This window comes from Lutra lutra, chromosome 6 (assembly GCF_902655055.1).
Source record: "Lutra lutra chromosome 6, mLutLut1.2, whole genome shotgun sequence".
In the NCBI taxonomy this organism is placed as follows: domain Eukaryota; kingdom Metazoa; phylum Chordata; class Mammalia; order Carnivora; family Mustelidae; genus Lutra; species Lutra lutra.
Genome location: NC_062283.1, coordinates 146,426,735 through 146,486,654, shown reverse-complemented (window position 1 = coordinate 146,486,654; position 59,920 = coordinate 146,426,735). Strand labels below are relative to the sequence as shown.

The window sequence follows — 59,920 nt, the reverse complement described above, 5'->3', positions numbered from 1 at the left end:
CGTGTTTTTCTTTTTCTCTCTCTATCTGGTAACTCCCTTAACGTCCATTACAGACTTTTAACATACTAACACTCCTACTATTCAAAGGTCATTTGTGAGTTTCTTGTAACATTTTATCAAATGTATTCCTTCCTCCCATACCTCTTCAAAATCTTTATCTTCTAAGAACTGATAACTTAGTACCCAACAATTGGCTCCAATGATGATAAATGTTAGGTCTAAAATGCAAAGTCCAGGGGTTTTACTATACTTTTACTTTTACATTTGACTCGCTCACATTTAGACATTTTTAGTGACTCATTTTTATTGAATATCAGGAAAGCATTGACTTACTTTAATCAAATTACAATAAAAATATAATTCATTTTTTACACTCCTGTTTTATCAGGTTACTTAATGTCATCAAATTAGGTAATTATAATAGCAAGTTCAATGAGAAAAAACAGAGGTAGGAACAAATGTAACTGGCTCTTGATCAGCCTGTAACTCAGCTGGTAGATGCAGATGGGTGAACATTCCAGAATGTTGCCCCCTAGCCAGAGCTGAGGGTTTGTCAGGTGGCTTTACAGAGAGAAATGTATCAGTCAGGGTTCTGCAGAGGAACAGAACCAATAGGATGTATGCATGTAGGATAAACCAGTACAATTTTGTATGTTTGTATCTATACATAAAAGGAAATATGGGCTCACATCATTATAGAGTCTGAGAAGTCTCACGATCTATTTGCAAACAAGAGACCCAGAAAAGCCAGTGCCATTCATTCAGTCCAAGCCTGCAGGTCTGAGAACCAGGGGAACTGATGGTGTCCCTCCCCGGGCAACATGTCTGAGCTCCTGCAGGCAGGAAGAGAGGATGGCATGAAGGAAGGAAATCCTCCACATTTTGTTCTCTTCAGGCCATTGACAGATTGGATGATGTTCACCCATGCTGGGGAGGGGACAGTCTATGGAGTTCCCTGATTCACATGCTAATGTCACCCAGAAAGACCCTTGCAGACACACTCAGAAATAATGTTTAATTTGGGCATCCCAAGGCCTGGTCAATCTGACCCCCAAAATTAACCACCATCATAGAGGCAAAATCCTGTGAGCCAGCTAAGTAGAGAGGCTGGTTTCCAGCTTTTCCTGAGCCCAAATGCTAATATTTTAAATAAAACATAGAATTACCTTTATTTTTCTCACACAAGTCTCAATGAGTAAGACGATGTGTCCGAGAACTACCCTGAGCAAATGCCAAGAATAAAATGCTTCCCTTTCCTTTGGCAAATCTTAGCATAAGATCTATAACAAGAACTCTGAAACTGTGAGCCTGAGTGACCCCTTTAAATTCTGGAATCAAAAGTGACTGGGCAAAGACCTCTTTGTGGCAACAACTCTACTTGACGTCATCAGACAAATGGATCTGAGGCTCAAATCCACATTTAGACATCTCTAGCAACAATTTCTTCAAGACAGGAAGGTGTGGAGCAAGATACTGATGTATGAAAATCAGTGTATGATATGACTGCATGATTTCATACCATCCCTGCCAAACCTAGAACACAACAAATCCTACACCATGAATGCTTTTCCTCAAGTGCAGAGCACAGGAGGATTGCCTTCTATCAAGACTAGTCCTGGCAAAACGGAGACTAAACCTTCAGGTTCCCCTGTCCTTGGGCTGCCTCTCCTCCCCTCTCCCCTACCTACTGACTAAGCAGTCTCCTCTCCCGGCCCCCCATCAGGAGAACTGCACTCTATGACCCAGAATCTTAGGATTCTGCTACTGAATGATATGTGGGGGCAGAGAACATCAGTCCTGGAAACCAACCCGGCTGAGCTCTGGGAACCTCTCCATCCCTGTGCCCAGGCTTTCAATCATGTAAGTGCTTGTGTATCCCGAGGCTCCTAAACAGCCCTGGCTCCCACCATCAGGCACCAGCTAGGACTCCCACATCAATGGCCGTAACCCAGAACTCTGCCAGCTCCAGACATCGCCACTTACCCGTCCAAAGGTCTTCTCATAGATGGCCATTCTTACTGAGATTTTTCTGTCCGTACTGAAATGATATTATCTTAGATCTTGAAAAAAAAAAGAATTCTGAAAAAGCCCATATTCATATCCTGCATGCGCACATTTCCCAAGCCATCTCTTATCCCCCGGAAAACTTGGGGAATGTCATCATTAGTGACTACATCTGTGTCAGCCAGAACTACTAGGGTCAGGGACACCAGGAAGAGTAAAGCCCAGCCCCTGAGCCACTGGAGCTCACAAAGTAACAGTGGCCACAGTTGGATCACATCAAGCAACCGTGTAGGTGCTGCATCCCTAGACTGGGGTGTGCATGCAATTTCTCCCACACCGCTAGCCAAAGAACAGAGTGTGCTGGACCTTCTCCACTCAGTAAATACTGGCTACTGACTAATGATGTCAGCATCACGCTAGGCATCAGGACAAGGTGAACAAGATGGATGTGGGTTTTGTTGTCACAGGCATGGAGGAAGCAATGACAGCACAGTGTGGAAAGCTAGCCTGGGAACAGACAGGAAGGAAGACACTGGTCTCATAGTCACTGGGTCCTGCTTGCTGAGTGGGGACAATTTTCCCTGGGGAGTTGGTACCTAGCTCTAATTCTAGGAATCTGCAGGCTTTGCCATACAGAGGAGGGAGAGTGCTCTCTGTGGAGACGGTGGCAGGTTTGGGAGGTGCTGTGTGGTTGAGGTACTGCATATGCAGGAGGGGGAAAGCTAGGGGGAGCATCAGGTGCATGGCCTTGACCCTTGCCATTGTGGTCTTGAAGAGAACTGTGAATGGTGGGACAGGCAGCAGGAGGTCAGGAGCAGCCCAGGCTGACCCTCAATGGGCCATGAGAAGGGGGTGGATGAGAAGGGGATTTAGGGAGAGAAACAACATAGAGACTGATCCAATGTGGGGCCTGAAGGTAAGGGACGAATTTAAGGTGAGTATAGCAAGGAGAATTATCCTGTAACAATCTAAAAGAAAACAAACCAGAAACTCATCAAACCCTCAGCAGCCGGATTTCACATGAGAGCAAATATCAAGGGTCAATTCTAGAGGTCCTGAGACCATCAGTGTCTTTGAGAGTGATATGGTAGTTTTTATACACAAAACAACCCTAACTTATAAAAACAGCTTCAAGTACATTAAAAGTACTTTCAGAAAGAAAAAAAAAAAAAAAAAGACATGTCTGAAACAGTTTCACCCAAAATGGTTAAGAGAAATAGTGTGGTGATTGAAAGCAAGAGTAATTTTTAATTTTCTACTTCATAATTTTGGCATTTCCTCAATTTTCTGTAATGCATGTATTTTTAAAAAATATATTTGTTAAGGGGAGCTTGGGTGGCTCAGTTGGTTAAACGTCCAACTCTTGATTTCAGCTCAGGTGTGAGATTGAGCCCCACGTTATGCTCCCTGCTCAGTGGGGAAACTGCTTGAGATTCTCTCTGCCTCTCTCTCTCTCCTCCGTCCCTCCCCACCCACTCACACACTCTCTCTCAAATAAATAAATACATTATATATATATCATATATATAATGTATATATATTTGTTAGGCAAAATTTGATTCATACAAAAGCACAGATGTGGTATATGAGTCATCTGTAAAGCCTTCCTTCCTTAATTACTTCCTTAATTACTCCCTGGTTCACCTCCATCATACCAAAGGCAACAACTATTCCAGGTTTGGGGTGTGTGTGTGTATGTGTGTGTGTGTGAAAGAGAGAGAGAGAGAGAAAAGAGAGAGATTTTTCTTGTTTTGAAGTATAATTAACATGCAATGTCTGGTTAGTTTCAGGTGTACATCACAATGTTTCAACATTTTTTATACATTATGAAATGGTCCCCACAATAAGTCTCATTATTACCATTTATAACTACACAAAGTTATTACAGTATCATTGACTATATTTCTTATGCTGTAGGTTACATCCCCTTGATTTATTTATTTTATAACTGAATGTTTGTACCTCTTAATCCCCTTCACTGATTTCATCCACCCTGACCGCTCCCCACTCTAGTAACCAATATTTTGTTTTCTGTATCTGAGTCTGTCTCTTTTTTGTTTTGTTTGCTCATTTGTTTTATTTTTTAGATTCCACAGGTAACTATAAGTACAGTATTTGTCTTTTTCTGTCTGACTGATTTCCCTTAGCGTAATACCCTCTATGTTGTCACAAATAACAAGATTTATTCTTTTTATGGCTGAGTAATATTTTCCTGTGTGTGTGCGTGTGTGTGTGTGTGTGTGTGCACATGTGCGTGTGTGTATGTGAACCACAACTTCTATATCCACTCATCTATCAATAGACACAGGTTGCCTCTGTGCCATGGTGGTTGTAAACACTGCTACAAGGAACAGAGCAGGTGCACAGACCTCTTTAAATTGGTGTTTTCGTTTTCTTCAGATAAATATCTAGAAGTGGAATTGCTGGAAAGCCCGGTAGTTCTCCTTTTAACTTTTACAGGAAACCTCCACTCTATCCTCCACAGAGACCTCACCAATTTATACTCCGACCAACAGTGAGTGAGGGCTCCCTTTTGTCCACAACTATTCCAGATTTTGTCCATCTCATTTCCTTGTTTTTATGTTTCTCTCTCTCTCTCTCTCACACACACACACACACACAAATATATAAGTGTGCACTTCTACTTTGTTTTCATTTCCATTTTTTTAAATTTATATGTCTCCTTTTATGTAGACCTAATAGGAATGCATCACCACCTTTATTATTAGAACTTTATTCCATATGATCCACTTAGATTAAGGATGAACATGTTAGGAAAAGAAAATGAGCATTTTGTTTTGGGTCTGCCTGTTCTACTTTTTTTTTTTTTTAAGGGATTTGGTAAGCAATTTTCTCCCTCCAGAATTTTTTTTCTCTCTCTCTCTTTTTAATTTCTTTTCAGCATAACAGTATTCATTGTTTTTGCACCACACCCAGTGCTCCATGCAATCCATGCCCTCTCTAATACCCACCACCTGGTTCCCCCAACCTCCCACCCACCGCCCCTTCAAAACCCTCAGGTTGTTTTTCAGAGTCCATAGTCTCTCATGGTTCATTTCCCCGCATTTCCATTTTATATTTAATTATTTTCTGCTTTTCTGCTTATCTCCGTTTTTCTTACGTAAGTTTATTCTGTGGTTCCTTTTCTAACTCTCTAGTCCAAAAAGTCCGAAGTGGAAGTCTGCTTGTTCATTACTTATTTATGCTCAGAAAAATAGAATGCATTGCGAAAGAAAAAGATTTCATTTTGAGTTCAATATCTCTATCACTTATAAAATTTACCTTTCCGTTATAATTCATCATGTGGAGTTTTAAATCCCTAAAGCACTATTTCTCAAGTTATATACTTTGTAGCTGTCTGTACTTACACCTAACTGTGAATCTTTCTTGACCATATTTGATCCTGTAATAATGGCAATTAGCTACCATTCCATTTTTTTAAGGAAAATGTACTTTCCTAACCAGGATAAAATATGAGTCGAGCCAGATATGAGCCAGATATGAGCCAGATATGAGTCGAGCCAGATGGTAGCCAAGGGAAGACCTTACCAGTTCCTGTTCTATAAAAACAAACTGTAGTAACTTAATGTTAATCTGGAAACAGAAACACATGGGGCTCCTCAAGGTTTCTTTGGTCATTGAAGTTTCAAGCTCTTTTGACATGCTAGGAAACAGTGTTAATTCATTGGACCCAATAATCCTTAGAAGTTTGAAAGCAGTCAGATTAAATGGACTATTTGTTTTTATTCATTCAGACCGGATGATGACAATAAAAATCTGGTAATAATTACATGAAAATGTTACTTTGAATAACAACCGATTTTTTGACATGCTTTTAAAAAACAAAGCTTATAGTATTTAGAATAGAAGGGAACTATCACTTGGATATGTTGCAACCTAACCACATCAGCAAGATTAAATGAGGGGGTAAGAATGTTTCTCCCTAACCTCAGAAACTATTATAAAAGCAAGCATTAGCCAACAAAGTTTTAAATGGCCTGCTTTGATGAACTAAACCAATAAATATTGTGACATCTGACTGTGGGATGAAAGCCACAATAAGATAAACTCCCTTAACTACTTGATACATTGCAGGGCTGCTCTGTGGGGGGAGAGTAAACTGTCATCCCAGTGGGATCTGATGGAGTAGCTACAAGAATAAAGTGAAAGAAATACACAGGGAGAAACATCATTTCTGCCTAATTTAGAGAACTTTGGTGAACCCCAGACTTCATAAGTACTCTCTAGGGATGAATCTAAATTAACACAACCTACCTTTAGCTATCATGAAATCCAATATTTGAGCCTTCTCTCTCCTTGGAGAGGGATATTATAAACAAAACATCTGGAAGGACATCAATAGTCATTTGCTGTTTATTTAGGTCCTGGGAAGCCTAGAAGAAATATAGCAAAGCCAGTGCTTAAAAATACCAGAACCTATAAGAGATGCACATTAAGGATTCTGGCAGTACCAAAAGTGGCTAAATGGAATTTGCCATGAATAATTTTAACAGCCTGTGGTGTGAGGACTGCTACTTTCAATGCAGTCTCCAGGAATTTTTGAAAAACATCTGTCAATCATGATGCACAAGAAAAAAAGGATTAAAATCTTCAGGGTGAAACAATAATAGACATTTCGCTGGCATTCACCGTCTTGTTTATTTGACTCACACTTTTTAAGTGTCTGCTGTGTGCAAGTTCTGTCCTGGGCATGGAGATTCCACATGGAACAGGAGATGTTATTCTTAGGTCACGGAGTTCATGTTGTAGCAGAAGAAACAACATTCAGCAAGGAGTTACAGTCCCAGGGTACAACATTGTCACCCAACACACTCACCTAGCCCGGTATCTTGAACAGAGAAGTGATTAACACAGGCAGCCCAGAGGGAGACGCAAGGATCACAGAGAGGTCTGACCTCATTTGGGAGCCAGAGGGACTTCCGCTGAAATCAAGGGTCAGTGCGAAATACCCAGACAGGAGTCAAACATGTGCAAGGCCACCTAACTCCTTCCCTCACTTGGGTCACTTGGGACTGTTCTGCCCTACATGGAGAAAAGTCACGTCCACATGGTGTATTTACTGGACATGTTTTCTTAAATTGCAGTAAAATACACAAAATGCTTACCATTTTCACCATTTCTAAGTTGAGAGTCATGGAGTACATTCCCACTGCTGTTTAACCACCACCATCCGTCTCCTGAATTCTTTCCAGCTTGCCAAATGGAAACTCAAACTAAATGTGAACTCCGTGTTCTCCTTCCCCCCAACTGCCTGGCGCCCACCCTTCTCTTTGTCTCTGTAAATTTGACAACCCTAGGTACCTCATGTATGTGCACAGAGTGTCTTTTTGTGACTGGCTTATTTTACTTAGCATTATGTCCTCAGGGTCCATCCATGTTGTCACAAATGTCATCATTTCCTTTCCTTTTTAAGGCTGAATTTTATTCCATTATATGAATATATCACATTTTGTGTATCCACTCATCCATCAGTAGACTCTTGAGTTGTTTCCTCTTTTGACTAAACAATATCCAACCAAATATTGTTTGTGAATAATGCTGCCATGAAAGTGAGTGTGCAAATATCTCTTCAAGACACTGCTTTCAATTCTCTGGGATATTTACCCAGAAGTGAAATTACTGGATCCTATGGTAATTCTGTGTGTAATTTTTGGAGGACCCACGGTTTTCCACAGTAGCTGTGGAAATACTTCAAATACTTCAAATTTGAAATACTTCAAATTGTCCTTTAGAATGTGTTACAAATTAATTCCATCAACACACTACCAGAGTATAGCTTTTCCATATCCTTGTCACACATGGACCTCTCCCTTCTCCTCACACACACGTGTGCATTGCCCACACACACAGCTTGGCAAAGCCGACCAGCAAAAGAGGATAACTCATGGCTGTCTTACCCACATTTCTGTCAGTAGTGAGGGTAAATGTGTTTTCTTGTTTATTGGCAATTTTCTTTTTATTATGGAATGACTATTTTTGTCTTTCACCCATTTTCCTTTCGGGATAGTCCACTTTTCCATACTAATAAGTAAAAGCCTACTTAAAAAAAAAAATCCCTTTTCATGACCTTGTCTTCTAGAAACTTGCAGAGAACATGGATTGGAGGTTTTTTAAAGTTTTCTCCTTTGGGGTAGGGGACCTTTTCTAAAAGGAAATATTTGCTACATTATCTCAAGATTGTCACTTTATCTTGAATTCCTGAATCTTTTAAATGTTAGGCTATGTTTTCTCTGCTCATTTCTTTTTCCCAGGTGCATTACATTATTCCCACCAGAATTAGTAGATGAGATAGTTTCCTGGAATGTGTTTCTTGATGATTCATGAGGATTCTGCACAAGGCTCATGGGCTAATACATGAAAAGGTCATCATCACAGTTGCCTATAACACACACACACACACACACACACACACACACACACACAGAATGTGCGGGTCACTCTTCAAAGTTTTTGGATATGGACAAGTGGATTTATTCTTTTAATTTTTAAAATTTAAATTCAATTAATTAACATATAATGTATTATTGGTTTCATACGTAGAAGTCAGTGACTTATCAGTCTTATATAATACCCAGTGCTCATTACAACATGTGCCCTCCTTAATGCTCATCACCCAGTTATCCCATCCACCCACCCACCCCCTCCAGCAACCCTCAGTTTGTTTCTTATGGTTAAAGTGTCTTATGGCTTGTCTCCCTCTCTGATTTTGTCTTACTTTATTTTTTCCACTCTTCCCCTATGATCCTGTTTTTTTCTTAAATTCCAAATATGAGTGAGATCATATGATAATTGTATTTCTCTGATTGACACATTTTGAGTAACATAATACTCTCTAGTTCTATCCACATCGTTGCAAATAGCAAATTTCATTTTCTTTGATGGCAAGTAGTATTCCATTGTATATATATATATACCACATCTTCTTTATCCATTCATCTTTCCATGGACATTTCAGCTCTTTCCATAATTTAGTTATTGTGGGCATTGGACTATAGGTGATACTTTGAATCACTGCACTTGTATCTCTGGGGTAAATACTCACTAGAGCAATTGCTGGGTCTTAGCGTAGTTCTATTTTCAACTTTTTGAGGAACGTCCATGCTGTTTTCCAGAGTGGTTGCACCAGCCTGTAGTCCCACCAACAGTGTAGGAGGGTTCCCCTTTCTCTGCATCCTGGCCAACATCTGTCATTTCCTGACTTGTTAATTTTAGCCATTCTGACTGGTGTGGGGTGGTATCTCATTGTGGTTTTGATTTGTATTTCCCTGATGCCATGTGATGTTCAGCACTTTTTCATGTGTCTGTTGGCCATTTGGATGTCTTTGGAGAAATGTCTGTTCGTGTCTTCTGCCTGTTTCTTGATAGGATTATTTGCTCTTGGGTGTTGAGTTTGATAAGTTCTTTGTAGATTTTGGATACTAGCCCTCTATCTTATAAGACACTTGCAAATATCTTCTCCCATTCTGTCAGTTGTCTTGGTTTTGTTGACTGTTTCCTTTGCTGTGCAAAAGCTTTTTATCTTGATCAAGTCCCAATAGCTCATTTTTGCCTTTGTTTCCCTTGCCTTTGGAGACATGTCTAGCAAGAAGTTGCTGTGGCCACAGTCACAGAGGTTGCTGCCTATGTTCTTCTCTAGGATTTTGATGGATTCCTGTCTCACATTTAGGTCTTTCATCCATTTTGAGTCTATTTTTGTGTGTGGTATTATGAAATGGTCCAGCTTCATTCTTCTGCATGTGGCTGTCCAATTTTCCCAACACCATTTGTTGAAGAGACTGTCTTTTTTCTATTGGATAGTCTTTCCTGCTTTGTCCAAGATTAGTTGACCAATAGAGTTGAGGGTCCATTTTTAGGTTCTCTATTCTGTTCCCTTGACCTATGTGTCTGTTTTTGTATCATTATTATACTGTCTTGATGATTACAGCTTTGTAATGTAGTTTGAAGTCCAGAATTATGATGCCACCAACTTTGGTTTTCCTTTTCAATATTCCTTTGGCTATTCGGGGTCTTTTCTGGTTCCATACAAATTTTAGGATTATTTGTTCCACTCTGAAAAAAGTTGATTATATTTTGATAGGGATTGCATTGAATGTACAATCTACACTACTCTAGGTAGTGTAGACCTTTTAATAATATTTGTTCTTCTAATCCATGAGCATGGAATTTTTGTCCATTTCTTTGTGTCTTCCTCAATTTCTTTCATGAGTATTTCATGAGTAGATTTCTGAGTACAGATCCTTTGTATCTTTGGTTAAGTTTATTCCTAGGTATCTCATGGCTTTGGGTGCAATTGTAAATGAAATGGACTCCTTAAATTCTCTTTCTTCTGTGTCATTGTTGGTGTATAGAAATGCAACAGATTTCTGTGTGTTGATTTTATAACCTGCCACTTTACTGAATTCTTGTATGAGTTCCAGCAATTCTGGAGTGGAGTCTTTTGGGTTTTCCACATAGAATATCATTTCATCTACAAAGTGTGAGAATTCTTATTTGCTGACTCAGATGCCTTTTATTTCTTTCTGTTGTCTGATTACTGAGACTAGGACTTCTAGTACTATGTTGAACAGCAGTGGTGATAGTGGACACCCCTGCCATGTTCCTAACATTAGGGGAAAAGCTCTCAGTTTTTCCCCCATTAAGAATGATATTTGCTGTGGGTTTTCATGTATGGCTTTTATGATATTCAGGTACATTCCCTCTATTCTTACACTGTGAAGAGTTTTAACCAAGAAAAAACACTGTACTTTGCTTAATGCTTTTTCTGCATATATTGAGAGGATCATATGGTCCTTTCTTTTACTTATGTAGTCTATCACATTGATTGATTTGCAGATGTTGAACCACTCTTGCAGCCTAGGAATAAATCCCAGTTGGTTGTGGTGAGTAATCCTTTTAATGTACTGTTGGATCCTATTGGCTAGAAGTTTGGTGAAAATTTTTGCATCCATATTCATCAGGGATATTGGTCTGTAATTCTCCATTTTGGTTGAGACTTTGGTTTGGGAATCAAGGTAATGCTGGCCTCATAGAAAGAGTTGGGAAGTTTTCCTTCCATTTCTAACTTTTGAAACAGTTTCAGAAAAGTAGGTATTAATTCTTCAAATGTTTGGTAGAATTCCCCTGGGAAGTCATCCAGCCTGGACTCTTGTTTGTTGGGAGGTTTTTGATTACTGCTTCAGTTTCCTTGCTGCTTATGGGCCTGTGCAGATTTTTTGTTTCCTCCTGGTTCCATTTTGGTAACTTATACCCTCTATCAATGCATCCATTTTTTTCTAAATTGCCTAATTTGTTGGCATATAGTTGCCACTAATATGTTCTTATAATTATTTATATTTCCTTGGTGTTGGTTGTGATCTCTCCTCTTTCATTCATGATTTTATTTATTTGGGTCCTTTCTCTTTTGTTTTTGATAAGTCTGGCCAAGGATTTATCAATCTTATTAATCCTTTCAAAGGACCAGCTCCTAGATTTATTGTTCTGTTCTACTGTTCTTTTGGTTTCTATTTCATTGATTTCTGCTCTAATCTGTATTAATCTCTTCTCCTGCTGGGTTTAGGCTTTATTTGCTGTTCTTTCTCCAGCTCCTTTAGGTATAGGGTTAGGTTGTGTATTGGAGAGCTTTCTTGTTTCTTGAGAAAGTCTTGGTATTGCTATATACTTCCCTCTTAGGATCATCTTTTCTGCATCCCAAAGGTTTGAACTGTTGTGTTTCATTTTCATTTGTTTCTATGAATTTTTAAAATTCTTCTTTAATTTCTGGGTTGACCCATTCATTGTTTAGTAAGATGCTCTTTAGCCTCCATGAACTGAGTTCTTTCCAAGTTTCCTCTTGTGATTGAGTTCCAGTTTCAAAGCATTGTGGTCCAAAGATATGCAGGGAATTATCCCAGTCTTTTGATACTGGTTGAGGCCTGATTTGTGACCCAGTATGTGATCTATTCTAGAGAATGTTCCATGTGCACTTGAGAAGAAGTTGTATTCTGTGGCTTTAGGGTGGAATGTTCTGAATATGTCTTTTAAGTCCATCTGGTCTAGTGTGTCATTCAAAGCCCTTGTTTCCTTGTTGATCTTCTGTTTAGGTGATCTGTCCATTGCAGTGAGGGGGATGTAAAAGTCCCCTATTATTATTCTATTATTATCAATGTGTTTCTTTAACTTTGTTATTAATTGGCTTAAATAAGTAGCTGCTCCCATGTTAGGGGAATAAATATTTACAATTATCAGGTTTATTGTTGGATAGACCCTTTAATTATGAGATAGTGTCCTTTCTTGTCTCTTATTACAGTCTTTGGTTTAAAATCTAATTTGTCTGATATAAGGATTGCCACCCCAGCTTTCTTTTGATGTCCATTAGCATGATAAAGCTTTTCCTCCCCCTCACTTTAAACCTAGAGGTGTCCTTTGGTCTAAAATGAATCTCTTGTGGACAGCATATCTAAGGGTCTTGCTTTTTTATCCAATTGATACCCTGTGTCATTGGATTGGAGTATTTAGCCCATTTACATTCAGAATAACTATTGAAATATATAAATGTAGTGCCATTGTATTACCTGTACAGTCACTGTTTCTGTATATTGTCCTGCTCCTTTCTTGTCTATGTTACTTTGGACTCTCTCTTTGCTCAAAGGATCCCTTTTAATAATCCTTCTTGGGTTGGTTTGATGATCACAAATTCTTTTGGTTTCTGTTTGTCCTGGAAGCTCTTTATCATTCTCCTATTTTGAATGACATCCTAGCTGGATAAAGTATTCTTGGCTGCATATTTTTCTCATTTAGCACCCTGAATATATCATGCCAGTCCTCTCTGGCCTGCCAAGTCTCTTTGGGTAGGTCTACTGCATCTAATGTTTCTACCCTTATAGGTTACAGACCTCTTGTTCCAAGCTTCTTTCAGTATTTTCTCTTTGTCTCTGAGATGTGCAAATTTCACTATTCTATGTTGACTTATTTTTATTGATTTTTGAGTGGGAGTTCTCTGTGCCTCCTAGACTTGAATGCCTGTTTCCTTCCTCAGATTAGGAAAGTTCTGTGCTATAATTTGCTCCTATATACCTTCTGCTCCTCTCTCTCTTTCCTCTTTTTCTGGGATCCCAATAATTCTAATATTGTTTCACTCTATGGTATCACGTATCTCTGGCATTTTCCCTTTGTGATCCTGTAGCTGTTTATCTCTCTTTTTCTCATCTTCTTTATTCTCCATCATTTTGTCTTCTATATCACTAATTCTCTCTTCTGTCTCATTTAACCTAGCAGTTAGAGCTTCCATTTTTTATTGCATCTCAGTGATAGCCTTTTAAATTTTGACTTGATTAGATTTTAGTTATTTTATTTCCCCAGAAAGGGATTCTCTAGTGTCTTCTATGCTTTTTTCAAGCCCAGCTAGTATCTTTATAATTATTTTTTTTATAATTATTATTCTGAACTTCAGTTCCAACAGCTTACTTATATTCATACTGATTAGCTCACTGGCAGTCACTACTACCAGTACTCTTGCTCTCTTTTTGAGATGAGTTTTTCCACCTTATCTTTCTGTCCAGAGAATAGATGAATAAAAGAATAAAATAGTGAAATGGCAGCAACAACCCCAGAGAAATATACACAAAACAAATAAGAAGAGATCCAAAACTGAAAAAAAAAATTTTTTTTTTAAAGAGAGAATATAGTCAGAGAGGTGATCAGCATAGAGCAATGCACTGGATCCTATGTGTATTTTGGTCTGTTTATTGTAAAACTAGATCCCAAAATTGTAAAGAAAGAAAAACTTATATATATACAAAAATAAAATTAAATACAATGAAACTATAAAATGTAACTGTAAAAATAAAAATTAAAAAAGATTTTTTAAAAAGAGTTGATAAAATTAGAAATTGGGGGGGTGCCTGGGTGGCTCAGTGGGTTAAGGCCTCTGCCTTTGGCTCAGGTCATGATCCTGGGGTCCTGGGATTGAGCCCTGCATTGGCCTCTCTGCTAGGCAGGGAGCTTGCTTCCTCCTCTCTCTGCCTGCTTCTCCTGCCTACCTGTGATCTCTGTCTGTCAAATAAACAAATAAAATCTTTTTAAAAAATTAGAAATTGGTTGAAAAGGAAAGAGGAAAAATAAAGTTGAAAGTCTAAAGAATAGTGTGTGTGGGGGGGAAACGCATGAATTTTATATACTATTTTCCCCTAGCACTGGAGTTTTGCAGTTCTGTGTGATCAGTGAACTTGGTCTTGGCTGGATGTTCTTGTGGATCTTCTGAAGGAGGGGCCTACTTGGTTGATTTTCAAATGTTTTTGCCCCAGACAGAATTGCACCATCTCTGCCAGGGTCCAGGCTAAGTAATCTGTTCTAGGGTCACTCTCTGTGGCTTTTGTTCCCTAAAGGCGTTCTGCACAGCTTTAGAGGATGAGAATAAAAATGGCAGCCTCCCATTCTCCAGCCCCACAGCTGAAAGCTCAGGACCCCACTCCTCTGTGAGCCCTCAGAGAAAAGCAGTCAACCACTCCTGTCTCCCTGGTCTCTGGCTGCTGCCCTGAGCTCACCCAGCCTGTGACCGAGCATTTCTATCTCTGGCACACAGCCCCATTTGGAGTCTCCAAACCCAGAAGATTCCAGCAGCTTCTGTGCCACTCCTTCCAGGGAGCAAGAGGAGTCTTCCCAGTTGTTGGGCCCCTGCATGAAAAGCAGTGACCCTAGTGTGCCACGGATCACGGTTTATGGCAACCCTGAGCTGGAGCCCACTCCTCGGCTCACTCCTGCAACTGGCTTCCCTGCTGTGATACCTGAGAGCTGTGCTGCACTCAGGCACTCCCAGTCTTTCTGTAACCCTGAGAGATATGAGACAACACTGTCCCAGCTTGGATCTTACCCCCTGCTTAGCTACCTGAGTGACATCCCTCACCAGAGCAGACTTCCAAAAGTTCTGATTTTGTGCTCCACTGCTCTATCACTTGCTAGTACCTGGCTGACAGAGGTTCCCTCCCCCTGCCATCTATCTTCCCATAAATCACCTCAGATTCACCACCTTGCACAAAGCCATCCCTTTTCCATTTGTGGGGTTGCAGCTATTCTTTTCTTAGATCTCTGGTTGAATTTGCAAGTGTTCAGAATGAGTTGACAGCTATCTAGATGAATTCCTGGGAGCAGACAAAACTAAGGTCTCCTACTCCTCTGCCATCTTGACTCAGACTCCAGACAAGTGGATATAGCCATTTAGATTTGCGGTAGTTTTTCTTTGCCACATGTTTTGAGACCTGCTACACACTGGATTTGTACCCCCATCTCTGGCCAGACTGTTCTTTCTATCTTTTAATCGTAATGGCATGGTGATGTCCTGGCATCAAAAGTTTGATATTGGGGAGGAGTCAAGATGGCGAAGTAACAGGCTGAGATGACATCAGGTAGCAGGAGATCAGCTAGATAGCTTATCAAACCATTGTGAACACCTACAAATCCAACCAGGAGATCGAAGAGAAGAAGAGCAACAATTCTAGAAACAGAAAATCAACCACTTTCTGAATGGTAGGACTGGCGGAGAAATGAATCCAAAGAGATGGAAAGATAGACTGTGGTGGGAGGGGCTGGCTCCCAGCTAGTGGAGGAACAACAGAGCACAAAATCAGGACTTTTAAAAGTCTGCTCCACCAAGGGACATCACTCCAGAGGCTAAACCGGGGTGAAGCCGCACAGGGTCAGCATGGCCCCAGGTCCCACAGGGTCACAGAAGGATCAGGGGTGTCTGCGTGTCACAGAGCTCACAGGTATTAGAGTGGGGAAGCTGGCTACAGAGACAGAGCTCTCAGGTTGGGATTACCTTGAACCGGTCATAGGTTGGGTGAGCTGGGAGCCTGGCTGGAGGCCAGGGAGACAGGAGTGATTGAGCTCTTTTCTCTGAGGGCATGCTGAGGAGTAGGGACCCAAGCTCTCGGCTCCTCTGGGCTGGAGATTGGGAGGCCACCATTTTCATTCCTGTCCTCCGGAACTCTACAGAAAGCATTCAGGGAACATAAGCTCCCAAAAGTGAACCTGAGCAGATTACTTAGCCTGGCCCCTGGTAAGGGCAGTGCAATTCCGCCTCGGGAAAAGACACTTGAGAATCACTACAACAGGCCCCTCCTCCAGAAGATCAACAGGAATATCCAGCCAAGACCAAGTTCACTTGCCAAGGAGAACAGTGGAATTCCAGAGGAAGAGAAAGCAAAGCATGGAACTCATGGCTTTCTCCCCATGATTCTTTAGTCTTGCAGTTAATTAATTTTTTTTATTTTATTTTTTTTCTCCTGCTAATTTTTTTTTAACTTTTACCCTTTCCTCTTTTAATGTTTTTTAAACTAGTCTATCAACAATACCTTTCATTTAAAAAAAATAATCTTTTTGGACCTTCATTATTATAGTCATATTTTATCATGCATTGTATCTAACTTTATTTTTTTGTATACAGATAGGGTTTTTTCTTCTAAAAAATTTGGGGTACAACTTCTTCTAATAGATCAAAATGTACCCTAAATCTAGCTCCGGGCCTGCCCTAGTCCCCAGCCTGAGCAAATTCCCTCCACTTTATTTTTCTTTATTCTCCCTCAACTTACTTTATCAACTCCCTTTTTAGAAATTTAAGAAAAAAATTTTTTTCATCTTTATAGGCATATTCCATCCCTTCATTGTGGTTACCCTTATATATGTTTTTCATTCTTTAAAATTTTGGGGAGGTAGTTTCTTCTAAGAGACCAAAATACTCCCAAAATTAAGTGGGTGACCCTGTTCTAGTCACCAGTCTAATATATATATATTTTTTTCTTTTTTATATTTTTTTTCTTTATTTGTTTTCCTTTTTAAACTTTTTTTTTCTGAACTTCTTTTTATCCCCTTTATCCCTCCCACAATTTGGGGGTCTCTTCTGATTTGGTTAAAGCACATTTTCCTGGGGACTTTGCCACCCTTTTAATATTTTATTTGCTCCTTCATATATTCTTATCTGGACAAAATGACAAGGCAGAAAAACTCACCACAAAAAAAAGTAAGAGGCAGTACCGAAGGCTAGGGACCTAATCAATACAGACATTGGCAATATGTCAGATCTAGAGTTCAGAATGATGATTCTCAGGTTCTAGCCAGACTCGAAAAAGGCATGGAAGATATTAGAGAAACCCTCTCCAGAGAGATAAAAGCCCTTTCTGGGGAAATAAAAGAACTAAAGTCTATTCAAGTTGAAATTTAAAAAAGCTATTAATGAGGTGCAATAAAAAATGGAGGCTCTTACTGCTAGGATAAATGAGGCAAAAGAACGAATTAGTGATATAGAAGACCAAATACAGAGAATAAAGAAGCTGAGCAAAAGAGAGACAAACAAATACTGGACCACGAGGGGAGAATTCGAGAGATACTCAGTGACACCATAAGACGAAACAACATTAGAATAATTGGGATTCCAGAAGAAGAAGAAAGATAGGGGGTAGAAGAAGGTATATTGGAGAGAATTATTGTAGAGAATTTCCCTAATATGGCAAAGGGAACAAGCATCAAAATCCAGGAGATGCAGAGAACCCCCCTCAAAATCAATAAGAATAGGTCCATACCCCGTCACCTAATAGTAAAATTGACAAGTCTTAGTGACAAAGAGAAGATCCTGAAAGCAGCCCGGGAAAAGAAGTCTGTGACATACACTGGTAAAAATATTAGATTGGCAGCAGACTTATCCACAGAGACCTGGTAGGCCAGAAAGAGCTGGCATGATATATTCAGAGCACTAAACGAGAAAAACATGCAGCCAAGAATACTATATCCAGCTAGGCTATCATTGGAAATAGAGGAGAGATAAAAAGCTTCCAGGACAAACAAAAGGTGAAAGAATTTGCAAACACCAAACCAGCTCTACAGGAAATATTGAAAGCGGTCCTCTAAGCAAAGAGAGAGCCTAAAAGTAGTAGACCAGAAAGGAACAGAGACAATATACTGTAACAGTAAACTTACAGGCAATACAATGGCACTAAATTCATATCTTTCAATAGTTACCCTGAATGTAAATGGGCTAAATGCCCCAATCAAAAGACACGGTATATCAGAATGGATAAAAAAACAAAACCCATCAACATACTGCCTACAAGAAACTCAATTTAGACCCGAAGACACCTCCAGATTTAAAGTGATGGGGTGGAAAACAATTTACCATTCTAATGGACATCAAAAGAAAGCTGGGGTGGCAATCCTTATATCAGATCAATTATATTTTAAGCCAAAGACTACAATAAGAGATGAGGAAGGACACTATATCATACTCAAAGGAACTATCCAACAAGAAGATCTAACAATTTTAAATATCTATGCCCCTAACGTGGGAGCAGCCAACTATATAAACCAATTAATAACAAAATCAAAGAAACATATCAACAATAATACAATAATAGTAGGGGACTTTAACACTCCCCTCACTGAAATGGACAGATCATCCAAGCAAAAGATCAACAAGGAAATAAAGGCCTTAAATGACACACTGGACCAGATGGACATCACAGATATATTCAGAACATTCCATTCCAAAGGAACAGAATACACATTCTTCTCTAGTGCACATGGAACATTCTCCAGAAAAGATCACATCCTGGGTCCTAAATCAGGTCTCAACTGGTATCAAAAGATTGGGATAATTCCCTGCATATGTTCAGACCACAATGCTCTGAAGCTAGAACTCAACCACAAGAGGAAATTTGGAAAGAACCCAATATATGGAGACTAAACAGCTTCCTTATGAAGAATGAATGTGTCAACCAGGAAATTAAAGAAGAATTGAAAAAATTCATGGAAACAAATGATAATGAAAACACAACATTTCAAAAATCTGTGGGGCACAGCAAAGACAGTCCTGAAAGGAAAATATACAGCGATACAAGCCTTTCTTAAGAAACAAGAAAGGTCTCAAATACACAACCTAACCCTACACCTAAAGGAGCTGGAGAAAGAACAAGAAAGAAACCCTAAACCCAGCAGGAGAAGAGAAATCATAAAGATCAGAGCAGAAATCAATGAAATAGAAACCAAAAAAAACAATAGAACAAATCAACGAAACTAGGAGCTGGTTCTTTGAAAGAATTAATAAGATTGATAAACTCCTGGCCAGACTTATCAAAAAGAAAAGAGAAAGGACCCAAATAAATAAAATCATGAATGTAAGAGGAGAGCTCACAACAAACACCAAAGAAATACAAACAATTATAAGAGCATACTATGAGCAACTCTACGCCAACAAATTTGACAACCTGGAAGAAATGGATGCATTCCTAGAGACATAAAACTACCACAACTGAACCAGGAAGAAATAGAAAACCTGAACAGACCCATAACCAGTAAGAAGATTGAAACAGTCATCAAAAATCTCCAAACAAACAAAAGCCCAGGGCCAGACGGCTTCTCGGGGGAATTCTACCAAACATTTAAAGAAGAATTAATTCCTATTCTCCTGAAACTGTTCCAAAAAATAGAAATGGAAGGAAAACTTCCAAACTCATTTTATGAGGCCAGCATCACCTTGATCCCAAAACCGGACAAGGATCCCATCAAAAAAGAGAATTACAGACCAATATCTTTGATGAATACAGATGTGAAAATTCTCACCAAAATACTAGCCAATAGGATCCAACAGTACATTAAAAGGATTATTCACCACGACCAAGTGGGATTTATTCCAGGGCTGCAAGGTTGGTTCAACATCCGCAAATCAATCAATGTGATACAACACATTAATAAAAGAAAGAACAAGAACCATATGATACTCTCAATAGAGGCTGAAAAAGCATTTGACAAAGTACAGCATCCCTTCCTGATCAAAACTCTTCAAAGTGTAGGGATAGAGGGCACATACCTCAATATTATCAAAGCCATCTATGAAAAACCCATCGCAAATATCATTCTCAATGGAGGAAAAACTGAAAGCTTTTCTGCTAAGGTCAGGAACATGGCAGGGATGTCCATTATCACCACTGCTATTCAACATAGTACTAGAAGTCCTAGCCTCAGCAATAAGACAACAAAAGTAAATTAAAGGCATCCAAATCAGCAAAGAAGAAGTCAAACTATCACTCTTTGCAGATATGATACTATATGTGGAAAATCCAAAAGACTCCACTCCAAAACTGCTAGAACTTGTACAGGAGTTCAGTAAAGTGTCAGGATATAAAATCAATGCATATAAAATCAGTAGCATTTCTTTACACCAACAACAATATAGAAGAAAGAGAAATTAAGGAGTCAATTCCATTTACAATTGCACCCAAAACCATAAGATACCTAGGAATAAACCTAACCAAAGAGGCAAAGAATCTATACTCAGAAAACTATAAAGTACTCATGAAAGAAATTGAGGAAGACACAAAGAAATGGAAAAATGTTCCATGCTCCTGGATTGGAAGAACAAATATTGTGAAAATGTCTATGCTACCTAAAGCAATCTACACATTTAATGCAATCCTTATCAAAATCCCATCCATTTCCATATATGGAACAAATAATCCTAAAATGTATATGGAACCAGAAAAGACCTCGAATAGCCAAAGGAACATTGAAAAAGAAAGCCAAAGTTAGTGGCATCACAATTCCAGACTTCAAGCTCTATTACAAAGCCGTCATCATCAAGACAGCATGGTACTGGCACAAAAACAGACACATAGATCAAGGGAACAGAATAGAGAGCCCAGAAATAGACCCTGAACTCTATGGTGAACTAATCTTTGACAAAGCAGGATTGAACGTCCAATGGAAAAAAGACAGCCTCTTCAACAAATGGTGTTGGGAAAATTGGACAGCCACATGCAGAAAAATGAAATTGGACAATTTCCTCACACCACACATGAAAATAGACTCAAAATGGTTGAAGGACCTCAATGTGAGAAAGGAATCCATCAAAATCCTTGAGGAGAACACAGGCAGCAACCTCTTCGACCTCAGCCCCAGCAACTTCTTCCTAGGAACATCACCAAAAGCAAGGGAAGCAAGGACAAAAATGAACTATTGGGACTTCATCAAGATCAAAAGCTTTTGCACAGCAAAGGAAACAGTTAACAAAACCAAAAGATAACTGACAGAATGGGAGGAGATATTTGCAAATGACATACCAGATAAAGGGCTAGTATCCAAAATCTATAAAGAGCTTAGCAAACTCAACACCCAAAGAACAAATAATCCAATCAAGAAATGGGCAGAGGGGGGCACCTGGGTGGCTCAGTGGGTTAAGCCTCTGCCTTCTGCTCAGGTCATGGTCCCAGGGTCCTGGGATCGAGCCCCGCATCAGGCTCCTTGCTCAGCAGGGAGCCTGCTTCCCTTCCTCTCTCTCTGCCTGCTGCTCTGCCTACTTGTGATCTCTCTCTCTCTGTCAAATGAAAATAAAAATCTAAAAAAAAAAAAAAAAAGAAAAAAAGAAATGGGCAGAGGACATGAACAGACATTTCTGCAAAGAAGACATCCAGATGGCCAACAGACACATGAAAGAGTGCTCCACATCACTCAGCATCAGGGAAATACAAATCAAAACCACAATGAAATACCACCTCACACCAGTCAGAATGGCTAAAATTAACAAGTCAGGAAATGACAGATGCTGGCGAGGATGCAGAGAAAGGGGAACCCTCCTACACTGTTGGTGGGAATGCAAGCTGGTGCAACCACTCTGGAAAACAACATGGAGGTTCCTCAACAAGTTGAAAATAGAGCTAACTTATGACCCAGCAATTGCACTACTGGGTATTTACCCTAAAGATACAAACGTAGTGATCCGAAGGGGCTCATGCACCCGAATGTTTATATCAGCAATGTACACAATAACCAAACTATGGAAAGAACCTTGATGTCCATCAACAGATGAATGGATAAAGAAGATGTGGTGTGTGTGTGTGTGTACACACACACACACACACACAATGGAATACTATACAGCCATCAAAAGAAATGAAATCTTGCCATTTGCAACAACGTGGATGGAACTAGAGGGTATTATGCTTAGCGAAATAAGTCAATTGGAGAAAAACAACTATCATATGATCTCCCTGATATGAGGAAGTGAAGATGCAATGTGGGGGGCTTGGGGGTAGGAAAAGAATAAATGAAACAAGATGGGATTGGGAGGGAGACAAACCATCAGAGACTCTTAATCTCACAAAACAGAGGGTTGCTGGGGGGAGGGGGGTCAGGAGAGGGTGGTGGGGTTATGGACATTGGGGAGGGTATGTGCTATGGTGAGTGCTGTGAAGTGTGTAAGCCTAACAATTCACAGACCTGTACCCCTGGGGCTAAAAATACATTATATGTTTATAAAAAATTTTTTTAAATTATTTTAAAAAGTTCGATATTGGTTAAAGTTTCCACCCACTCGTTCTTCCTGATTAAACTCAATGCCCAAACCATATCTCAGTACTACCTGTACTGCTTCTAGCCTACTGTATGGGGACTGGAAAACTGCAAGACTCTGAGCAGGTGTGGCCCCTGAGGTATGTTCTTATCAGAGGCAGACAAATAGGAAAATGTGCCCACTGCCTGGGCTCGAAATTTAGGAATTTGAGGGCCACTCTCCTCCAGCAATTGAAAGTTAAGAAGGCAGAAGTTGTAGTTTGAATTTAAAAATTCACTCATAACATCCCTGGGGTTTGATGTCAAAAATCTTAGTGATCAACAACACAGTTTTAAAGTAAGACACACACCACTCCCTTAATGATTTTGGTGTTGTTGTCAAAAGCCAGAAAGTTCTGTAAGAAATGAGCATCAAATAAAAGAATTTACATAATTAATGTAATTGTTAATTACATTAATTAATTCTTCCACAACAGGAAAAAAATAGGATTACATACTCATTCAGGAACTGCAGTATAAATCTATTTCTATTCTCCATTTGAGAAAAAAAAGAAAATATTAGTACACAATTACTTAAGCTAAATTAGCCCTGCGGACAAGGTCCATTCAAGTCTTTCTGCATCCTATCATCCTGCGTGACTGTACTTCCTTCTGAAATTACTTCAATTGTCTGGTTGTTTTAGTCTGTCTCTCCCAACTAGAATGTAAGTTCTATAAGAACAAGAGATACTGACTCTCTTTCTCTCTAACTGAATCCCCAGGACCTAAAGATTTATGGGCACATAATAGATGGTCAGTTAATATCTGCTAAATGAATTAATGGTGGGTAATTGGGTTAATGGATCTATCAGCAGATAGAGGCATGGTATCCTTTGATCTTAGCTTTTCCCTAACACAAAATAAAAGTATAGGGGGTGGGAGAGAGAGGAGTCTGGCTGTGCAGCCCAACAATCATGATTAATCCTGTAATAATTAAACAATATCCAGACAAAAGTAGTTTTCACTGTCTGCATTAGCTACCACCATTGATCAGTCTCAGATGGGTCATAATTCATTCACTGTCCTTCTTTGGTATTGATTTTTGTCATTCTCAAATACAATTTTTCCTTTAACTTACCATTAATTAGTGTCTGTGCATCTTTCTATCCCATGGCTCTCACAGGAGCACTGGCGGAAAATATGCTACTTTAACTAAATTAACCAGGATTCTGGCACCAAATGTTAGAAAAAGCCTTTTCCCATGGATGGGGGTGGTCCAATATTGCACAACTGTTCTTTAGAACAAAGCCAGCATAGAACAAGATTTCAAGGGCCACTTGTATGTTTTATATGAGCCTCTGGGGTAGGATAGTTTCATTTGTCTTGGAAATCTCTCTTTCTCATCTCAAGAGAGCAGCCTTTGGTTAGGGCCCTAGAATTAAACACAGTGGGTTATGTCTCCAACTTTGAACAGCCCCTGTCATGTCAGGAGCAGCTGGACAATGGGAACCACACTGAAAAAGGAAAATGATTCTGGAACCTCCTAATTCCAAATAACAGTGGGTTGTGTTTTTTTCCCCAAGTCCTGGACAGTATTTCTCTGTGTCCTTCATTTGGGTCATGGGTATCTTACCTTATTTGGCCCCTTCCACAACCCAGCACCAACAGTTAGAAAGTTTTCATCTTTTCATTAAGCTTTTGGCTAATTGTAATCAGTAGATGATCATCACATGATTCCCTCAAATTAAAAAAAAAAAAGTATAGATTTAAGTGTATATATCTGATAATGATCTTCCAATTAATAACCAAGGGAAGTGTTTCTACTTCTTCCTTGGCGGTGTTTCTGTGTGGTCCCTTCATGGCATGCTCCCCCTACTATCCCTGGGCCTTGGCCTCTTCCTGTCTGACCAGCCCCTGTCTTCACCCTCCCACAGCCTATTCGCAACAGCAGGAGGAAGTGGGGGCTCCTGTGCCTGCCAAACTTCCTCAACAGGAAGTTTGATGGTTCTGGCCTGGATGGACAGTGGCATTTTGAAGGTGTGACTATAATTACTGTTGAGCAGGTGACTGATAAGGTAGGCAGGAAACGCCCATTAGTTTCCAATTTTTCAGTTTCAATTAAGAAGGCGTGTCATTTTGGAATACCATTTTTTTTGTTTAATCTTTCAAGGAGAGAAGCAATTCTGTATTATTTCTGCCCAGGGCACAACCTGTGTGTGTTGTGCAGTTGGGCCCAGGGCCCAATATTTACCTTATAACAAAGCTTATAAGGTAACAGCAGCTCCTCGCTGGTGTGAGTCACAGTGGTTCCTCTACCAGTCCCCCACCCACGTGCTAGTCATCCTCTCCTGCATGCACCAAGCAGACCAACGTTTCCTATCCCCAACCTTCCAATCTCCAGCTTGGACAGAGCCCAGGAAAGATCTGACCTTGATTTCCAAGTCCCATAATTCTGCATGCCCAAAATATGTTAATATAAAAATACCAAATGGTTTCACTCATATGTAGAACTTAAGAAACAAAACAGATGAACATATCAGGGCAGGGGAGAAAAAAGAGCAAAATAAACCATAAGAGACTCTTAACTATGGAGAAGCAACTGAAGGTTGATGGAAGGAGGTGGGTGGGGGATGGGCTAGTTGGGGGATGGGGATTAAGGAGGGCACTTGGTGTGATGAGCACTGGGTGTTGTATGTAAGTGATGAATTCCTAAATTCTACTCCTGAAACCAGTATTACACTGTATGTTAACCAACTAGAATTTAAATTAAAAAATTGAAATTAAAAAGAAAGAAAGAAACGATCAAACCATTGACATTATGCAATTGAAGCACACTTCACTTCCTCTTTCCATCTGCTTCTCATTATGACTGTCAGCCTTGGCCGTAATTGAATCTTGAGGAGAGAACTCACGTTAGTTGTGTTGAACAATTAACAGAACGTCTTGTAAACTTGATTAGAAACTCATGTGTGCTTTTTCCTTGGCACGATTCCTATTATTTTTCCCTTTTGAGTATTATTATGGACTTCTGACTCTTTGTATAGGCTCAACTTGCTTCATTTGACCACAATTACTGTTTTTAGGATGGTACAGTTGTCCCTTTGTGGTCTTTGTGGACCCTCCATGGTTCAAAATACATCTTTTTAACATTACCTCAGCCATCTCCAAGAGTCTTTGGCAAAATGTTTCCTTTCTCTCTCTTTTTTTTTTAAAGATTTTATTTATTTATTTGACAGAGAGAGATCACAAGTAGATGGAGAGGCAGGCAGAGAGAGAGAGAGAGGGAAGCAGGCTCCCTGCTGAGCAGAGAGCCCGATGCGGGCCTCGATCCCAGGACCCTGAGATCATGACCTGAGCCGAAGGCAGCGGCTTAACCCACTGAGCCACCCAGGCGCCCCCTTTCTCTTTTTGAATTATGAATTTTTCTTGTTCCTAAGCCTAGCATAGCAACTCTTCTTGGAATCATGATTTTTTAAATTAATTTTATTTAATTTATTTAAACAAATTATGCATGAGAGACTAAAATCTGGCCTCCTGGAGTGCTCATTTGATGGCCCCACAGGCTGTTGTAGCAAGTGGAGCAATGCCAGAGGGCAGCTTGGCCATGGAGTGAAATGACCAATCGTTTCAAGACACTTGACTGGAAGTATAAATGAGGATGGACATGAAAATCAGGCTACAAAAGCCTTGCCTTCTACATGTCGATGACCAAACCAGAGCAGATAAAGACCAAACACTCTGCAGCTTCGAGCTGATGGCCAGTTGCAGAGGGTGTCTGTGAGCACCAGCACATGGGGTCAAAGGCAATGACATCAGCACTTGGGAAAGAAGTCTCAGAGATGGGAGATGGGGTGCACTGACCAATAACCCAGCTGGCACAGGGTGAACATTTTCATCACCATTCGAGGGCCCCCAAGGCACAGATGCAAACTGAAAGCGTTTCTGGGAATTAGGTTACCTGCATGATCAAGGTGATCCTCTGAAGAGTCCTGACCCTCCCTCTAGCCCTGGTGTGAAGCACAACTAGAGTCTGATGGGAAGGATGGAGGACAGAGCCATGCCTTACCAACTTCTCTTCCCGGCTGCTCTCTGGCTCTTCAAAGACCCCGTTATTATCCTCCTGGGACTAGCAGAAACTCCATCTGATGTCACCAGCCAGGGTCTGGGTGAGGGAGAGCCACTGGAAGATGAGATCAATTTCTTTTTGACCACATCGCTATCATAATCCCTTTTGCTTGTAGGCAGTGAAGGGCTTTGTCACTGCAGTAAGAGAACAGATGTTCTAGACCTCAGCTGTCATTGTTACATGAGAGCTGTGCCAGCTCTAGGACACCTGGCCATCTTCCACATCCTCACCTCTTTCTTAGCAGGTTAAGGACGTGGTGGGGGCGGGGGGGACATGGGAACTGCCTGACCTATACTGGGCCACCAGGCCAAAGGAGTGCCTTATTCCCACATCTTCTTTCCAGCTCCCTTGGTCCCCTATTTTTAATCTACAAAGCAGATTTGCGCTCCACAGAAATCTGGGCAGCCGACTGGCATTCTCTTCGTTTCCTTGTCCCCATCCCAACCCTGTCTTCATTCGGGAAAGGTCCTGGGGGGGTCTATTTGCTAAACTAAAGGCCATCTGGTCCGTGGGATCAAGTATGTCACTAAGGGGACAGCAGCACTGCTGACACAGACGGAACTCTCTCTTCCTACGGGGCGGAAGTTAAGAACGTTGTCTCTCGCATTTGAGGGCGTAGTACCCGTAGAGATGGGAGTTATTTAATTAAAACAGAGCAAACTTTTTCACTGCCAGGTTTGGGAAATGTACCCACGAGAGATTTCAAAAGCAGTCAGCACATTTGGGGTGATTTTTATATGTAATGTAACATGTGGTGTGAAATGTAATGTATTTGTAATATGTGTGTGTGTGTGTGTGTGTGTGTGTGTGTGTGGGGAGAGAGAGAGAGAGAGAACAAGAACAAAATTAATTCATAAGATAAGGCAAATAGGATTTGGTTCAGCAAGCACAGTCAGTTTGCACACAAAATGCTTGGAGGAGCAGAGATACATTCTTTCCAGTTTCGACATTTCTGACAAATGCCAGAAAGAGAAGGTGCTAAGGTGGGGTTTGCACCTTGACTCACTGGCTTTGCTCCACTCATTACTATGAAGCCTTTAAGCAAAAAACCAGATCCATGTGCTCACAAATGGAAAAAATGTTGAAAAAGCACGTTGCCGACCGTGGGGCATGGCTCTCAGGCCACAGAACATGAACGAGCCAGAACGGGAGCCTGTTGTTCTCTGACGTGGCTTTTCATCTCCAGCCCTTGCTCCGGCAGGTGGTGGAAAACTATATCCTGCCAACTCCAGGCAAGCCTGATAGCTAGCTTCAGGTTTCTCTCAGAGAATTCCGGTCAATCAGGGCATTTGTGCTCTCCTCCCCTGGCCTCCCCAGAGAGAAGACTTGGGTCTCTGGAGCTCTCCTTCGTGCCACGGCCAAGAATGCAGGTCCCCTCTCCTCCCAAACCCTCAGATTTGTTTTGAAGGGTCAGATATCCCACCAACCAGAGCGGGGACAGCTGGTTCTCCTCCAATGTCCATTGTCACCACTTCCTTGGTAATGAAACCCCAGTTTTATGTGAGGTCCACAAGCCCCCTGGTTTCCTGTTCTCTCTAGATATGCTGCTGGCTGGTGAGACACAGGGCCTAAAGGAAGACCGTCCTCCTCCTTGTCCCCCGTCTCCTGTGATGCATATACCCGAGGTAGGGGTGGCTATAACCAGTGATTTCCAGAAGCCACCTGGGGAGGGGAGTCCTGCCCAGCACAGCAGTGAACCAGCGGCATCGGCCCCACTCTGTGCCACCCCACCAGCTCTGGGGGCCATCCTCCAACTTCTTAAACGTGAGAAAGAAATAAACTATCTTGTCAAAGACCTTGGTATTTGGAAGATTCTGGTAACTCAGAGGCAAACTTAAGCCAGACTTCACCCTTGGGAGCCAGTGCAGAATAGGGGGACCAGACCCCAGAACATGTTCTCAAAGACCAGCACCCTCCAGGCCCAGAGCACTGTTGTCTCTTCCCCTGATGGGCGGGAGATGCCTTCTGTCCTGTCCTGAATCTCCACCAGCCTGAGCAGACAACCTAGGTGCCAAGACCTGCATCTTTTGCTTTCTGGCTTTACTGTGACAGCTCAGCGTGGGGCGATAGCTGCTGTTCATGGCGGCCAGAGTTGGGGTGCAGAAGGGGAGTGGGGGGAAATGCCCATCCTTCGTGCTCCCAGACTCAGCTTGCCCGATATTCCCAATATTCCCCGCCATTCGGGTATTGAGAGGCAAGATGGAGACTCAGCCCGCTCTCAGCAGCGCCCCCGCGTGAGGTCAGGTGGGGAGTGAGCACCTGATCCTCCCTCCATATGATTCTGCCAGATGGTGGGTTTTGAAATGATTTTCTTTGTGTGTGTATGTTTCTTGGTGTTTTTAAGTTTTAAAAATCAAGAGGCAGGAGTCAGGAAAGGTGCAGTTTGAAAATTGTGGAGAACTTCCACAGCCCTCGCCAATGGGGTCCAGAAGATCTAAAGTCAAGGCCCAGTTCCTTGCTTTATTAGCACAAGCCACTTACCGTCTCTGAATTTAGCTTTCTCAATTTTGAAATGCAGATAATAATACCAGCTTTAAAATGTTGCCATGGGGCACCTGGGTGGTGTCCGACTCTTGCTCTCAGCTCAGGTCGTGATCTCGTGGGTCTTGGGATCAAGCCCTGCGTCAGGCTGCTTGCTCAGTGGAGAGTCTGCTTGAGATTCTTGCTCCCTCTCCCTCTGCCCCCCACCAAATAAATCTTAAAAAATAAAAATACAATAAATAAAATGTTATTGCCATGACTGAATGAGCTCCCGTCTGTGAATGCATCTTTGAAAGGTGTCTTTGTACGAATCCTAACCCCACGTCTCTGATTTGCTCTGGCGACATCTGAGAACATCAGGCATTCAACCTTCACCTTCACAGAGGACATAGAGGTGGAGCAGACACTAGGACACAACCAGGCACAGAGAGGGAGCTGGTCAGATGGCTCGGTTTCCTCTCCAGCTAGAGACAATTGACTCCCGTGTACGATACAGATGCAGGGCCCATGTTACATGGAACCTGACGTGATGTCCCCAGGTGATGCTCTTCAGCTTTCCATATCCTTCTCACCACATCCTCAGAGCCACCTGGAGGTGGGCGCCAGAAGGACACAGAGGCTCGGACAGTTAAAGAGCTTGCTTCCATCCATAAAATCAGCAGATGGTGGAGGAGATATGGGAACCACTTCTGGGTCATAGCAGAGTCCGGGCTCTTCCCATGACTTCATGTCGCCTCACTAAGGCGCCATGTCCTAGGCGCAAGGCTGGAAGTGGGGCTTCCTGCCCTGCCATCACACCCGCCCCTCTTGGGCAGTGTCCCAGGACCTCCAGTCCTCACTTGCTTTTACGTAATGAGTGGCCCCATCCCCATCACTTGAGGACCAATGTGTGGTTTCCCTTCTTCCGTCTTCCCTTCTGTCTTCTCAGTGATTGGCCTTCAAGACCCACAGTATGAAATCTCTAAAGGTTGCATGTTAGGCACTGAAGACATGTTTGGGGCAGGGCTGGGGAGGTGATTTTCCAGATCCTCCTCATGTCCCTCCATCCGCTGAGAAGCTCAGCTGCCTTGTTCCTCCACGCCCACCAGCACAACCTGACTCACCTCCCAGGGCACTCCTGGGAGTTCCTGGTTGGGCCATTGGAAGCGTAGCCTGCCTGCAGCTGTCTACGGGCTTTTCTGAGAGCCCAGGATGACCGAGGCACACAGCAGGCGCTCATCATATGTTTGCTGAACTCATAGTACCCCATAATCTTGCCCCCCAGAGGAGGAGCCCAGGGTCCTCACTCCACGTCCTCACAGGAGGTCCTTAGATGTCCTGACACTTGTGTCACACCTTCCCAGATCTCCCAGTACTTAGACATCACCTATCTCTGTGACCAACTTCTCTCCGCCTTCACACTACCTGAAAAACCCCCCCTTCACCCTCACTCCGTCTGGATTGATCGTGGCTCCATTGTGGCCACACAGAGGGCAGCGAGGAGGAAAGGACAGCCTGTGCCTCTCCCTGACAAGACAGGCAACATTTAAATACACTTTCTGTAGGTGGGCTCCACTTAAAACCTGGTCACCAGGACCAAGCCTCCCTGCCCCCCACCACTCCCAGGAGAGCAGGTGAACACACATGCCTGAGGAGGAGGCTCCTCAGCATGCCCCCCCCCAACCGCACACTCTCTCTTCTTTGTTTAAAGCCTCCTCAGAAGTTTCATCAGAGGCTAAGAAAGATCAGAGGACATGTAAGAAAACAATTTGAAGTCCACAGTTTACATATTTGTTACCAGTGAAGAGTATATATGTTATGGTCGGAAAGATAAGATATTGGGGAAGGGACTTGCTGGAGAGAAATAGAAATGAAGCACTGGTCCCCTCCATGTATCCAGATGGGTTTTAAAATAGAATTCAGAAGACATGGCTTCAACATGGCTTTGACATGGCTTCCCTTCCCTTCCTTTCCCTTCCCTTCCGTTCCTGTCAAGTGCAAAGCTTCAGGTTCCAAGTAACCAATGTCCATTCTCAAAGGAAGACCAAATGCTGCTTATACCTGACCGCCATGGTTTCATGTCCTGGAGACCATCACTGAGCTTAGCTCATTAGGCCAGAAGTGTTTGTAACACAAGCACCTGTCTTTCACCAGCCTTTTTTCTCCTGGCCTCCCATTCTCATTAGAAACTTTGTTCCCCAATGATCTCTGAAGGCTGGCTATCATGTTGTTTGGTTTATCTCACAGGTAAAGAAATTTTAATATAAACCTTCTGGTGTACTCTAGGAACAAAATCACTTCTTTGACCAGAACAGGAACCATTTATAACTCACAGTACACCGAACTCCTTTTGATGTATTTACTAGAATATTTTGCAGTTGGCATAGGAGTTAAACTTCTAGAATCACCAACAAGAACAAAAACCAAGAGTGAAATCAAATACAATATTCCTGGAGCAAAGGGGACAAAAACTGCTTCCTAAAAAGGTTACAGTTCTTCTAGCCTTTAGAGAAGGATCATATTTCCAACATGATTCGGGTACCGTTTGCAGGAAGTGCCGCCATATTTGAAAACAAAGTGCCCTTCAAGAAGGCAACATATTAAAATATTTTTGCCAAGATAGATACTACAGATACAATGACATTTGCTTTCAAATAGTGAATAAAACAACACTGCCTTTAGGAAACCAGTGACAGAGGCCTCTTTTATAGCAATATTTAAATTCTATTGGATCTTCCAAATATTTCCGATAATTAAATAACTGGTAACCACCGACAGTTCTCGCCAGGAAAAGTAAGTAGATAAAAGATAGGGCTTTGGGAGATTTCAAAGAAAGAAAATAAAGCAAAGCACATTTAGTGTTCTTTAGGCTATTGGTTGAGGGGCAGGTAAGTGTGAGGAAGAGCACAGAGAAATCAGGGTTTCTTTTCTTCAGATGAAAACCCCATCTTCCTCTCTGCCACTCAGTCCCTGTGAAGCATCTCTCTCAGGTGCCAGCACGTTCTGATGTTTGGATCTGAAGGTAAATCGTGTTTTCTTTGGGCTTTGCTATCCTGTAGCAGCCAAAAATAAAAGTGAAAGTTAAAATAAACAGTCAATATTTTGATTAAGAAACTATTGCAGGGCTCCTGGGGGGCTTAGTTGGTTAAGTGTCTGACTCTTGGTTTTAGCTCAGGTCATGATCTCAGGGTCGTGGGATCAGGTCCCGTGTTGGGCTTGTGCTCAGCTCGGAGTCTGCATAAGACTCTTTCTCCCTCTGTCCCTTCCCCCTGCTCTCTCTGTCAAATAAATAAATCTTTTAAAAAAGAAAGAAAGAGAGAGAGAAGGAAAGAAGGAAAAAACTATTGCCAAAAAAGAAAGAGAGAAAGAAAAAGGAAAGAAAAGAAAGAAGAAACTATTGCAAAGTTGTCTGTGGGAATAAATCTCAAAACAAAAGGTGAAAATGAGATTAGCAAGCAACAGAGGCCAGCAGAGGGCGGTCTCAAGAATGAGCAGGTGTCCATGGACAAATTGTACTGAAATGGCTTAAAATCTGCTAATCAACATTAGCTCTCTGTGTTTACAGTTAAAATAGAATGTTTGTTTCTTATCAGTACTGAGACACCCAGAATTTCTCAAAGTCAGGTTTAGTTAGCACTTAAATGCAATTGGTTGGCGGAATTTATTAAAAGCACAGATTTCCTGGGTCCCACCCTTCATTTACTAAGTCAAAAACCTTAGAAGACGGCCCAGGAATCTGCATTTCAGTAAACTTCTTTTTTGGTGATTCTTCTGCATACCTAGTTTTGAGACTCACCAAGGAGTTCACACAAGATGCGAGAAGAATGGAGAAAATCTCAGACTTATTGAGCACCTATTGTGTGCCAGGCGATCGCTTGGTCATCTACTTTATCTTAAAATAATAAAATGTCATCTACTTTATCTTCAATAAAAAATAAAATGTCACCTACTTTACCTTACTGCATTTTCCCAGCAACCCTCCAAACTGAGTACTAGTGTGGCTCTTTCTCAGGCAAAGAAGTTCACTCTCTGTGAGTTTCAGCAACATCCCCAAAGTCACATGGACACATGGATGACTGGATTTGAGTCCATGTCTCTCTGACGCCATGGACCATTGTCTCTCCTTGCCACAGGGACACATGTGTCTTTCCTATGGAATCCACAGAATGAGTCTGGAGGGGAAGCTAAGTGGCCACCTCCTCGAGCACTGTTTATTCCTTTCCTTTCTTACCACTTTAAGAGTAGCATCTGAGGGGCATCTGGGTGGCTCAGTCCGTTAAGTGTCCGACTCTTGCTTTCAGCTCAGGACGGGAGCTCAAGATCATGGGATCCAGCTCCCGTTGGGCCGCGTGCTCAGCAGAGAGTCTGCTGGAGCTTCTCTGCTTCTCCCTCTGGCCCTTACCCCCATACTCACTCTCACTCTATCTCTATCTCTCTCTCTCAAAAAACAAAAAATGAAAAGAGAAGCATCTGAGGCTCCATTAAAGCACTTGTCCCTGGTACAGGAATGAATGTTTTAAATTGTTCTCCTTTGTAAAGAGAGTCACTAAAGAGGCTGAACCAACAATTGTTGAAAGGACAGAAGACTGATTTAAAAAACGTTCCCAACACAGAGCAGTTCGCTCCAGGGATGAGCTAGGGACTCGGTCCTCGGTCAGTCAGCATCTCAGACACAGATTCTCCATCCCACAGTTTAGAACAGATAACCGACCACTAAAAACATGTAATTGTGCTCTCCAGTCTCTCCTTACCCAAAGCCACTGGTTGTTTGTTTTTCTCTCCAGCAACTCTAGGAGTAATAAAAAATGCACACCATACCTGCAAAGCTCCTACACCCTTAAGACCAAGAGAGGACATGGAGGCACAGGGCCCTGAGTCCCTGAGCACCATGGGCTTACCTCCCGAGGTTCTCCGCATCTTCAATGGTCTCTGGCAAGGTGACACCTTTGGTCTCAGGAAGAAGCAATGTCATTCCCCCGGCAACCAGGCCCAACACCGCTTCAAAGGAAACAGAGTTCACATAGAGCCCTTAGAGCACAGCCAATGGCATTCCGAGGGATGCCAGCCATTAACTAAAGGTTAACCAGGTAATGAAACTGGTTTTTAGAAGTCAGGAGCATCTCAGGAAAAAGTTGAACAATAGGATTACTGGGAAAATGTCAGAGTAAGAATAAGGAATATTGCCTTCATTTTACTTCTACGTAAATTCTACCATAACTGATGTTTAAGTATTAGGGAATTTATTTATTATTATACATAATATGTATTATATTGATTATAGCTACTGTATATAAAACTATACATACTAGATAATTATATTATAATGTATTATTTTTATATATAATACATATTATAGCTACTATAAACTATAAAATATACTATAGTTACTATATGTTAATATTATATTACTATATATGATATGAAGCATAAAGAATATATTTTGGGGGTCACCTGGGTGGCTCAGTGGGTTAAACCTCTGCCTTCGGCTCAGGTCATGATCCCAGGGTCCTGGGATCGAGCCCCACATCGGGCTTTCTGCTCAACGGGGAGCCTGCTTCCCCCTCTCTCTGCCTACCTGTGATCTCTGTCTATCAAATAAATAAATAAAATCTTTTAAAAAAAAAGAATATATTTTGGTCAGGGTGAGCCACTCTTGTTTCTCCTTCCCCTCTCCTCCTCCCTTCTTTCCTCCCCTATCCTTATTTCTCTCACCTCTCTCCTCCCACTCCTTGGTGGGTCTGCCTGGGGCACAGACACAGCAGCTCTCTGCACACAGACAGCAGTTTTGCCTTCTGCCAAACAGGTAAGCTGGGTCTTGGAAGACCCAAGGTCTTAGTCTGGGGAGGAGGAAAAGTGTTCTCCTCCTGCTCTAATCCAACATTATCACTAACAAAGCTAATACCTCTTTGTGTCTATTCTCAATGGTTAAGCAAAAGAAGGGTGACAATTTAGCATCTTCAAGCCTCCCACAATTACATGTTATATGCACAAAAATTGGGAGTCAAATTCCTAAGAAAGCAGGAGGCTATATCAAAATGCCTCCCAAATTTTGTCCTATGGGATGAATTATTGGGCTCTAGAACCTTAAGACGTAACATCTGGCCTGCCTTCTGGGAATGGCATCTTATCTTTCCCATGCAATAAGACAGAGTGAGCCAGGAGACAACAGAAGGGCAGGCACCGTCCTTGTCTCCTGTAAATTCACCAGAGGATATCATTCCTGGTCAAAGAGGTCTTAAGCAATCATGCTGGGCTGGAAGGAAAGAATAATGAATAACCCATGAAGTCTTACCAAACAAAATGAGTGGCAAGCCTTGCCAAACCTCCATCAGCCTGAAGACCAGGAAGGGGGTGATGATTCCACCCAGATCACACAGGGAGGAACACACCATCACTCCAAGATTCCTGATAAAATACAGAGAACAAAAAGGGTGATATGTCTGTGATTCAACTTTCCAGATGTTAACCTTATCCTAGAGCAAGAGCAGGGAGGGGAGGGAGGCTGGAGATAGAGTTAATCGCCAATGACCAATGATTTTTAATTAGTCATGCCTATGTAACAGAGCATCCATAGAAACCCCAAACTATAGGTTCAAAGAGCTTCTGGGTTGGTGAAAATACCCATGTGTTAGGAGGGTAGCCCACCCCAAGTCTATGAGGACAGAATCTCCTACGGGGGACAAAAGGTCCTCCTGTGCTCAGGGGACCTTTCCAAACCTCACCCTAAGTACCTCTGCATCTGCATTTATAGCCTTTGTTATGTCCCTTATGATAATAAACCAGTAAATGTAATTAAGTATTTCTCTGAGTTCTGTGAAACATGATAGCAAATTATTGAACTTGAAGAGCAGGTTATGGGAATCCTGATTTATACCAGTGAGTCAGAAGTGCAGGTGACAGCCTGAGACTTATGCCTGGCATCAGAGGTGGGGGGGCAGTCTTGTGGGGCTGGGCCCTTAGCTTGTGGGGCTAAGTTAACAGTTCTTAACAGTTAACCAGGGGGTTAAAGTCAGAATTGAATAGGATACCCCAGTGGTGTCTGGAGACTTGGAGAATTGGTTGGTGTGAGTAGAGTTCTTTTTTCACATGAAGAGATAGGGAAGGGTAGCGAGAAGGTATTGAGAAATAGAGAACAAAGAAAGCTAGAGGGGGGAATAGAGAAAAGATCTACCTGGAAGGATCCCCTCTCTCCCTTGTAATGGTCTTTGCCCTGACACCCACTCTGTCTTCTGTGAAGATAGTCACTTTTGATTATTGTTTGCATGGAATGTGCTTTTCCATCTCTTTACTCTTAAACAATCTCCACCACTATATTTTTTAAAGATTTTTTATTTATTTATTTGATAGACAGTGATCACAAGTAGGCAGAGAGGCAGGCAGAGAGAGAGGAAGGGAAGCAGGCTCCCCGCTGAGCAGAGAGCCCGGTGTGGGGCCTGATCCCAGGACCCTGAGATCATGACCTGAGCCAAAAGCAAACACTTAACTGACTGAGCCACCCAGGTGCCCCCAATAAACATTTTAATAAAACTAGAATAATATTGGTATCAAAGACCAACATAGATAAAGAAAATAAGGAAACTATAGGCAAATATTATGTGTGAATATTGATTAAAATCCCAAACAACATATTATCAGAAGAGAATAGTGGAGACATTAAAATCATAATATATCATATCTAAGATGAGTTATTCAGGAACACAAAGACAGTTCAATATTAAAAAATCTAGTAGTATAATTCATGCTAGTATATTGAAAGAGTTTTTATAGAACTAATAAATTAAAGCTATACTATTATCTCTTTAGATAGTGAAGGGCATTTAATAAAATTCAACATCTGCTGTTGTTATTACAATCTTTCCATAAAACAGGGATAGATAATTTTGCATATAATTTCCTCTATTTCCAGCTAAGAAAAAACATATCATTAAATACTGATAAAGTAAGTTATAAATATATTTAAAAATATAATGGCAAACACTAAGAAATGATATAACCAACTAAGATGAGGTAGTGGTGGGGGTTTGGAAAGGAAATGCAATGCACTACTTTTATAATTACAATTGTAGGGAGAAAGAGATTATGCAAATGAGCATAATGGAGACTTAAAAGTAATGTACTAAAGAATAAAGCTTTTCCCAGTTTATTGTTCCTAATTTCACCATATTTTTAAAACAAAGTCAAGATTATTTATAGGAATACAAAAATATCTAGCACTAAACAATGTGAAATTTATCAATAGTCACAAGAAATATGAATGTTCTAAACACCCCAGTTAGAAGGCGAAGATTGTCAGACACGACAAGAAAGTAAGATCCAACTGTGTACGGCTTACAAGAAATTCACTCTAAATATAGTGGCGGGGCGCCTGGGTGGCTCAGTGGGTTGAAGCCTTCAGCTCGGGTCGTGATCCCAGGGTCCTGGGATCAGGCCCCACACCGGGCTCCCTGCTCATTGAGGAGTCTGCTTCTCCCTTCCCCTCTACTGCTCCCCCTTCTTGTGCTCTCTCTCTCTGTCCAATAAATAAATAAAATCTTTAAATAAAATAAAAATTTTTTAAACCTTTCTCCTTGTTCTATAGTCTAGAATAGTTTCAGTATTATTGGAGCTTTCTATGAATTAAGTGTTTTATAAACTCTCTGTGTGAGACCATTATGGATTTCCTCTTTATCATTGTTAAGGGACTTCCTTATCTTATTAAACACATTTTTGACATAAATTCAACTTTGATAAGATTATGGGTCTTGCTATATTTTTTGTTTGCATTTACTGATAAGCTTTCATGCATTCTTTTCTTTTCAACCCTTCCAAAGAAAAGTTGTACTTCAGCTATGCAGCAAAGTGTTCAGTTTTGCTTTGTAACCAAAGAAGTTTCCTTTTGTCAATAGAGGAGTTGAGCCTCATTGTATTTGTTTAAATGTCAGAAGCACTTGGAATTAATTCTGTCGTTAGCTTTTATACCATGCTCTTTATTGCTTCTAGTGTCTTCTTTTCAGTATGTGTTGGCTATGTGTATTTTTTTCTGATAATTTGGAAAGTTTGTATTTTTTTAAACTGTATTTACATATATATATATATATATATATATATATTTTAGTAACCTACATCAAATGTGGGGCTCAAATTCAGGACTCTGAGATCAAGAGTCATACAGTCTTCTGTCAGAGCTGGCCAGGGGCCCTGGAAGCTTTGCATTTTTATTCATATGTTAACCTTTATAACTTTATATAATACATTTACTGCTCTATTCCTTTAGGCAGTATTCATTAACTTCCTATTATAAACAATTACAAAATTTATATATTTCCACTTCCTCCATCCTTTCAAGCACTGCTTTCAGTAAATTATACCACTGTTTTAGTGTTTGCCTTACCCTTTACATCTTTAAGTACACCTAAAGCACTACATAATTTACCAGCTTTTTTTTAAAAAGATTTTATCTATTTATTTGAGAGAGAGAGAGAGCCCACAGGCAAGCATGGCAGAGGGTAGAGGGAAAGGGGAGAAAGAGAATCTCAAACAGACTCCCCACTGAGCTTGGAGCCTGATGTGGGACTCAATCTCACAACCTTGATACCATGACCTGAGCCAAAATCAGAAGTCAGATGCTCAACCCGCTAAGCTACCCAGGCACCCATATCAGCTTTTAGTAATATGGCTTTTTCCAAGCTGGAAAAAGTATACTAAGGATACCAGATGCAACATTCCCTTTCTTTTCCCTTCCCTGTCTTCTAGCATTTCTTTAATGTCAGATTTATGACATTTATGGCTGTTCTGTTGTCAAAATCACATTCACTTTAATCCCACATTCAATGATTATCAAGCTGATAATCAACTTGATATTCTCCTTATATCTGTGACTTACAGTTTTGGCCCAATAATGTAACTAGGATATTCTTTATCATTGTTCCTTCTGAGTCCATTTTTCTGTTACACTGAGTGCCACTTCAAATTGTAGAGTCAAACCTTCTTTTATTTCCAGAAGTTTCTGTAAAGGTTTTTTTATTTTCCCTTTGAGTTTTTTTGTTTCGTTATTTCAGTTGTCTTCTTTGGGACATGTGTGTGTGCGTGCGTGTGTGCACATGTGCTTGTGATCTCCAAGACTTTTAAACTTTGCTTATCTCACTTTCATTTTGCAATTCTTCATCCTACCTTGCCTTTCCCTCACTAGATCGGTTCTCCTTTGCACTGCTTTCAGATAGGTTTCCATTTTAATCATCTTGTCCCATAGTCTTTCAAGAACTTTAATCTCTGCTTTAAACTCTTATTTTATGCATATGACTGATTAATTAATATTGCATTTAATTGAGGTATGTGGGACTACAATTTTCACCTCCATTGTGACAATATTTTTCCAGAGAGTATTCTTTATCTGTCATTTGCTTTTTCTGTTCCTTTTCTCCCTTTCTCTCATGATGTGTTTGTATAACTGGGTAAATTACTTTCTTATTATTCATCTTTTAATACTTGATTTCTTCCTATATCAGCCCTTTCAGAAGAACTCAGGGGGAGGGGCCAGATCATGTTCTAGGCTAGTGAAAATTCTCTGTTCAACCAAGGTTGTATGAGAACAGGTGCTTCAACATCTCTCACTCCCAGTCTACAGGGGTCGGCAGTGCAGAGTCCTCACCACACAGTCTCTCTCCTCCACCCTGCCTTGCAGCACACTGTTGTCCCCAAGACCCCTAAAGTTTCTCTCCTGGACTCACTCTCCCTGCTTCACCTCAGCCTCCTAGTGTTCGGGGAATGAAACCTATGCCTCCGGCCCCTATATCTATCTTGTTACTGTAAACAAGGGCTCGTGGGTTATACCCTCCCAGGTATGCTTCCTACTTTGGAAAACTGCTGGCCTTGTCCCAGAGTTGCTGTCATGGTGTGCATCCCTGGAATCTTCCAGACCCTCTGAAACCTCACTGTATTAGGCAGCCCTTCTTCTCACACTTGTCTTTCAGGGTCATCCTCATTGCAAAGCTGGAATTTGCAGGGTTTTTAAAATTCTCATTCTTCTGATAACTTCAGTGTGATGTCCAAGAGGAGAAGGAAAAGGCACCATTGTTTTTTATTATTATTTTAAGAAACTGTGTCTTAAAAAAGTAAAAAATTGAATAACCACACAGAAGCTGGAAGAAGTAGGAAACTAGGTCCCTGATGTAAAAGTCATGGGGTTGTGGGGCTTGATTCATTCAGTCATTCTAGAAGTACTTAGTCACTGCTTAGCACAACTGGAGACCAGGTGCAGAGGCACAGAGATGTATGGCATGTCACTCCTTTACTCAGGGAACTCATACCATACTGAGGAGACAAAAAGGAGAGACTGTTCTCAACACAAGGCAGTGCCTATTGAAACCGAAAGAATGTTCTTGACAATATGTGCTGTAGTTAAAAGGAGACTATTGCTCACTTCTAATACTTCCTGTGAATAAGAAGCACATTCAAAATGGCTTTGATAATAATTTTTTGACTTTGGAGTCCTTGTAAAGTAATAAAGTAACCAAAATAATCAAATAATCTTTTTTTAATGACTTAGATTTGATTCTGTTTATTGAAAATATCAGAACTTCCACGAAAGCCTTCTTGCTGTGTGTGTGTGTGTAGGTCATGGTTAAAGTCAGTTCTCAATGTCTGGCTTCTGTTCCCAGTTACCGAGAATCTTCATCACAGACTCTCTGCGCAAATGGCCAAGGGCTCCTTGAGATGGGCTGCTTGGCCTTCTTCCACGTAGGAGCAGGCCCTCAGGACCTTTGACAGTTTACACTTTCAGTCTGTCCCTTGGGTCTGGTGGCCATGGCAACGGAATTGTTTGGCCCAGCTTTTTTAGACTCTGGGCTCAGGACAGCCAAATGTAGATATACTCTTTAATTTGCTTCATCTCTTTGCACTCAGTCCAAGCAACCTTTTACAGATGAGAGTAGAAGACGGTCTTTTAATGAAGGACAGATGGGGAAGAGGAGAGTACATCAGAGCCACACTTGCGTCTTCTGGTTGACTGAGGGGCTCAGATTGCTGCGTAGCTAAGAGACTGGGGACCTGGAATAGTTCTGAGAAACCACTGGCATGATGGCATGGGAAACAGGAAACCATACAGACAGAAAAAAGGGTTTTAGGAAACATACCACGTTCTAAAGAAGGTCAGAATTGGAACTTTAAAGCAGTTAATTACTTTTATAATAAAAATCATCTTCACTTAAAATTGAGTCTCCTAAAACACAGATGACAGTAAATACATACAGAGATGCTCAACATTGTCAGTGATGAGGCAGATGTAAATTAAAGTCACAATAAATTAAAGTCACTACCTCCCAGAATGACTTACACGATAAAAAAAACTGACAACACCAAGTGCTGATGGATCTGTAGAGCAGCCAGAACTCTCCCCACAGCTGGTGGAACACGAGATGGCCCGCCATTTTGGAAAATATCCTGACAGCTCCTCATACATTTAAACATGCACCATATGAACCACTCCGAAGTTTTTGCCCAAGAGATATGAAAACATATATCCACTCCAAGACCCATACCTGAATGTTTCTGAGCAGCTAGATTAGAATCACTCCAGACTGGAAACAGTGAGTGCCAATAAACCGGGGAATGGCTAAGGAAATCGTGGTACATCATTTACACATTGGAACACCACTCTGCACTCAGAGGGAACAGGGCATGGATGCCCACAAGCCCGTGGGTGGCCTCCGTCATGCTAAGTGAAAGGAGGCGGGCATAAAAGGCTACAAGGCCATGTTCCTTCATTTACATAATAACATTCTGGAAAAGGGAAAACCGAAGGGAGAGAGATGGTTGCCAGGTGCTGGAGATGGGAAGGGGGGGACCGACTGCAAAGGGACCTGAGGAAGCCTCTGGAGGCGATGGCAATGTCCCCGTAGTGACTGTGTGGCAGATTAATGAATACATATACAATCAAAACTCAGCAAACTACGTGTGACAGTGAATTTTGGTCTAAACCTGACTTTACACAGTACATCTCCTAGGCCTGGGGCACCTGCGTGACTCAGTCGGTTTAACGTCTGACTCTTGATTTCGGCTCAGGTCATGATCTCAGGGTTGTGGGACTGAGCTCCCCCTCCCCACCCACAGGGCTTCGAGCTCAGCAAGGAGTCGGCTTGAAATTCTTTCTCTCCCTCTGCCCCTCCCCACCTTCTCAAATAAATAAATAAATCTTTTTAAATTACGATGAATCTTCTAGGCCTTTTGCTACATTTACAGAAAAGTATTGTGTCGTCCCAGGAAGAGCCCACCGTCGAGGTCCGAAAGATGCCCTGCCACTTTCTGGCTCTGTGCCTCTTGCAAGTGCTCTTTCCTTCTCTAAAACTCAACTTCCTCATCTGTAAAATGGGCATAACGGTGACACTAAGGGCGAAGTGACAGATGTCTAGAAATGTTTTGTGTGTCATCGTACGGTCAGAGCTCTGAGCACATTATGTCTACAGGTGTCTGCATGGCTGTGGACTTAGGCAGGAGCTGGAGCTGAGGGCTGGGCTGAAAGTCAGTCTCATACTCCCTGACCAGGGCTCTCTCTATGCAGATGCTTGGTCTTCAGGGCTTGCCCGCTGCACACTCCATTCCAAGTTCCCATTTCATGTTCTCTCCTGTAATTAGCCGTTGACCCTCTCTCTAACGCCCACCCCCCAACTCAGTGTCCAAACGGATTAACCTCTGGGGGAGCTTTGAGCAACTGTCTTGGAAGTGCTGGTCCTCGCTGAGCCTGGCTAGTGCCCAGCTAGGTCAGTGGCAACCCCACCACACTCCCCTCCTCCCCACTTTGTGCACCCACCTGATGAACGTGGGGTACAGCTCGGCGTTCACCAGGCACACCAGCTGGAACACGATGGTGATTCCCATGCGGCCAAAACAAGCCACTGTGATGTTCAGCCAGTGTAGATCTGGACAGGAAACACACAGAGGTGGGGAACTCACATGGGGACTGAGCCCATGAGTGCCCCGCCTTGAGGAGCCCCATTAGGAAGCTTGGACTTCAGAGCTGGAAGAGCCAGAAGGAGTGCCTTATCTAACCCTTTCATTTTGGGATAAGTAAACTGAGTCCTGCGAGGTTTCAGAACCTGATGGTGACACAGGAGGAAGACTCCTTTGCACAGAGGAAAGAACATGTGTTTTGGATCTCCGCTCTGCCTCCTGTAAGCCACGTGACTTACCTCTTTGGGCCTTGCTCTCTTCAGCTGTAAAATGGGAATAGTGATAGCCAGCCTACAAGCTATTACGGGACTTTGAGATGACAAATGTGAAACGTCCACCATGACTGCTCCAGAAATGTTGGCTTCTTAATTACCATGCAATAGTGTCTCTGCCAGAGCCTGACACAGGAGGGCCACAAGAAATACAGCCCCTCGGCCGGCAGCCCTGGAGCTGAGGGACCGGATTTCTAACCCTCAATCTGGCCTTCACTTCCAAACACATTGTCTTAAAGGAAACACCTTTCAGGATAGTCTCAGACTCAAGCACTAGGGAAGCAAACCCTTGCTGCATCTTAGCAGACGGCTGTGGGGCTCCCCATTCCACGAGGGTTCAGGAAGCCCTCCCCCTACTGAGGACCGATCAAGGAATTGGGCCCCATCACTGGCTCCACCTCGGTTACTCCATACACTAACAAGCAAGTGGCTTCCAGGATATGCCAGGGGACTCATTAAAGCCTCTGGGGTCACAGACATCATGTCTTCTTGACCCCTGTCCCCAGATACTGGCCGTTCATGGAGGACATGCTCATTTCACTCTGCCAGCGTGAGAGTCCCCGGAGAGAGGACACGGTGGCCTTAGGAATGAGCTCCCCACCGGGTCCGACTCAGTCTCCCAGCCCCCTGCTGCTCACCACCTTGTGGTGGGAGCCAAGCCAGATCATGGATACCCCCAGCCTCCTGAAGAGAAAAGAAGAGGAAGTTCACTAAGACAGGATCTACAGGGAGGGCCTTGCATACACACTCTGGGGTCTTTAATCTGGTGAGTGACTCTGCTGTCCTGTTTCCCATCAGCGCTGGGGGCACCTCTCCCTTCACCAGCCAGAGGGACCGTGGGGAGCATCCCTGCCCAAAGCCCCCAGTGCTTCCTTCCATATGGGGGACACTGTCCAAGGCTGCCTGCTGCTAACGCCCACCTCTGTCCCCCAGGTCCCGCCTTGCTCTCCCAATTTCAGGCACAGGGCTTCTGGCTGTTCCTTGAGTGCTTAGCTCGACCCTCCTCGGTGATCCTCCCGCTTCCATCCTCCTGCCCAGAAGCACATTCCCCAGATAGTGACATGGCTTGTTCCCCTCATTCAGGTCTGCCAAGACTGTCCCTGACCACCGCACAAAGGATTAATGCCCACCATGCTTCACCTGCACTTTTTCCCTCTAGAATGTGAACTCTGTGAAGCAAGAACTTTCTCTGCTTTGCTCATGGCTGTGATCCCAGGGTCGAGATGTGTGCTGGCCACACAGAAGTTACTTGCAATATTTCCTGGAGGAGGGCGTGAGTGTTTATCATCTCACATGACAAGGACTCAGTAGAGGCAAGTGGAGAGGGTGGGGTGGGGGGAGAGACATTGGCAGGGGGGGATGGGACCAGAGAGCATGGTGCCTGGGTTCCGCCCTGATGATAACTGACAATCTGAGATCTTGGGTTCCTTCTCTACCCCCACTGCTGTTACTTAAAAACAAACAAACAAACAAAAAACTTCCCATTTGTCTTTGCAGGGTTCCAGAAATAGGAAGATGGGGAAGATGGTGGATAAAATCTATTTCAGACGGACTCTGCTCCTTTCCCTGTCCTCACTGTTCTCTCCATGCGAGGAGGAAGGAGAAGACTGAGTTGTCTTTTTATTTTCAGCCTGATCCATACAGCCTGGTTCTTGAGAAAACAGTTTTCAGGAAACACATCCCACAACACCCTCTCTGTAAAAGCTTACCGAAACAGCTCATTTAACCCACAAGGGGAAAGCCCAAGCAATACAAACTGAGGAAATGGCAAATCTGCCTTGTGCTTCTTCAACCACCTCCCCAAACGTAGCAAATAGGAAAGGCGGTTTGTGCACTCAAACCGAAACCGACCAAAGTCATTCTGCTTTGGATTATCCTGGGTCGTAAGGACGACAGACGAAAGCACACACCCACCAGAGAGGCCAGTGTCAAAAAAACTGGCAATACCCAGTGTGGGCAAGTTGGAACCTCAGGCGCCATCGGTGGGCGTGTGCATTGGTCCAGCTGTTCTGGAAGCCTGCCTGTATCCACTTCGAGCTGCATATATACCACACCTGACCCAGCAAACGCACTCACAGATTTGTACCCGAGGGAAAGGAGAGTCTAGGCCCATGAAGAGACGTGTGCCCAAGTGTTCCCTGCAGCTTATACCCCAGGAGGCAGAGGCTGGAAACCACACAGGTGTGAGTCAACGGTGGGACAGGTAAGTAGCTTGACACTTGTCATTTACTCATCATGTGTACATTATACCAACTTAAAATTAAAACACACCACACACACACACACACACACACACACACACACAGCTGTAGACTAGGGTAACACCCTGACTTTGTCTTTGTTCTCATTCGAGGGGCATATCCAGGAGCCGAAACGCTGTTCCACGGTTCGATAATACGATCCTCTAGAGAGTGAGGGAACACCCAGCTCACCGTGGGAGATAAAGATCATGACGGCGCAGGCTGTCCCCGCCACCAGATTGGACACCACCAACGGGCGGATGAGGCCGAAGCGGTCAATGGTGGTGAGGATGATGAAGGCCGCTGGGAATTCAACCAGAGCCGAGTACAGGAAGTCCAGGTGGAGGTTCCCGCCCGTGGCACCCACGTGCATGATGAGGCCCTGGTAGAGTACGGAGCTCGTGAACCTGAGCACAGAGGAGAAGCAGAGGCTCAGACCGAGGCTCCTGTCTGTGGGATGGGGGAGGGTTCGGAGTCTGGCCACCAGAGAGGAACAGGTGTCGCTCAATCTAGAACGTCCTGGAGTGACATGAGAAGAGGGGATAAAAGTCAGGAAGGGTGTCCTAGAGGGGCCATCGGTGAGGGGCTCTCTCAGGATTGATGTGATGTCATGACTTCTGGGGTACAACCCCGTGTCCTAGAGCCAGCAAATGAGGACCCTGAGGCCACAGTGGCTACGGGGGGATGGGCGGAGGGTACCAGGAATAAGCAGGTTCAGCGATCAGACGCTGTATGAGCTGTGTGATCTTGAGGAACTTAACTAAGCTCTGTCTGCCTCATCAGTAAATGCAACAAATGGAATAAGGTCTTCTGAGAACACTCAGACACAGTCCCATCCTGTCCCAGCACCCAGATTCAGCCAGAGCATCCTTTCCCAGTGGGAAGCCCCTTGTTCTACCCTAACAAAAGCACAGCAGGCTTGTCCTGACCACAGATGTGTAAGACTTAGCGGCCAGCCTTCATTTAGAGAGGCTGTGTCCTACTCCAGTGGCCCCCACAGATCAGGTTTGCCCTCCGCAGAACAGTGACAAAAGGCGCATGGATGAGCTATTTCTTTCCACAACCCTCTCTTCACACTTTCCCTGTCTCACACTGAGTGCCTGGAGTGATTCCTGGCACATAGAAAGCACTCGCTAAAGATGAGCAATTACTGGTGTCATCATCATCATCATCCCAAGGTCAAGTCCACAGAGCACAGCAGAGCAGACGCCAGCCAAGTCTTTCCAGCGGCACAGTGGTGCTGTCATTAACAGCACCGCTCCCCCTCTCTCCTTCACCCTGCAGCCCGCCGCAGGACCCCTCCATCCGCATTCCAGGGAGGAATAGCAGGGGTACCGAATATGGCTCAGACACCGATAGGGACTGGCTAATTCACTCCAGAAGGTTTTAGAGAGTTCCATGGGTCATTTTTTGGTGACATTATGTAATTTTGGAGAATAGAAACATTTGATCATTATATTGGTATTTACAGTTTGAGAAGAGATTTTGGTTGATAAGAAGTTGTGCTCTTGTCCCAGCATGTAAATTGCCTCTTGGCTCTAAAACAGATCACAACTGATATTTCTCATCAATATACTCCCTTGTTTTATACAACTGCACACCAAGAAATATTGTGATGCTCTTGTTTCTAGTCCTGAATCATTCCTAACTTCCGAGGGTCTCACCATGCCCTCCCTTTGTCCCAGTTAAGTGGGAAGAGTCACCTGGTACCAATAAAGGGATTGCTTTAAGAGAAAGGAAGGTCTAAGCTTGGTTTTCCAGTCAAAAACCAGTTAACAAGTGTGCAGTGCTGCCATCTTTTGGCAGAGCCCATGAATTGCATGTACATGTTAAAACAGCCATCCGTGGAACTAGACACATTCTACAAAGCCCTTTACACAAATGATCTCATGAAACTGCCAACATGCCGGCGAGGGAGGTTCTGCCGTGATCCCCATTTGCTGACGAGGAAGCTGAGCCACAGAGAAATGGGAGCTGTCTGGAGTCACAGGGCCGGAAAGGGCTGGGAGGGAAGAAGCAGGTGGAGGGAAGGCCAGTAGGAGGGGGGTCCAGGGTCGGCTCATGGTAGGCCATGGAAAGGGATTTGGTTTTATCCTCAGTGGGTTAGGAAGCCAGCGGAGGGTGTAGACAGGGGAGTTCTGCAGAGCAGAATGTTCAGGGGAGCGGGTGCAGGATTGTGAGAGCCGAGAGGCCAAAGCACACCCCTCCCTCTTCCCCCTGGAGAAGAGTGCATTAGGGGATGGCAGTGGGGGCAGTGAGTGGAAAGGGGAGGAGGGAGTGGGGGGACAGAAGTGCACCGGGCAGCTGGGGTTTGCAGAGGCTCCTGGGACCATCGTGCGGCTGGCTGCAGGACTCTGGGGCCAGCACAGGGACACGCATGTGACTGGTAGGGGCAAAGGGAGGGCACGGTCAGCCTGGCTGGTACATTTTGCACCACGGATGGGTTCTATGGAACTGTGGTTATTCATGCGACCTTCAGCAAATATTTGCAAGGTTACCATGTGCCAGGCATCACGCTATTAGCTTGGACCCTTGGTTCTAGTAAAACCTTCCTGGAAGCAGAAACAATTGTACAAGGAGCAGAGTGGCTCCATATGAAGGGGGAGCCCCAGGGGTTGGGGGAGTGACTGCTAAGAACCACCCGCATGTCAAGGACAAAGCCTGGGGGGTGGGGAGCCTGCCTGATGTCCTCTGAAGGAACAGGGTAGGGGACTGCAAGAAAGCAGCCTGGAGAGGGGTGCAGACCCTGGGGGTGAGCCGGGGTACGTGGGTGAGGTCCTATGTGTGAGTGAGTCTTGTAATCAGTGGGCAATAAAGGCACAGCTCTGCCCACGCAGGGTCTCTAAAGTGCCTAGATGTGAGGAAGGGCTCTGCATCTTTGGAAGCACCGAGAGCCACTGAAATCTCACCCATTTCCGATGCCACGTCAAGACATGTCTGTTCCCAGAAGACAGACCCGTGAGAGGGGCGGCAACCCTGGGGTCCCTCCATCATATTTCACTCATCTTGCTGTTGACCCCTCCCAGGTCACACACTCTTCTTCCTGGAATGCTGTCCTTCCCTCATTACTCCATCCTCAAGGGAGAAATAAAGATGTCTTTCTACGAGCTCACTGACTGCTTGTAATTCATTTAAAAACTCCTTTTCCACCTGCATTGTTCCACTGCCTTTAACTCAGACCCCAGGACTCTGGCAAGCACCCTGATTCCGTGCGGGAGAAAGTCCGGAAGGTCCCTTACCACAGGTACATCAGAATAAGGGTGTGCTTCCTCAGGTGTGGCGTGCTGAACAGGTCTGCAAAAGAGGGGCTCAGCTTTTCGGTGACATCCTCTTCGAGAGAGAGCATCTGGGAGGGAGTAAGAGCATCAGCGGTGTCCAAGCTTGGGGGAGCGGAAGAAGCCCTCAGAGCCACCCCCCCATTCCTGTGCTCATCACCCCAAGTTCTTCCAGGGACTTCCCGCTCCTCAAGGCAGCCCCAGAAGCATTTTCTAAACCACCCGGGACACCTGGGTGGCTCAGTGGGTAAAGCATCTGCCTTCAGCTCAGGTCATGATCTCAGAGTGCTGGGATCGAGCCCCGTATCAGGCTCTCTGCGCAGTGGGAAGTCTGCTTTTCCCTCTCCCACTGCCCCTACCTCTGCTGGTGCCCCCCCGCTTCTTGATCACTCTCTCTCTCAAATAAATAAAATCTCTAAAAAATAAGTAAATAAATAAATCATAAACCCAACCCAAGGTTCAGTGATGTGAGAAACCCCTTGCTATTTTGTCACCTTGGGATCAGGGAGAGGCGATTTCCCGTTCTTCTGGGCAATGTGGTCGATTATCTTTATCGCTTGAGAGTTTCTCTTCTGTGACAACAACCACCGGGGAGACTCGGGCACGCACCTGTGGACACGGATCGTCACTACGTGTGGGCGCCTCCAGAGTGCAGATGCGAAGGCCTGATTGGAGCGAGGCCATGGCTCTGGGAAACCGACCCTCCTCACTTCGGGACTGTAATTCCTCAAGCAGCTAGTGGACGAGGGTCTGGAGTCATCCTGTGCTAGCCCAGGGGTCCACAAAGGAGCTCTGTGGGTGGGTCCCTCACACTCTCAGTGCCACCTGCTAAGATTTAGGGGCAAAAAGGGAATGGCTGCTTTCCTCTGTGACCTTCATTTCACGGGGGAGGGGTCCCACTCTCTGCAAGCCACTGGCCACCCTCATCCCCCTGGAAACTCCTGGTACAGAATCAAGGCTCCATGTGCTCCCTGACCCTTGTGGGACAGCAGGGGTCTCTGCGTCCTACAAGCGCAGTTGAACAGGTCCCAAAATATCTCCCAAACTACATAAATAGATAGTATGTGGTCATTTCAAACTGGGTAAGGATGTTACAATGTGAAGATTGGGAATCTCTAGCATGAGGTCTTCTGGAAACACTCAGGCTGAGGCCCATCTGCGGGGCCCGCGAGACGCAGCCCGGGCATCCTGCCCCACGGGGGAGCCCTGGATTTCACCCTGATGGGGAGAGAGCAGGCTCATCCTGACCACAGGTATACGGCTCCTGGCGGCGAGCCCTGGTTTAGAGGCTGGGTCTACTTCGGCACTACCCACGGTGATTTGTCCTTAGAATGGTGATGAGGGGTGCTAGGATGAGATATTTCTCTCCACAGCCCTCTGCACACCCCTTCCCTGCCCCACAATCAAAACTCAAAACTCATCTGTCCAGCTGTCTATGCCTTGGGACCCTGCCAAAGGCTCCACTAGTAAGATTAATACCTCATGGGACTGGTTTGTCTCACAATGGCTTAATGCACACATTCCCCAGGAACTCTCATGCATTCATTCATTATTCATTAATTCATTCAACGAACAGCAAATGCCTGCTCTGTGGCTAGGTGCCTTCTCATCTGACGTGAAGCGTTGTCCCTCTCTCTAGGGGGATACAAATTCGAAGAGTTTCTGTTTGAGGGTAGCTCCCCCACGTAATGGGGCCATCCTGTAATATTAGAACACCCCAAATGGCACAAAGGGCGGGAGTAGCCCTGTGCCTGAGTGACAGGTCACCGTGGCCAGTGGAGGATGGCCCATGTGGCCACCAAGGTCACCGGGCAGTGGGAGTTCACCGAGCGTGGTCCCAGGGGTGGAGAGAGAGCAGGGCCCCCGTGGAGGACCCGCGTACCAGTAGTAGAGCAGGAAGAGGAAGGTGGGCAGGGAGGTGGCCAGCTGGAGCCACCGCCAGTGAGGGATGATGTAGGCCAGCCCGGAGAGCAGCACGAGCCCCACCGTGAAGGCCGTCTGGTAGAGGATGGCCACCATTCGCCGGTAGCCCAGGCCCACGAACTCTGTGACTGAAACAGGACATGAGTCACCATCAGGGTTCCTGTGCTCCCCGTGGCCTCCTTCCCTCCGGGCGAACACCCACACCTTGCCCACCTCCCCCGCCTGACCACAGCTCCCTCCCCTTGTCCGTTAATGTTCCTCCGCTCAAGCCTGGCAGTCAGTCCCGATTCTCTCCAGTACTTCCTTTTTTAATCCCCCCTTTTGCTGTCTATACTGTCCTTCGGGTGCTTTAGGGCTCAGTCTACCCGAACACGGGCCCTGCCTCCTCCCCAGAGCTTTGCCCCGACAGGCTCAGACCGAGCTGCGACATTTCTCATGGCCCTGGGACTGTAATTCACTTAACAAGCATCTCCCACCAGGGACCCGGCACCTCTCCAGGCGTCCGGGCCGTGTCCTCAGCCCCCACAGCAGAGTCGTGCCCTTACAACCCGACATCTTCATGAGAGAGGGCAGAGGGCACAGCCAGCAAATGAGCAAGTCACGTGCCAGGCCAGAAGGCGCTTTGTGCCCCAGGGGAACGGAAAGTTAACTAGTGGGAGGGGATCGGGAGCTGGAGAGTGAAGGGCTCTCAGTGTCTCAGAGAGCAAAGCAGGGGGTGAACCTCACGGGGGAAATTCCAGGCAGAGGCAACCGAGGATGAGGATCTCCAGGAAGAGGCCGAACCTGCAGCCATCCTGGGGGCCCCGTACAGAGGCTGGCTTGGGCCGCATGAGGAGGAGAGCCCGTGCCCAAAGCCGCAACATGTTCCCACGCCCACTGCTGAGTTGAGACAAGGGACCCACGTGGAGGTGAAGCGATGGTGTTGGCCTGGATCCAGGGGCAGGAACAGAGAAGAGATGGTGGCCCCGGGTGTGCTGTGAAAGGAAAGCCAGCGGCAGGACCCCGAGGGGCCAGAAGCAGGAGTAAAGAAGTGCGGACCATGCTGACCGCCAGACAGCGGGCTGGGGTAGGGGTCTGCAGATGGAGCAGGTTTGGGGACGGGGAGGACAAAGTCCTGGGTCCTGCCACACTGAGGGATGGGGAGAAGAGAAGCCAATAAGGGAGACCAGTGAGTCACCAGCAGAGGCCCAGGGAGTATGTGACCTACAAGCCTTCTGGGGAAGGGAGGGAGGGAGGGAAGGAGGGAGGAGGGAGGGAGGGAGGGAAGGAGGGAGGGAGGGAGGGAGGGAGGGAGGGAGGGAGGGAGGGAGGAGATATGGGAAGGAGGGAAGGTGGGAGGGAAGGAAGGTGAGAGGGAAGGAAGGTGAGAGTGGGGGAATGTAGAAGGGAGGGAGGGAGGGAGGGAGAGAGGAGGGACAGATGGTGGGTGGGAGGGAAGGGGGAGGGAAGGAAGGTGAGAAGGAGGAAGGGTGAGAGGGAAGGAAGTTGAGGCAGACGAAGGGGAGGGAAGGAGAGAGGAGGGAGGGAACGTGAGAGGAAGGGAAGAAGGAGAGAAGGAGGGAAGGAGGAAGGAAGGAGAAAGGGAAGGGGAGAGGGAGGGAGGGAGGGAGGCCATCCCCATGTAGTGCCCTGCCCGGTCAGACAGGCTGTCACATACAACTAGACTTAGCACAATTTCTCTAGACCCTGCCAACGTACCCTCTCCCCCTAAATCCCACCTCCACCTTTGGCTCCCTCCCCTTCCACTTGCCCGGTGGGAAGGCATCCCAGGGGGACACTTACTCAGGATGTAGCCGGACGTCCAGCTACCCTTGCTGACCAGCCCCTGCAGCAGGCGGAAGAGCAGCAGAGACGTGTAGTCCGGGGCCACAGCCGTGAGGACACCCAACACGGCACCGACGAGGGTGGTGGCCAAGAGACATAATTTTCGGCCAAACCTTCAGAGGCAAGGAGACAGGGAAGTGGGGGTGGGTGTTGAGTATTTGGGGTCCAATGGGCACCAAGCGACAGCGAGGGTCTTGATCGGGAAGCGTGTGTCACTGTGTCCTGAAGGACTGCCTCCCGAGCCAAGGGCCCAAATGTGTGGTCCTCAGGGAACAGTGGCCCTTTTGAGGTTCATTAACTCACTGTAAGGAGGAAGCCAGGATCCCTATGCTCTCAGGCATGTGGCATCTCAGCCAGGGAGGGCTGCTCCCCAGGGCTCTGCAGGTCCCCACAGGTGCCCCCCTCATCGCCCGGCAGACTGTGTTATTATTAACATGCCAGCCTTATCAGCGGCCTCAAAAACTTTTCTGGGAAAATATTCAGTTCTCATGGTATAACAATTGAGGATTATTTCCCTTTCCTTTCTTCATGAATGAAACGGGCAAATCACTTGCTAACTCTTCATCCCAGTAGGGAGCTTCATTGACTCCATCTTTCCCACCTGATCCCACACTCCAGTGGCTACTCGAGGAAGCAGCGGGTCAACCTCCTGTTTGGTCACACACCCGACCTGGTCCCTACCCCCACATCTCCCCACCCTGCAACCTCGGCGTTCCCTGCCCCCTGCCTCCTAGACTCCAGCCCGGGCCCAACATCCCCTACTCCTTGCCCCTCACCTCCAGCCCCATGCTCCCACCCAGCACGGCCCCACACCAGCGAGTGAACATCCTCATCCTGCACTAATGTAGAAACCTCCCGTTGGACGCTCACACCCGTCACCCCCAAACAATCAGAACTAATGTCATCTGCGTCCACCTTCATCTCTTCTCCTGTGCCTCCGACCAAAGGCTGCTCCACCTGCTCCCCTGGCACCCAGCCCTTCCAAGGCCCCGTTGGTTCCTCAAGCCCTCCATGGTGCGGTCACCCCCATCCTGGACCCTTTGCCTGTCCCCTGTCCCTCCCACCCCACTTGCCTTATAGGGTTGTCCACGCACCCAAACTCTACTTCCTCCTCTCTCGCTTCTCCTCAGCCTTCCCCTGACACCATCCTTGTCCCTGGTAGTCGTGGGGTGCCTTGTCTGCAGATCTGGGCCACTCCTCCCCGTCAGATCAGTCCCGTCTTGTGTTCTATAACTCCACACTATGCTGGGACAGTGGGTGTCTTTCTACCTCCCTGTCGTTTCCCCTACATCTCCTTTGCCAGCAACTCCTTCCCTAACAACCTCTATGCGCTCCACTGCTTATCTCAACCATGGTTGACGGCTTTAAATACCAGCTCCTGCTGACAAATCCCAAATGTTTATCTCTAGCACAAACCGCTCTTCTGAGCACAACTCACGTACCCAGCTCCCTATGTGGTATCTTTTCTTTGCCTCCTGGGCTATGCTTAGCACAGGACCAAACTCAGGATGGCTCCCCACCCCCTCCCCCCACAAGTGAAGCCTTTTTCTAACCCCATCTGTCCCTACCCTCACCTCACCCAATGGCTGCATGTGTATACCTTGGCTTTGTCCCCGTCTTCTCTCAGCCCACCACCCAACTATAAAATATGCATGAGTTTTGGCTCCCCAAGTCCATCCTGAATCCCCACCCTTACTCCATCTTGCTACCCGACCCCACTCCAAAGCTCTAGCTACCGGGTCTCTCTCCATCAGCGTCTGCGGTAGGTTTCAACCAGCTGGACGCTCCCACCACTGTCCCCTGTGATCCATTCTCCTCATAGCATCGCCGCTGCGTTCAGTCGGCTTGGCCTTTACGTACCGGTCTGCAATGTAGCCGACACCCAGAGAGCCCAGGAAGAAGCCCAGGTTCACGCAGGACTGAAAGAGGTCCACCTTCCAAGAGTCGTCACACACCAGGTTAAACTGCGGGTCACGCCATGGTCGGAGGGGCCGGAAACACAAGACGGTTTATAAGTCCAAGTGTCCCTTCCGTCCTCTCTCCAGACAAAATCAGTGTTTACCCCGAAGTGTGATAGGCCCAAGGGTTTCTCATCATTTTTTTCTTACCACATTTTCATAAGACAAATTTCAGGTTTCCGGTGAATCTCACCTACTACGCTATATCCCTAGTATCTTTGTTTTACCCTCACCACTGTCAAGAGCTTTGACCTTGGCCGTCGGTTATTGAAAGACAACATGGCCAGCAGATGGTCTTCTAAAAAGAAGTATAGCACAGCAATTTCCTAAAGACAGAAATGTAGCCAAATAAATCGAACACGTTTTTCAGAACTGGTCAAAAGCCCTCGATTAAGTACCTGTTAATTATATATTTAATTATGTGAGGTCCAGCGATGATCCTGGAGATTCTGTCATGGGGGGTGTGGCCATGAGTGGCCCCGGGGGGGGGCTGAGCAAAGACACTCCGGCAAGAAGCCAGGCTTGGTGAGAGCAGTGTGGGCACTGGGGTCTTGCGCTCAGGACCCAGGGTGGCCGGAGACTCAGAGGGAGCACTGCGCCCAGAGCCAGCGAGGGGAGGGACAGGGCAGGAGGGAGCCAGGGGCAAAGGCAGGACAGACCCACCTGGGGAAGGGCTCTGTTGAGTTTTAGGGGAAGCCGCACCGCAGGGGGCACACACCTGGGCACTGAGAAGCCCCGACAACCCCAAGGAGGAGGAAGAAGAGGAAAAGGAGGAAGAGGAGGGGAAGGAAGAAGAGGAGGAGGAGAAGCATCCCACTTACTCACTGGGGCGCAGAGAAGGTAGAAGCAAGGTGTAGAGCTCCACGGCTGGGGCCCTCACATCATCCCCATTCTTGGCACAGCCCTGGGGCACACCCTTCCTCTCTCCCTGTCTCTGTCCTGCTCTAAGTACTTCGGATTCATGGCTCCCCCTACCAGATGACGCTGGGAGATGTGTGACGGTAAGAAAGTCACTTCGCCACTGCGGGCCTCAGTTTCCCAGTGTGAACCGTGTGTATTGCCCCTGTCCTGTCCCACTCACAGAGCTAGTGTGAGCACAGAAGAGGAGGAGTCCTGTGAACAGGGTTTAGGTAAATAACAAACACTTTACCCTTTAGAATAGAGGTTTGACTATAGCCCACTGCCCGCAAATATTTCAGGTGCTGGTTAAAACCAGCCCCTTCCCCCGACCCCCAGTCCCGGGCCCTCGGGTCAACCATTAAGGGCCCCAGGGCTCTGGGCTCCGTCAGCCTGGGGGTCCCTCTGACTGGCTGCTTACTTCCTTGACATGAGCACTTTTCAATATAAAATCTGGGTAGCACTCTGGGTTACCACTTGACTCAGAAATGAATCCCAAGCCTGTCCTGTGACCTGCTACCCCCGCCTGCACCCCAGGGTTGGCTCCTGGGAGTGGCACAGCTCTGGGAGGCACCACAGGCTACCACTCAGCGCCGTGGGCATTCCCTCTACCAAACCCAAACATTCACTCCCTTCAGCTGAAAGCACAGCGTCCCCGCAGAGCTCCTGCCATCTTCCGTCTTCCCGGCCTGCAGTGGGCCCTGCCGTTAGGAGACGGAGGGACAGATCGCTCTTGGGTGTTATCTGGCTGTCCCAGGGTCTGCCTCTCCAACCACCCAACTGTCTTCTCGTAGCCTCTACCCACCTGTCCAAGACCACATCCCGCTTACACTGCATTGGGCACCAGTTTGTGTCTTTCGCTCTAATCTTCGTCATGAGCGTGTCTGTAAGGTGTCCCTGCCCCCTTCCTCAGATGCCCAGGGTGCCATCTTGTCCCCCAGACTGTACAGAAACCGGGGCGCTCACGGAGCCGGAGAAAGGGGCATCCGGCCTTGCCTGTGGAGATCTGTGCCCCCACGAGGCTCAGGGTCTGTGTCTAGGGTAACCTTCCATGCCTCGTGCCCCCCCAGCTCACACCCAACCACTGCCCCCAGCACATTTGTGCATACCGGGAAGACAGGCCCAGACCCCAGGAAAGCCTAGGGTGGTGTGGAGTGGGGGGCACTGGATGGGTCGCTGCTCCCACTGGGGTTCTGCCAGGGCTAGGGCCTGGGGTCTCAGACACAGTCTGTGTTCTCCAAGCTCGTCTGATCGTGAGAATCCCCCAGAGTCCTTGTCAGAACACAGACCGCTGTGGATCCGGTCTCAGCAGATCTCAGGCCAGAAGCCAGGAGATCTCTAGGATGAGACGTGTTTGGGAACGGTGACAGAGCCCTCCCGTGACCTGGGGCTGAGCCCTTTCTCCGGCTCACACTCACAGGCCCGGGAAGACGGAGCTAACCAGCCAGGAGGGGGGCCCCAGCCCACTGCGGGGCTGCAGCTGGAAGGACAGGGGACTCAGAGGTCAGGGAACGTGCACGTTCCTTCCCCAGACGGAGCCCCAGGCCCCACCCCGAGCTCGGAAGGGCAGCGCCGCTGGGATGTGCAAAGGGGCTGCCTCAGCATCCCCCCTCAAGCAGGTTCCAATGTCCAGGGCATGGCTGAGTTAAAGATTATTCCTGCAGAAAGGAATCATGGAGGCAAAGCCCCTGAGAATAAGCGGCAGCACAGGAGGAGAAACAGAGGCCAAGGCGGGTTTAAAGGCGTGGGGGTGGGGGGGTTGCCGAGGGCTCCTGCCCTCTCCCGCCCTAGAGCCCCCGCGCCCCTGCCTCCAGCACACCCCCACCGCCTGGCACAGGGCACACTCCGTCTGTGAATAAGAGTGCCAGGAGCCCCTCAGTCCTTGCCAGTGCTTAGATCTAGGGTCTCCTGGGAGCCCAGCTGGGCTGCCACAGACAGTCACTATTTCTGGAGCTCTTTCGGTCCCCTTGCGCCTGACCCTCCCCCTCCCGCTGCCCCTCCGTGTCTGCTGCCCCACCCCTCCTGGCCACCACCCTGCCCGGCTCCTCTGCAGCCCCAACCCCTCCTTCTCCTGTGGTCCAGGCTCAGGCTCAGTGGCCCTGCTCACCCCCCTCCCACCAAGAACCCCTGGGCAAGTTGGGGCCCTTCCCCCCCAGCCCAGGCCAGGACTGTGTCTCTTCTGGGGACGCACCCCGCATCCAGACAGTTCCCAATGTCCCACTAGGACTGTCTTCCTCCTCTGCAGAAACCACACCGAACTTCCTCGTCTGGCATGAAGGCAGAGTTGCCAGGCTTAGGAAAGAAAATCCAGGGTACCTGGTACAATCTGAATTTCAGATAAACAACACATTTTTTTTTTTAGTGTAAGTGCGTCTTCGTGCAACATTTGTATTCCCGCCTCGGTTATCAGCATCAAACATTGTGTAACATCTGGGACATAATTATGTTTAAAAATTGTTTATCATTTATCTGAAATTCAAATTTAACTCGGTGTCCTGCATTTTTTCTGGCAGCCTTCCATAAGGACTCTGCACTCCGGCGGAGAAGGAGGGGTCACACCCTTCACCCCCACGCTCCTCCCCAGAACCCTGAATTCGAATCAGCGTTAACAGCTCATTGTCCCCGAATTAGCACATGCTGTCACCAGAGGAAGACTTGGAAACCAGGTGTTCATGCGTTTTCAGGTAAAGCAAGTCACACCTGCACCTGTTCCTCCTGAAGGGGAAACTCCCGTTCTGTCCCCTTCCCAGTCCAACCCCCCCAGCAGGGACCTGATCAGGCCAGAGGAGAGGACACAGCCTCTTCCTCCAGTAAGAGCCTTGGCTGTGTTGATGCCAAAACCACTCAGTTACCTCCGGTTTCAGGTAAGCACCCAAACCAAGCTTTGCTAACAGAGCGACTCTGCATAGCTTCTGGTCTGTGGCTTCAACAACCAACCTTGATGCCAATTTCCAAGGGCCCACGCTTGGTGACACTTTCAAAAAGATCCACAAAGGAAAAAAATCTGGTGGCCTTTGACTAAAATATTCTCGAGGCACAACACAGAAAGGACCCACTGAACTCTGCGAGCGAGGCCCTTTGACCCCATTAGCCCCTCCTGCAGGCCGGGAGCGGGTCCGCCACCCACAGCTGAACCCACTGACCCTGTGGGAGGCGGATATACCTGTACCTCCGTGACGCTGGGTAACATCCTCAGGGATGCCCAGCAGATCTGGGCACGGCCGGGACTGAAACTGTCTGACTCCGGCTTCCAAACCACCCCAGCGGGCCCGTAGCTGTCACACGAGTGAAGGAGGGGGACCCACCATTCTAACGGCACCCCAAGTGAATTCTACGGGCTCTTGGAGAAGCCAGCAGGGCAGAAAGAAGAGGAACCCGTCTCCCCGTAGACCCGTGTTCAACAATCCAGTCTGGCTTGCAAAGGGCTCCCTGACCTCCACCTGCCCCTCTAGCGGCCAGCGTCCGTAGGGGACCAGACGGTGGAAGGATGCAAAGTGCCCAGCACAGAGCCAGAAGTGTCCTAAGTGCTCAGTGGATAGAACTCTCCTCCCTCTAACCTGATGTGAAACCAAACCCCCTAGGATTTGTTGTGTTTCCTCCCTGCTCCTAAAATCCACCTGCTCCCCCAGACCCGGGGCTTGCCCTTACCTCGGTCACGATGGACGAGCCGGGCGTGTCGTACACCCAGCCGTGCCGACAGGGCCCCAGCGGCAGGTGACTCCTATTGGCGGCCAGGCCGGCCAGCGGGTCCACGCAGCTGAGGCCGCTCTGGTTCCAGTCCACCTCGTAGCCTCGGCAGTGGCGGGGGAAGGCCTCGCCGGCGGCCCCCGGGCCGGGCACCGTGTAGTTCAGCTCCCCTGCCAGGCTCCAGCCGCACCGCCGGCTCAGCTCAGCCACCCCGGGGCTCAGGCAGCGGTGATCTGGGGTGAAAGCCAGGAAGACGATGCCCACGTAGATGGGGGCGAAGGCCGCGGAGAGCAGGCACAGGGTCAGGAAGGCTTGCTTCTGGAACCAGCCAAACTCGCCGACCTGCTCCAGAACATCATCCATAGTGAGCATAACAGGGCCAGCACCTTCATCGCCTTGGCCAGACTGCCTGGGCTGCCCGGATGGCCGGGGTCACGGTTCCGTGCGCACTTCTGTGCCGTGGGCTGGTTGGAGAGCACAGCACCGTCCGAGCACACTCGGCCTGGAAGCCGACCAACTGGAAGCAATCTTTCACCCCCGCGGCCTGTGTCGGGCAAGGGCAGAAGGCAGGAGCGTGACCGGCCAAATGGCTTGGCTGGAAAGCAAGTCAACTAGGCAGAGGTTCGAATTCTCTGGAGTCAGAGCTCCCTCCCAGAGACGAGAGAGGGAGAGGCCTCTGGGTAACCCGCCCTCCTCCACCCTCCCCCCCACTCACCCCGGAGGCCTCTGCAGGGCTCCTCCAGAGAGATTACCTAGTCAAACACTTCTTTTTATAACCCCCCACCCCACTCCCCGCTCAATCAAAGACCGCAAACTGACCCTGGAAAGCAGTGGAGTCTGCATAAACAGGCAGCTCGCACTCCCACTCGCTTGCCGGCCTGAGGCCCCCTCGCGGAGCCCCCCACCCCTGCTGTGCCCCTGGTCACCCCTCTGCTGAGCACGGGTCCCATTTGCTGCTGAGGACTCTGCAGGCTGGCATCCTGTGGGAAAGGGAGCAGTGAACGAGCGCAGGCCAAAGACCCAG

At 45.6% G+C, this 59,920-nt stretch overlaps 1 protein-coding gene across 2 annotated transcripts; it reads right to left on the bottom strand.

Annotated features, from left to right (window-relative positions):
• Positions 1-31,242: 31,242 nt before the first annotated feature.
• On the bottom strand, positions 31,243-59,473 carry SLC22A1 (solute carrier family 22 member 1). 2 transcript variants are annotated; one of them, XM_047735206.1, is made up of 12 exons: positions 58,858-59,473; positions 54,215-54,318; positions 52,313-52,467; positions 50,490-50,658; positions 49,102-49,216; positions 48,572-48,678; positions 45,525-45,739; positions 44,438-44,542; positions 42,681-42,789; positions 35,190-35,302; positions 33,796-33,895; positions 31,243-31,950 (listed from the first exon to the last, which is right to left on the bottom strand). In XM_047735206.1, the coding sequence occupies exons 1-12, from the start codon at positions 59,266-59,268 to the stop codon at positions 31,884-31,886; spliced, it is 1,770 nt and encodes a 589-aa protein (XP_047591162.1). In that variant the 5' UTR covers positions 59,269-59,473; the 3' UTR covers positions 31,243-31,883. The 2 variants fall into 2 exon arrangements, with proteins under 2 accessions (XP_047591162.1, XP_047591163.1); XM_047735207.1 differs by lacking the exon at positions 44,438-44,542 and having other exon boundaries at positions 58,858-59,466.
• Between the last annotated feature and the right edge of the window lie 447 nt (positions 59,474-59,920).

Bases quoted from the DNA above. Each gene is read 5' to 3' on its own strand.
- SLC22A1 (XM_047735206.1), bottom strand. From the start codon at position 59,268: ATGCTCACTATGGATGATGTTCTGGAGCAGGTCGGCGAGTTTGGCTGG. The intron at 54,319-58,857 runs GTAAGGGCAAGC...CGTGACCCGCAG, and splicing joins GCTCGTCCATCGTGACCGAG to TTTAACCTGGTGTGTGACGA. The intron at 33,896-35,189 runs GTAAGACTTCAT...TTTCCTTTGAAG, and splicing joins CTTGCCACTCATTTTGTTTG to CGGTGTTGGGCCTGGTTGCC.